At 40.1% G+C, this 59,089-nt stretch overlaps 3 protein-coding genes and 1 pseudogene across 7 annotated transcripts; 2 read left to right on the forward strand and 2 right to left on the reverse strand.

Moving 5' to 3' along the window:
* The first annotated feature begins 284 nt into the window (after window positions 1-284).
* Window positions 285-4,663, forward strand: LOC112193814. 3 transcript variants are annotated; one of them, XM_024334062.2, is made up of 4 exons: window positions 285-473; window positions 760-1,428; window positions 1,832-3,669; window positions 4,510-4,663. In XM_024334062.2, exons 2-3 carry the CDS (start codon window positions 792-794, stop codon window positions 3,265-3,267), a joined length of 2,073 nt encoding a protein of 690 aa, XP_024189830.2. In that variant the 5' UTR covers window positions 285-473; window positions 760-791; the 3' UTR covers window positions 3,268-3,669; window positions 4,510-4,663. The 3 variants fall into 3 exon arrangements, with proteins under 3 accessions (XP_024189830.2, XP_040372117.1, XP_024189831.2); XM_040516183.1 differs by lacking the exon at window positions 4,510-4,663 and adding an exon at window positions 3,900-4,503; XM_024334063.2 differs by lacking the exon at window positions 4,510-4,663 and adding an exon at window positions 3,944-4,503.
* A 3,924-nt stretch (window positions 4,664-8,587) lies between these two features.
* LOC112194085 lies at window positions 8,588-10,574 on the reverse strand. 2 transcript variants are annotated; one of them, XM_024334344.2, is made up of 4 exons: window positions 10,303-10,574; window positions 10,060-10,133; window positions 9,158-9,211; window positions 8,588-8,767 (listed from the first exon to the last, which is right to left on the reverse strand). In XM_024334344.2, the coding sequence occupies exons 1-4, from the start codon at window positions 10,481-10,483 to the stop codon at window positions 8,651-8,653; spliced, it is 426 nt and encodes a 141-aa protein (XP_024190112.2). In that variant the 5' UTR covers window positions 10,484-10,574; the 3' UTR covers window positions 8,588-8,650. The 2 variants fall into 2 exon arrangements, with proteins under 2 accessions (XP_024190112.2, XP_024190113.2); XM_024334345.2 differs by lacking the exon at window positions 9,158-9,211.
* Window positions 10,575-19,560: 8,986 nt separating this feature from the next.
* LOC112194906 lies at window positions 19,561-24,695 on the forward strand (annotated as a pseudogene).
* Window positions 24,696-24,941: 246 nt separating this feature from the next.
* On the reverse strand, window positions 24,942-27,401 carry LOC112194907. 2 transcript variants are annotated; one of them, XM_024335157.2, is made up of 5 exons: window positions 27,242-27,401; window positions 26,854-26,928; window positions 26,636-26,716; window positions 26,132-26,209; window positions 24,942-25,379 (listed from the first exon to the last, which is right to left on the reverse strand). In XM_024335157.2, exons 1-5 carry the CDS (start codon window positions 27,324-27,326, stop codon window positions 25,105-25,107), a joined length of 594 nt encoding a protein of 197 aa, XP_024190925.1. In that variant the 5' UTR covers window positions 27,327-27,401; the 3' UTR covers window positions 24,942-25,104. The 2 variants fall into 2 exon arrangements, with proteins under 2 accessions (XP_024190925.1, XP_024190926.1); XM_024335158.2 differs by having other exon boundaries at window positions 26,070-26,209.
* Window positions 27,402-59,089: the final 31,688 nt, after the last annotated feature.

Raw genomic sequence — 59,089 nt, forward strand, 5'->3', positions numbered from 1 at the left:
TGACGGCAAACTTGTCTTTTTACACTTAAATAGGGTAAGTGGACATACAAATCTTTTAATGAAATAAGTGAATATTTGTTAGGCCCAAATTAAATAAATGGTCAAAAGCCCATAATTAAATATCCACACCCTTATCAACTGTGAATTATGTCTAGTATGAAAAACAATATAAACGTGTATTAAGTCATAGTTTTTTTTTTTTTTGAGATGAGTGTATTAAGTCATAGTTAAATATGTGCAACTGACAATCTGTATACAAAATTTGTGTTAGGGATAGAGAAAAAACAGAATAGTAAATATTAGAAAGAAAAAAATAAAACAGAAGGTTCTGGAAGGACGAAAGGGTTTTTGCAAGGACCAAAGGGTTTTAGGATGCACCTTCCCTAAATTCAATTGCATTTGCCCTCTTTCATCTCGAGAAGAGAAGGAGCCGTCTTCTTTTATTCTCTCTTCCCTACTTGGATCTAGACCAGGTAATTGCTACTTGATCTTTGGAATTGTATAGATAAATTGAATTTCAATGCGTGCCTGTGTTATCCAATTTTTTTAGTATAAAGACGATTGTCTTCTGTTTTGGGTTTGCCTTATACAGTTTAGACTGATTTAGGTTCGGCATCGGATCTGTTTGTTGCCAAAAGTCTAGTGCTAATAATCCCTTCGTTACCTCTGAATTTTTGATTTTTCAGTTTCTTTTTTCTTTTTATTTAATTTAATTTTTTTTGTTGGCTAAAGTTTCCTTCTTTACTTGAAATTTAACAGAGTACTATTTGAAACAAAACTGAAAATTAGCGATGGCAAGTTCAAGCTCCGGACCACCAAACATCAAGGCTATGGTCAAGGTTAACAGCCCCCATAGAGGAGACCCTGAGAATTTGCCAGAAGTTTTCAGCAAAGTGATTATCAGCAACAGAAGGTTTCTCCAGATTTTGATAAAAATGTTCTATAATTTATTATCGGAGGGCTACAAGGACTTGGCTATGGAGCTCATTGATAAGGCCACAGAAGAGGGGGATGCACCAAAGGTGGTGGTCATGACCAGCGTGCTCGAGGAGTACACTGAGGCCGGCAAGGCCACGGAGGCTCTGCATTTGTACCAAAAGATGTTAGATTCTGAAGATTGTGTCCCCAATGCTTACACTTACAATGTACTCATCAAGGCACTGGCTGCAGACCCGGACCCCAATTTTCTCGGGGTTGCCAAGGAATGTGTCATGGAAATGATGGGGAAGAAAATGCAGCCCAGTGCCAGCACATACATGGCTGTGTTTGAGGCGTATGCAGGACACGAGAAGACGGAGGAGGCCAAGCAGTTTCTGGAGGAGATGAAAATCAATGGGTTTGTGGCTGACAGGAAGGCAATGAGGGCCATCAGGCAGCTTCTCAACGGCAAAGAACATATGCTCACAAGCATCATGGACATTCTATTTGGTAAGTAGCTGATTGAACATTCCCAATTCCGTTTGATCGATTGGAAATGTTTCTGATATCTTGTGTACGTAGTTCTGAATTTGGACTTTGAGTTGATTGATCGATCTAGTAATGTCCTAGCTTATGTGCTGTTGTGGTATGAAATTACGTATTAAGATTGCTAGTTGAAGGGTTAAACTGCTGAATGAACTGGTAAATGCATCTGATACTTAGCTGCTTTTGAGTTATATGTTGGCAATTGCAAATAGATTTTATCATTGCTAGCTTTTGCTCAACTATATTTGATTAGTACTTGAAATGACAGGGAGATATTTCTGATTCTCCCCAGATTTCGTGTGCTGTGGACATGAATCAGGATTGCTATCTTTTCCCAGTTTTAGTGAAGTCTCTTATTCTTATGCAGGTGACTTAGAAGACTATTCAGATGACTCAGATGGTGATGATGTAATAGAAGATGTCAGCAAACAGATCAAACATGTCATCCAGGACAACCCAGAAAATCCCATGCATTTGGAACGAGTCTTCGACATAATCTACAAGGCTAGACAGATATGTGACAGATCTCTTCTTGAAAGGAAGTTGGATAATTCTGATCTTGATACAACCTTACCAACAAAAGATCAAAAGACTTCTAAGAATAACCAAGTTGTATCCAGGGTATCTGAGACAGTGGCAACTTCAAAGGTTGATACTTTGATACTTGACCCAGGGAATACTAATTCTATTACTGGAAATTTCAAATTGCTACCTTATCCAAGATATGAAGAAAAAATGATGATTAAATGTATAGAAGAATCAGATGATCGTGAACAAAGCAACTTACCTGAGAAAGCAATGTCAACAGAACCATATTATAGAAAGAAACCACATGTTTTGCCGGGTGAACTTGTAGGAGTTGTTTCCAATGGGCATTCTGTTTTAGATGGAAGGAATGATTGCTGTTGTAATGGAAAAGCTCTTAACGGGACAACTACCATGGGAATAATTGGTGCCACGGCTGTCTTTCTCGCCACTGATCAGCGAGGTACTATTGACAAACAATATGTACTGGTTGATAATTACTGCAAGTTCTATAACATTGGGCAAAGGATCTTGGCGACTATGGCAGGAGATGCAGCATTGTGTGAGGAAATGCTAAACACAGCAAAAAAGGTGGTCAACACAGCTTTTCCCCCTACTGCATTTGAACGCATTCATGTTGTAGCCCTTACTGCAATGGCTTTTATTAATAATTGGGAAATATGTAATCCCGGTAAAACATGTGGAGCAGAGACCCTAATTTCTGGTTGGCACAACACTGAGGCTATACTGTATTCTGTTCGACCTAAGCGACCTGAAGGAGGTGGTATAAGATGTATAACGCTCCCTGGAATTGTCGCCACATCAGGAAACGGTGGTGAACATGCTGAGAGGTTTGCAAATCAGTATACAACGGAAAGCGACAATGAGTGTGAGCTACTAACATTCTTGGGTACTACAGCTGCTGCACTACAAACTCCCCACACTGGTGGCCATGTCCAAATGGGTAGAGTTCCAAGAGACGGTCCCTACAGCTTAGATTGTGCTTTCTCAGTGCTAGAGATATTGCACCTCTTTTACGAACAATTCAAGCACCTCATGTCAGATGGCTTTTTTATGGTGGCTAAAAATTTAAACTATACCCCTGAGAATGATGAGCGACTAAGGGAAATCCTTGCAGAGTATTTGGGTTTTTCACAGATGCACCTTATTTCACGAGAAGATCCAGATAAGTTAACCATGTTTTTAAGATTTTCTGATGTCCAAACTGCTAAAGGTGCTTTCCGGGTTGCTAAACATGGGTTGATTGTGGATCAATGAATTAAAAAGCGCGCCTCAAGGCGCGCCTGAGGCGCCAAAAGCGATTTTCTGGACTGAAAATGAGTGTGCGTCAGGGGCTAGGCGACGACGCTGGTGAGGCGTTCTCCAAGGCGTGAAAGGCGCGAAAGGCTTCCTCCAAGGCGCGAAAGGCGTACGCGCAGAAAAAAAGTGAAGTGACGTCGTTTTGAAATAGAATGAGTTTAAACGCTGTCTAGGTCGCAACTGCTACCCCAAATTCGATTTCAGCCCTCTGCCCCTCTCTGTTCGCAAATTCAATCCCTAAGTCCCTAACCCAGAGTTCAAGTTAGGAGTTCGATTTCAGCCCTCTGCCCCTCTCTACACAGCAGTCAATTTGAGCTTGATTGGAGGTCGATTCGGAACAGGCCATTTGAACTTCTGAAGGTATGATTCCCAATTTCCCGTCTATATTTACTTGGGTTTGAGTTGTTCTTGTCTAGACAATCATATATGTCCAGCAACCCCATTAATTTGGTTGCAAGAGTTTGTGGGTTACTGTCAATTACTCAATTTTGCAGATTTTTCTACTTTTAGATATTCTTGTTTGTGGGTTACTGTCAATTTTGCAGATTTTGTGATCCCATTGGAATTGATTTAGATTTTGTTGGATTCAGTTTGAGTTTTGAGTAAAGACTTCATCTTTTTTTATTGGGTGAAGGCTCGGGGAGTGAGTAGCTTAAAAATGGGGTTTGAAGGATCCTGTTAAGGATGGGATTCTTCTCCAGCATCCTTTTTGGATGCTCTGTTCTCAGTCCTCTTTTGAAATAGCAGCTGGACGATATTGAGATGGGCTGAACTGGGTTTACTATATTGAGGCCGAGTAGCTATCTGATTATCTCATGTTAATTGATATATGATTAGCTATATGATTGTGTTAATTGAGTGATTGTCTCTTGTGTATGAGTCAAGTACTCATTTTGAGCTGCAGGGGAGAGAGATCAAAATAGGAGATTTTTTCTTTTCTTTTGGTAAGCTGCACAGTGGGAATTTGAGTGTTAAACTGTTAATTGATAGCAGCAGGAAGATATTGATTATCTCTTGTGTATGATACCAATTATATAATACTAGTAGAGTCCAGTACCATATTTCACAATAATTGAGTGTTAACTGTTAATTGATATGCTGCTCGGTTAGTAATGTTGTGATTTTTGGCAGATTGCATGATTTTGTGCAATAGCAGTCGTATACTATATGTAATTGATAGGATGCTATGTTATAATGCAGGTAACAATGAGTTCTAGTACTACTACTAGTGGGACAACAATGAGATCATGCTTGATTTCATTTTATGTTGGTAATTTTGTTGAATCATATGCTTCTAGTACTTAATTTATTGTGAGTGAATGACCATTAGTAATGTTATTTTGGTTACTCTTAATGTGGTATGTATAAGAGTAGAAATTACATGCATATATGTAATTTATACGAAAGGCTTACGCCTTATGCGCCTTATGCCTCAAGGCTGCAAGGCTCTCCCGAAAACGCCTCGGGTACGCCTTCAGCGTTTTAAAACATTGTTGTGGATGAACTGGAGGAACATACTGTATATCTAGAGTTTTATAAGCCGACTAAAGAATCACTTAAAATGCTATGTGAATTGTACCCAACCAAGTTGTGATGCCCTTCATTACTCAGTTTTTCAATGTCGGGCTTCAGTGAGAGTACAAGATATTAGACATGAACTTTAAGACTTTTGGTGTAATTTTGGTGTTTTAAGGAGTGGCACTTTTTTCATGGGAGACATATTTAATCCTCCTTTATGTTGCTTCTGAGTCAATGAAAAAGTAAAATTATTTGAATTTGATTAGATCTTTCCATACTAATATAATTTTTGTTTTTTAATCTTCGAACAAAAAATAATTAAGAAAACTGAGATAAAGATTTTAGATACGTTACCACAACCTTTTTTGCCTTTTGTTTTTCTTGGTTGAATAACATACCATATATGTTTTCAGTCAGAAATTGTTTATCTTGTATTCAAGTATTCAACCCATATTTATCTCTGAGCTCTGAATTATAATGAAGCAAACTGTAAACCAACCCTTTACATGTTTAATTATTTGTTTAGGATATATATACTACATTTACAATTGCAAAAGAAGCGCACATACAAAAGTAATAGCTCTAAACAATTTAAAGTACTTTTGTAGAATGCTCTTATGATATTTAGCTGTAAGTATGATGCAGTTAAATTATTTTGTGATAGTCAACTCTGTTGAGCTCTCATATGTATGTATGCAATTAATAAAATGCCGCAAGTGGTACCTGAGCTCTCATCTGGTAATGTAGCTATAAGTAATAGAATATCCTTTAACTGGCTAACTGGAGTGTGCTTATCCAAGTCGACTGTAGTTCCATAGCTTAAAACGCTTGCACATTGCAGTGACACTTTATGAGCAGGTCCTTTCTTATGCAATTCAGCAACTTTATGATTGATAATTTTGCTAACAAATCAAGGGCTGAAAGTATAAAACAAGAAACCTTTTTTCCTCAAAACAATCAGCTGAAGCAAAGCCCATATTTACACTTTTTCCTCAACTGTTTTTCTCCTCAGAGAGAAAATGCTAGGAGGACATTTAGATGGAGGAGGTCACCATACCTGATACAATTATTACAAAACCAGAGCTCAGAACGTCTTGTATCATGGTTACAGCAGTGTGTGCCCTGAAAACAAACGATCACAAACTCTCAAACGTACTACTTCGAAGCCACTGCTAACAGTTGCGTTCTTTGGGATAATATTATTGTACGGGCATGGAGATGGTTTACAGTTTGCAAATCCGTTAACGAACAATGATAACAATAGTACATGACATTGAAAATTAAATGGTTGAACCATATCACTAGGCTTGGGAAGGTTGGGAAACAAAGGAGGGGGGAACTACCGCATGTTTTTGTTTCTTCGCTTCCTGTTTATTATTCATCATTTTGTTTCTTTTTATATTAAGGATCTCTTCACTGTAGAACACAGCTCAGTAAAGAAGAGGCTGTCCACATTAGCCACATCAGTGCACATCACCTAATTGTACCAAGAACTGCTAGAAATTGCAAACCATAGGGGATAGTTTGATTAATCGGAAGCAAAAGGAGTAAGAGTAAATTATACAAGAAGCTAAACACTTAAAAGAAGTGTTTAGCTTCTTGTATAATTTACTTTGACTTGATTCACAATGCACATTTGCACTCACAAATGTCATGTATATTTTTAAGTTTTGAGGACCCAAGTCAATCAAGCTAACAATAACGAATGTTTGTAAGTTTTTGTAAACATTGCACTTAGGGTACTTATTCTCTGTAGTTTACATACCTCCATAACACACAGCCCAAGCAACTTCTATGCAACTGAAAGCAAAAATTAAAAGCATACCAGGAATGTCACCTGTGACCGTCACACGAGGGTACCACGAAGCAGGGAAGTGCCCTTTGGTTTTTCAAAGACAAATATATACGCATGCGTATTTCGTCTAATAACAAAACAAAAGCAAACGTTTTAAGCAGAACAAAGGAGATTCAAGATATATTTCTCACAAATCTGAAAACAAAAGTGAAAATCTTGCCAGGAGTGGGTGAACGCTTTGAGGTTTTGAACATTCTGCCTGTTTGTGGCTATATTGTCAAATAAAAAATAAAAAGGGATCATTCGATCCCTCACAAACCCTAAAACAATAAAGGGGAAAGCATAGATACCATGAGACTTATCGCCCTCGTCTACCACTGGCTATCGGAAAGTAGGGTTCTCGCTATCGAACGCCATCGCTGTGTTTTCCTCCAAGGTCTGCCTGCCGACTTAGGGATTTTAGATTTTTGTATGTTGATCAATTATCAGTTTTCTAAAAAGAAAAAAACAGCTATATTATTTTGTTGTAAAGTTGGACCTGTAAATTGTAACAAAATAAAATAAAATTGGACCTGTACAAGGACCGGATTTGAAGTGAATTGAACTAAATCAGGATCCATTTAGCAATAAAAAATTTCAACCCTACCCGATCTGATAACCCGGCAGTGAGTCCAAATCCGTATTCGAAGGATTAACTGATATCTGATTCGCTTATATAAAACTGATATCCGATTCGCTTATATAAACGAATATTTTTCAATTTTGAATACTCATTTAGGTTTTTGCAAAAATTATGTTATGATATTTGTATATTTATTATTTAATTTATGTTTAAAAATTAATAATAAGATAGATGCAAAGCTGTCGTTTTCCTTAACAGAGCGGCAATACAATGAATTTAAAGCAGCAATGGTATTTACTGGAAGAGGAACAAAGGAAAAACAGAAGAAGTGGAAACCACTTTGGCTGATTATATGAAGTTAAATACGGATGGTGCTTTTGTACCCGATAAGCGAGAGGGTGGTGCTGGCGTTGTTCTAAAGGAATGACAATGAGGAAATTGCGGTGGCTAGAACCATTCCCCTTTACGGTGTTACTTCTCCTAGACATGCCGAGATCATAGTGATCTCATGCGGGTTGCAACTAGCATTGGAGCAAGGATATACTCAACTAGAAATGGAATCGGATGCGCAAGCTGTTATTCATGCGATCCACGAGGTAGAAGATAACCTTGCACCTAATGGGCACCTTTTGGAAGGGATCAAGATGTTAATGCAGCACGTTCACTCCCTGATTTGCAGCTATGTTCCAAGAGAATGTAATGGAACTGCACATGAACTAGCAAATCACGTAAAGAAGCATCGACAAGTCTGTACGTGGTTTGAGGATTATCCAACCAAGCAGGCTGATCTGCACATGAACTAGCAAATCACGTAAAGAAGCATCGACAAGTCTGTACGTGGTTTCACTACTAGAAATATGGCTATAGGACACCATCCATTATTGGTGTGAGTTGGCTACAATTGACACTGTTTATCACATTAGCCACTATGCAGCCACCCTTTTGATGTCAGTGGTCTTTACCCCAGTTTCTAATGTAACATAATACACCAATTCATACAACGGTGTCTCAGTTTCAAATCAAGGGAAAAGCTGCCAAAGTCTACTCCGGGCCCACTATACTGTCAACTACTCCTTCCCCCTTTCACACTATTCCAGAACGGTGGCAAAACTTGTTGGGTTGTTTCTAAAAATAAGCACCAAATTTTTTGGTGCCAACTTGGCTATAGGCTACGTACTTTACTTAACAAATTATATAAATCAAAATACACCCATTCAATTAAAAATTAAAAATTAAAAATTGTAATTATAATGAAAAGAATATACATCCATTTAGAGATAAATATCAGCACAATCAAAATGATTTCAATATATACTCTTTATTTAAGTGTGTATACATCATAACAGAACACTAGAGTCCAAATCTATCTAAATAACCATAACTTTCTAATTTAATACGTAAACTACCTATACAACCTGTTGAGAAAGACTGTGTAACTGTAAAATTTCTATAATGATGCACCTCTGATTTGGTGGATTGCAGTCTGGATTGGTGGGATTGGTGACAACAATAATCACAAAATCCTGTGCAAAAATCACACAAATCACACAAATCAGTTCATTTCTAAATATATCAAATCAACAAGTTCTGAGATGATTATGGAGAAATCAAAAGGAGAAAGAATCATTTTCCCCAGTTTTACAATTGACAGTCCAACATACACAAAGTTGCAAAATATTGAGAATCCGACAAGTCCAAAGGTGCATTGTCTCTTAACTTGACTTTATTACCACACTTATCAATCATCAAAATAAATTCCATTCCTGTAGAATTGTGTATTATCTTTCATGTGTCAGCAAGTTTTACTTCTAATATCAATTGCTACAGGTCTCACAATATACATTGCACATGATAAAATTAGAGTTGTTAAGGGCATTATTCACTATATCAACACTCAATAGTTAGCATCATACCTCTTTAAATACAACACGTAAACTTTTGACGCACTTAGCTTCAACCATGGTTACCTACATGCAACAGAATTATCCAACTCAATAGTTATATTCTCCTTCAAAATTGATTATATTCCTATGGTCAGCTTGTACCAGCTTTCTATTCAAGTTCCACTAGCATTTTAAATATTTCATAAATCTACTAATCAGCTTAAATTAATTCACTTCAAAAGCTATACCACTTGGGGATAGCCAATAGTCTTTCTGGCCAAGACTATTGATAACTTCCTCCCTCACACATGATGAACAGTTTCAGAAACAACATGGATAGAAGACAAGGTAAATGAGGATAAAATTCAATGAAAAACCATTGCCAAACTAAGGTTTGGGGGATTCTGGATATAAATGAAATAGTACATAATGGATGCAAACTCAGGATTAGAGAAAGAAAAAAAAAGGGGCAAATAGTTGCCAGCATGATTGAATATTGATAGCAAAGGTAGACTGTTTCTGGATAACAGAGATATACCGATGCCAATTTATGTTTTAGGTCTCTAGTTTCTTTGTTAACCTCAGAGGTGAAGCTTTGCTTATAACTGATGTATGCATATCTTTTTCTTTCAATCATAATAGTGGCCAATATAGACTGTTTTTGTTATGTTTTTAGTAACCAAGGTACTCTAATAACTTGCATAAACATAATAAATTAAACAGCTGCAATAAAATAAAATCTATCAAAAGTTCAAACATATTTAACAGAGAATGACAAAGTTCATCTAAACAGACATTGACACACCTATACTTCAAATCCTTATGAAATATCATGCACACAGAACCGCAAGTTATCATTTTTATGTTTATATTTTCTCTTCAAACGTACATAAGACATTTTAGCATTAGATTTAGACCAGTAATGAGAGTACCTGTGCAACCTTGCTGAAGCTCCAATGCCACAAGTATGAGGTCAGAATCTTCCCCAGATCTATACCAAAACAACCTAACAATATAGAATTCCAAAAATAAAAATTAGAAAGAAAAAAGAAGATAAACTCCCAATGTTCCTTAAATAAATGTCAAGAAGAACATGTATACAGTATAAGAAAGAAAAGATTAAGTAAATATATTAACTTTGGACAATGCAACTATGTGCTGAAATGTTAATTCACCTGGAAAATGATCATGGGAGCAAGATAAATTATTAAAAACAAATGAAAATTCATGTAAGGCTTCAATTAAAAAAAAAATCGAAATCGGCAGATCTAAACCCAATTTTGGTGTGATTTGTTTGGAGGAGGACATAAACCCATCTATTTTCAAGAGGCAAAAACGATCATGGGCGATGACCATGTTATGGAAAATCGGCGATGAGAGTTAGAGAAGTAGATGAACGAATGAACAGGCTAGAGGGAGAGAGAGATAAGAGCTGTGCATAAGGATAGTGAAGGCTGTGAAGCCGTGAAGGTAAAGGTGGGTTTGTTTTTTTTTTTTTTTGAAGTAATGTTAGTTGGTTTTCCTGCCAACCCACGTAAAAAGCATTGTTTGGCTGACAGCGGATGTGACATAGTGGCTGTATTGTAAATATGGACACAAAATAGTATGGCCTATGAGAAAACTTTGAAATTATTTCATCAAAACTACATTTGGGCCACTAATGATCGGTGCTGTCTCTGCACAAACTCACCGATGTAACATAACGGTGATAAACCAATATCGAAAGAACACCGAAACATATTGGTGGGCTGTGTCGGCGCCCTATGGCCCAAATTGTAGTAGTGTTTGAGGATTATCCAACCAAGCAGGCTGATTTAGATGTCTAGATCTTGTGTGGTTTGGATCCCTATGTACTGTATTGATCATTTTCAATAAGGGTGGTTCTATTTGGACCTCCAATTTTTTTCAGTTATTAATTGACTTTGTCAACTTATATGAAAAGACAAATAAGGACAAAGAGAGAAAAATAAAAAATTAAGTAAGTAAATAAATAAATACTCTTCTTACCTCCTCCAACCAAATATAACATTCAATTTAATTTTTTTTCCCGATATTTCCTTATATTGCCTATATAGTTTTATAATTTACTTAAAACAATTAAGTAAAAATAATAATTTTATCCTTAAAATAGAAAGTTAACGGCATAATTTAACGGAGTGTAATGGAGTGAACCTATTGGGTGTAAAACTAAAAGAATAAGGAGTAAACATGTCAAATTAAAAGGCGAGGGACTGAAATGTTTTTTTAGGAAAAATTCATGGACTAAACAGTATTTAGCATTTATATTATATAAGCTATTTATTGAGTTTTAATCGAGGAAGGGCAAAATTTGAGTTTTTGAAAATTTTAATCATAAGAATTTGTTTACTTAATTAATATTGATGTCCTAACTAGAAAAGAAAAAAAATATTCCTCAAATTGGTGACTCAGAAAAATATTTTTGTGTTCGCTAAATAATATCTCCATCAATTTAAATGAACTGTGATCAGCCGCCACGCTACCACAAAGTTGCAGGACCATGCCACCTCGACCCATGCCGCCACCACAAAGCCGCATAGCTCGATTTAGCACCCACAACCCAGGCCGCCATCGACTCGGCGGCGAAAGGCCCACCGACCCGTGCAACACAGCAACCCCTCCTCCGCGGTGTCGACCGGAATCTGCTGCCAACCCCACCCGGCAAAACCTCAAGCCAGGCACCTAACAATGGTAGCCTCGGTGAGTAGTATCAATCAGCCCATCCGGCAGCAGCCAACTAATGCTAGCTCGGCCGGAAGCCAATAATTTTTTTGTTCTTTATTCAACGAAGTTTCTTAAAGGACATAAAAGATCAAAGTTTGTTGGCGGTGCATAAATTCGTTTAAACTATGAGTAGACCGAATTATAAACTTCAGGTGGCAATGATAAGATTTGTAGCTCAAAAGCTTCTTTCTGTTGTGGTCACATCCAAAAAGAAAAATAACAGTATGCACGTAAAGAAGCCTTGTAGGTGAAAATTGGAGTTAAAGTATATTACATCATCTATTATCCATAGGCCATAATCATAATTCATGATACATTAAAATGATACCTACTACTCCATTAATCAAGTTCTAAATTGATGGAAATTTGTAGACTTAGGGCCACAAGACTACGTGTGGATTATGGCAAAGGTTAGGAGACCAAGCCCCATGATAGACAATATAAGTGCAGCATGATCGTTGTCAAAGCAACTAGACATGAGACCTACATTCCATCCCTCATTAGGAAGAATCAAATCCTAGCCTTCACCCACTCTGGTGCTTCAGCATGTCGAACAAACGGTCTCAAAGCATGTGGTCTCGAAAGTCATGGATCATTCCAGATGTGGATAGAGGACCCATCCCCTACCTGCCATCGAAGACCCTGCTTTCAAATATTAAGAGTTGAAAAAGGTCCTCTCCAACAAGTTGAGGAAGAAGAAGTCAGACCAGCAGCCCTAACATCCCCTTTAGGGTAATATTTAGCTCGGTAAAGTCTAGACAGCAAACAAGAAGGATGACGCAACAAACGCCAACCTTGTTGCCCTAGTATTGCCAAATTATGGAGCGTCACTGATACCAAAAGCTACTATTGTCACCAACAACAAAAGCTACTCTCACTGAAATGGTAAAAAAAAAAAAAAAAAACTCTCACCAATACTAAAAGCTACTCTAACCATCACCAAATACTACTCTCACCAACACGAAAAGCTACTACCAAGCAAAATAAAAGTTGTTCCTATAAATTGATAAAGCTATTACCACAAACTAATAAAGCTACTCTCACCAACTGAGAAAGCTATTACCAACCAACACAAAAGCCACTATGAAACATTAAAACAACTATAAATTTACAATATCAAGCCTTTAATATGCTCAAACTTGTATGTATTGCACGTGATAATCCATCAACATTTTGTTGTATCCATGAGCATCATTCACTAGAGTAAATCGTAAAATCCATAGGAATTACCAAAATCAAATTGAATGACAAATTTCAACAGATAAGTTTTTACCTTTTTCAAAAACAGTAACAATACATAATTCAAGCCTCAAATCTGTACAAAAATCAAAAACTCAGCAAAAGTTCACGGTGTACGTTAAGCAAAACTAGAAACAAAATCACTAAAATGCTTCAGGATATGGCTGGACCTGCGATCGTAGATGTTAAAGCGAGCATTATTGTAATCAGAGAAGTAAGTCCGGAGGTTTGTTTTCTCAGCGAACTCCCCAAACCGGATTAAGCTGTTCTCCACCGACTCCGACAATCCAACCGGCGCAGAGCTCCACCGACACGCCTCGGAATTCATGTTTCCAGATCCTACTGCCGATGAGGTCCGAAGCTTTGAGAATCACCATGTCCTCTACGCCGTTCTCGATCAAAAGCTTCGCCGTCAATAGGCTTTGATTAAACAAAAAGAAAATTAATCAACGAGAAATTAAAAAATAATGAAATTGAACTCGATCAAACGACTTAATGGCGCCGATTGACATGATTGAAGAGAGGTTTCGACTCTCACTGGAGACTCCAGCACCGATTATGATGACCGAGGAGCGACGAGGACAGTCCATGAGAGAGAGAGAGAGAGAGAGAGAGAGAGAGAGAGAGAGAGAGAGAGAGAGAGAGAGAGAGAGAGCAATCTGAAGGAGAAGCATCACCGATCGATATGCCGACGGATCTGCCGAGCTCAAATTGTGGCACCGCTTGTGGAGAACCAGATGCTTCGGGCCAGGCTCTAAATCTGCTCGCCGTTCGACGATTGGTACTTCGCCTGCGAGATCGTGAGGTCTGCAACGTTGTCGTGTCAGTTTGTGAAGGGGAGGGATGGAGGGGGGGGGAGAGAGAGAGAGAGAGAGAGAGAGAGAGATGAGAATGCGATGATTGCGATCTGTTTTGCTCTATCGAAGAAGAGAGAGAAAGGGGGTTGAGGGCAAAATAGGAACAACACAAAAAGAAGCTGATGGTTTTGGGCTCTAAAGTGGCCTTATGTGTACAAAAAAGTTTAAGTGGCCTGATGACTAATTAAAGTCTTAAAATGACACTTATATGTAATTTGTTAGAGCAAGTGCACCCGTAGTCAAGAAAAGGCAAAGTCAAGAAGTCAAGAATTCGACCAGTCAAGTTACTATTCACTGCCACTGGACATGGGTTTACACCCGTTGTTTTTCTTGCCCGGTCAATACTGTTCATTATTATATAATTTTAGGGGGTCTCGAAAATCGACTTTTTACACATACATAATTTGGGAAAACTTCCTCCATGAAAGTTATAGAGATCGTCGATACGATCTCGTGCATACATGGAACGCAATATTCGGAGTTCGTATGAATTTATTATGAATTTTTGAAATCTGAAAATTTTCTATAAATAGAAAAAAAAAAAATTCTATTTTGTTTCAAAGGACGAAAATTTTTCATTTTTGCATTCCCCCCCCACGGTTCTCTCTCTCGCAGCTGCACCAGGCGTTGTTTTTCGTCCGACCCGACCCGCACTTGCTCCGTCCTCCGGCGTCCTCCGGCCAAGGACCCGGCCCCCCCCGAGGTCGCCTCACATTTTCCTGCCGCTCTGTGCCGTCAAACCGCCCAGAAGCTTCGCCTAGGCCGAGATCGAAGCAACCCAGCGGAGCAAATCGTCCGGCCACGTGAATCCTTGCGGCGCAGTGGAGGGTCTGGTGATGACGTCGCCCACGATCATTGCTGAGCTCCTCCTCACGTCAGCCACGATCAGGCTTGGAAACCGCTGGCATTTGGGCTTGCCCGGTCAGGAAAATAGTCATGGCTGTGACTTATTTCTTGGCTGTAGTCAAGAAAGGGTTGGTTTTGCCCGGGCAAAAAACCACCGGTGGAAGGAGCAAAATCCATCTCAAGGTCATATAGTCAGGTTTTTCTTGACTATGACCAGTCAAGAGCAAACCGGTGGACTTGCTCTTATTAAAAGATTCAGTTCATTTCAATAAATGTTATTGCATACAAGCCGTCTTCGACTGCGAGATCTATTTCCCGTCTGGTGGCACCCTTGACTTTGAGTACTCGGACTATTCAAGATCGGATTGTGTGGCATTATGACAAGAAGGGTCTTTATACAACCAAGACTGCTTATAAGCTTGCCTTTGATTTATTACATTCTAATGTTGCTACTGATTCTAGGCCAGTTGAGGAGGTTACTCTATGGCAGCGTATTTGGCGGGCACCAGTGCCAACCAAAATCAAGGTTCATGTTTGGAAAATGATAGGAGCATTTTAATGTGATATTTTAATAGTTAATTCCTCACATTTTGCTTAGTTAATTCCTTAACTGAATCGATTTTAATTCAATTTCTATTTTTAGGTACATTGGAGTAAATGAAGGTGAAATGAGCGTTAGGTCCATAATTACCTAGAAATGATGGAGAAGAATGAAAATGCACTAAAAAGTTAACCTTGAATATTTTCTTACTCCGGCTAGGAGAATCAGAGCCAAGCAAGGAAGAAGGAGCGGCCGCCTGACCAAATGAACTTCAAATGAGCTGAAACCTTCCAGATCCATTCTAGACACCCAAATGATCATTTCTTATAAAGAGTGCCAGAGAAAAATATGAGTGGAAGGCCTTCAAACAATCAGCCCAATTTTCTGCATAAGCAAAACCGGAAAACTGGACCTGTAAGAGGTCCAGCAGCATTTCCGGCCCAACCACATGGATTGAAGCTCTGAAAATTTTTCAGGATGATCTACACTCATAGTGGAACATTTCATATGAAGAAGTCAAAGGCATATAATGAAGTCTTGTTGGAGAAATAATTGAAGGAATAAAGGGGAAGAAACTGACCTGAAAACAGCTCAACACCACATATTCATGTTTCCCACCCACATGAAGAAAGCTAGATGCTTTTCTCTTTTTCCTTGGATATATTTTTTCTACAATCTCTTTAATAGATCATCATCACTTCCATGTTGCTGCACCTTCATGCTTTGCTTTCATTTCATCATTTCTCTTTCTTTTCCATATTTTACAAATCACTTTCATACTCCACTTTCATTATTTTTCTTCCACTCATCATTTCACTCTTCTTTTTCTTCCCTATATAAACACCTTCTCCTCTCATTCTAAAACACATTCCTTCATCCATTTCATCTCCTTGTCTCACCATTTCCTCTCCATTTTCCTTAGTTTTCATTTTCCCACCAATTCCTTCATCCATTTCATCTTCTTTGTCTCACCATTTCCTTTCCATTTTCCTAGACACATTCCTTCACCCATTTCATCTTCTTTGTCTCTCCATCTCCTCTCCATTTTCTTTCCATTCTCTAGTTTTCTTGTTCTTCATTTTCAAGCCAAGAGAAAGAGAAGCCATGCAATACATCAATTTCCTAACCGCCCACCCTTGTGTCGTCCCTAGAAGATTGCTTGCTTTCAAGGATCTTCAAGTTCTTCGTCTCAAGGCTTTATCATTCATCTTTCAAGGTGTATTATATCCTTTCTCTTGTTTTCTTTGTTTAGATTTGTAGAACTATGAATTCTAGTTAACAAATAATGTTAAGGGCAAAGTTTAAAGCCTGTTTATATGTTTTGAGATAAAGTTGTGATTTCTATATGTTGATTTTTATGTTGCTTATGTGGGTTTGTTTAATTAAATTTGCATGATAGAAAACTTTTGTATTTTAATCTTATGTGGTTGCAAACACTTAGGGTTTGATATAATTGGTGCTAGGTTTAAGAACATGAAATCGACTTTTCGTTTTGTGTAAACTTGAATCAAAGTAGTAAAGGTTTTGTGCAAAGACCGAATTTAATTAAAGAGGATTGCAATTAGGTGGACTTTTCCATACTAAGTTGTACACTTGAGTTAATAGCCTTTCTCTATGTCTAATGCGTTGAACATGTCATGATTGACTAGCTTTCTAGGGCTTGATTGCATGTTTGATAGGATTAATCTAGGTGCTTTCGCTTAGGTTAATTAGCATTGAAAAGTAAAATATGGGAAATCATTTGCTTTCGAATGTTTCACATGATCAACTCCTCTCTCATGACATTTAAAATCAACTATAGGAATTGTAATTGGATTTCTTGCATATGGATGTGTTTTTTTTCTTTGTTCCTTGCGATCCACCCTTGTATATATGTTTTTACATTTTCTTTATTTTATTTATCTTAATTTTCAATTCTATAATTCTTAAACCCCCCTCCCTTTTTATTTTGTTACTTGTATATATTTCTATTCTTTATTTTATTTTTGTAAATAATACTTTTCTTTATTTGTTTCACAATTACAAGTGTACCCTCAATCCCCGGATAGAACGATCCCTATTTGCTTATACTACTAACGATATTTCAGGGTTAAATTGCGCGCTTGCCTTGAGCGCGTCAGAAAACATGCTCTTCTATACTTCCTACCACTTCTCAGTTGCTTTCTAAGCGAGTTTTTACCGGTGATGGGTGTTTTTTTCGCAACTCTGAAGAATAATCAATCTCACATATATAATGTGATTGCTGCTATATCAGGGTTCTAATGAAGCTTTTCCCTCCCCTAGCTCCAGTACTTCTCTCTGAGAATGTCATTTTTAATGATTATGTTGAATGGTTAATGTACTTTCTAAACTCTTGTCAAGTCACAACTTTGGTTTATGATGTTCATCTCTTGGTCGGTTTGGAAGGAACGAAATCAAAGACTTTGGAATGGAAAGTTTTTGTCTTCTTCTCAATTATATTTTCAGCTCCAAGCCCAGTTTCTCACATTCCAAGCTTTACACAAGCCTTCCTCTTCCCCTAGGCTCCGAGCTCAGAGGCCTTGGACGCCTCTACCAGTGGGTTAGATTAAAGCCAACATTGATGGGGCTTTTGACTGTAGTGCCAAGAAAGGTGGGCTCGGTGTCATTTTTCGCAATTCGGAAGGTGAAGTTGTGGCTGGTGTTTGCCGGTATGTGAGTGAGGTTTCATCTGCTGAGGAGGTCGAGATGAGAGCCGACAGATGGGCATGTCAATTGGTTGTTACCCATCAGTTGACTATGATTATCTTCGATCCGATTGCTTGGCTTTGGTTCAGGCTACCAAATATCACAGTGGCAAATCTATCATTTCTCGGTCGTCTTGTGGATGACATTGTAGACTCCTTACATTCTCTGCCAGAGGCTTACTTAATTTGCCCATGTTTATAGGAATCAAATGTTGCAGCAGATAAGCTTGCTAGATTAGCAGTGTACTCTAGGTTAGATGTTTCTTGGGTGGATACCATTCCTATGGTTGTTAGGGAATGTGTAGCCATGCATTGTAATCGTAATCGTTACTCTCTTTTGAGTGTTAATAAAGTCTGACGTACGTCCTTCTTTCAAAAAAAAAATAATAATAATTTCATTAATTTAAGTTCCATATCGACTAATTTTATAGTCTCAACCTAATCTACAAATTAGGGGTGGGCATTTTGAACCGAAAATGCGGTTACCGACCCGAACAGCACCAAAAAAATGGTTCGATAATCGCATCGAACTAAAACGGTTTCGTTTTATGATCACACCGCACCGAACCGTATAAAAGCGGTTCGGTTGCGGTTTCGGGTCATAAACCGCCCAATTTAAACCGACCCACACCGAATTTATTTTAATTACATTTTATTTATTTATTATTTCTTTATTGATGGAGATGTTGGTTTTCAATATATAAGAAATCCATTTTTTATTAGGTTTTCAGTGTAATAAGTTGCTATGTTTGCTTGATCATTGATATATATATATATATATATATGTGTGTGTGTGTGTGTGTGTGTGTGTAATAAGTTGTTATGGTCTTTCTGCAGGTTGCTTGATATTTGGGTCATATTTGCCTATTTGTGTGGACTCTAAATGCATTCAAAATTTATTTATGCCTTATTGAAATTGTTAGGTACAAATAACCTGATTTTGGCCCTCTCTTTCTAATTAAAATTAATAAATCGCTCCAAACCGAAACCGACCCGCACCGCACCGAAAAATGGTGTAACTGAAATAATCGATTCAGCCCTTTTGTAATGCGGTTGCTGTTTGATAAATAGGTCAACCGATAAAAGCGGTTTGGTTGCAGTTTGGGCCTCAAACCGAACTGAACCGCACCGCGCCCACCCCTACTACAAATATATAGAACTAATCTACCTCATATTAATGGTATAGACATAAGCCTATTTCCAAAACCTAATTCATTATCTATACTATTATTGAGAAACAATAGCTAAAATTGAAAATTTTGATAGATTTAATTCTGAAAAATTAAAAAAAATTGATAATAAATTAAATCACAAACATAAATATAATAATTATAAAATAGATTTTTATAAAGAAAATTATCCCACCCACTTTTTTCTCTTAATATTTTCTCTCTGCAATAATTTTTTTATTTCATTTATTTTTTATTTTTCTAATAAAATTAAACTATTAAACAGGCAGAAATATGTATGAAAGCTAGTTTTTGACTTTTTGGAGAAGAAAAAGGGATAATTTCATCATTACACTCATTATATTTGAAAGGGGCAATACTGGGAGGCACCTCTTTCCCGCGTTTTCTAAGCTTCCCTCCTTCTTAACCACCGGCCTATCTTGTTAACGTGGGTACTGCAATTTGGAGCTTATCAATGCGGGTTCGATTTATCCTATATCGGCGATACTGCACAAGTACTGCAATTTTCTCTAATTCTCATATTTCTAGGTACGCTCGGCTTGGTCAAATCGAGAATGCCCGAAAGGTGTTCGATGAAATGCCTGAGAGAACTACCGTCTCCTGGAACTCAATGATTGCGGGGTATTTTCAAAACAATCAACCCGGAGAAGCCCGAAAAATGTTTGATAGAATGCAACTCAGGAACTTGGTTACTTGGAACGGTTTGATATCCGGGTATATCAAGAATGGGATGGTTAGTGAGGCCCGGAAAGTGTTTGATTCAATGCCGGAGAGAAATGTTGTTTCGTGGACTTCGATGGTTAGAGGGTATGTGCAACAGGGCAAAATTTCGGAAGCTGAGTCGCTTTTTTGGCAGATGCCTGGAAAGAATGTTTTTTCGTGGACGGTGATGTTGGGGGGACTGATTCAAGATGGCCGGGTTGATGAGGCTCGGAGGTTTTATGATTTGATGCCGGAGAAGGATGTCGTGGCAAGGAATAATATGATTGGTGGGTATTTTCAGGCAGGCCGCTTGGCTGAAGCGCGTGAGATTTTCGATGAGATGCCACACAGGAATGTTGTTACTTGGACTACGATGATATCTGGGTATGTACAGAACCAACGGGTGGATGTTGCTAGGAAGCTTTTTGAAGTGATGCCAGAGAAGAATGAGGTTTTGTGGATGGTGATGCTGATGGGGTACACTCAGTGTGGACGGATCACAGAGGCTTCTGAGCTGTATCGTGCAATGCCAGTTAAGTCAGTTGTTGCTTGTACCACAATGATACTTGGGTATGGCCACAATGGGGAGGTAGAAGAAGCAAGGCAGGTTTTTGAAAATATGAGAGAGAAAGATGATCAAGTCATCAAACAAGGAGTGCTGTGATGAAAGTCTATGAACGGAAAGGTTTAGAATTTGAAGCACTTAAATTGTTTATTTTAATGCAAAGAGGAGGTGTTAGGCCCAATTTCCCTTCTCTGATAAGTCTTTTATCTGTTTGTGGAAGCTTGGCAACTCTTGATCATGGTACACAGATTCATGCCCAGTTGGTGAGAAACCAATTTGATCTTGATGTATATGTTGCCTCAGTTTTGATCACAATGTATGTTAAGTGTGGCAACCTTGTGAAGGCAAAACAGGTCTTCGACAGGTTTGGTGAAAAGGATGTTGTTATGTGGAACTCAATTATCACTGGTTATGCCCAACATGGTTTAGGAGAGGAAGCTTTACAAGTTTTTCAAAAGATGTGCTCTTTGGGGATACCACCAGATGATATCACCATTATTGGAGTTCTTTCAGCATGTAGCTATTCTGGGAAGTAGAACAAGGTCATGAGATTTTCGGGACAATAAAATCAAAGTATCAGGTCGAGCCAGGAACTGCACATTATGCCTGCATGGTTGATCTGCTTGGTCGAGCAGGCCAGGTAAAAGAGGCAATGGATTTAATAGAGAAAATGCCGGTGGAAGCAGATGCCATTGTTTGGGGTGCCTTATTAGGTGCATGCAGAACGCATATGAAGTTGGATTTGGCGGAAGTTGCGGGAAAGAAACTTATACAGCTAGAGCCCCACAATGCAGGACATTATGTCTTGCTATCAAATATGTATGCATCCAAAGGTAGATGGCATGAGGTTGCAGACCTGAGGAAAATGATGGAGCCAGAAATATTACCAAGTCACCTGGCTGTAGCTGGATTGAGGTGGAACATAAAGTACATATGTTTACTTGGGGAGAGACCACAGGCCACCCAGAGCATGTGATGATCATGAGAATGTTAGAGAGACCAGGTGTATTGTTAAGAGAAGCTGGGTACTGCCCTGATAGCAGCTTTGTGTTGCATGATGTGGATGAAGAAGAGAAGGTCCAGAGCTTGGGTTATCACAGTGAGAAGCTGGCAATAGCGTATGGACTCCTTAAGGTGCCACAAGGGATACCCATTCGGGTGATGAAGAATCTTCGGGTTTGTGGGGATTGCCATTCTGCAATTAAACTAATAGCCAAAGCTACTGGGAGAGAGATCATTGTGAGGGATGCTAACAGATTTCATCATTTTAAGGATGGCTTGTGTTCTTGCCGAGACTATTGGTGATTGCAGAACCTTGTGCTGAGGATAGATCCTGCAACAGATTGTACATACCCAAATTTATTGTCTCAACTCTTCACTGTCCAAAAGATTCAGCTTCAAAACTTCAGAGTAAGGCCTATCAGGATGGGTCTGAATTTGAAACGGCCTTACTCCGAAGTACTTTTTAGAGTAGACACCATGTTAGAAATGTTCTGCATAACTGCTTATAGAGGTGAGGCTTCTTTTTAGTTTTGCAGTAAAAACATGCACTAGCACATTTCCAACTGGAATACATGGGATTTCATAGTGTTACGTTGTTTTCTGTTAAAATGCTAACTTATTGTGCTACTTTTGTAGTTCATATTTTAATTCAGAGCCGGAACATGACATGATACGTACATAGCGAGTACTGATCCGAGGTGCTTATTTGGAACTTGAAGATTTCTGCTGCACAAAAGTTCATGAAGAAAAGGTCATCTTTTAATATTTCATTGCTTTAGACCCTTCAGCTCCCAATACGCTTATTAGTTTGTTGTATTCGAACTCCAGTTTCCTCAAGGCCTAACTATCACTACCAAGTTAGTGAGTGTGTTAACTTAGGACAGGGATGGGACATGGAGTTTGGGGATAGGTGATCTCCTCCCTTTTAAAAGTTTGGTAATAATGATGAACTACTGAAGATTTTTTTTTTCCTCGATAATAACTACTGAAGATCTGAAAGGTACAGATTTTTCTAGTAATCTAATGGATTTTCATCTCTTCTACTGGATAACATGTTATGATTACATGCTTAATCATGGTTGTTACCGACATGCTACTATGTTAAATGGAACTAGCACTACATCATGGTGCCTAGTAGTTTATGTTACTTGTTATAAAATCAACTTTTCTTAGCCTTATCACATGTTGTGGGTTTCACATGGATCCCAGCACATGATCAAACAAGTCGGACTGTAAAAGTTGTTTCCTCGGAATGATGTATTGTCTAAGCAGGACCTAATGTCGGTTGTGATGTCTTCGAATGTGGCCAGTGTTTTGATGTGGCTTACATATTGTTGTTCATTTTCAAACTTGCAATAGATCATAATTTGATTTGCTGATGCCATGCTATTACATCACTCATAATTTTCTTCTTTTGTCATGATTTATGCTGGTGCTGGTGGCTACTACAGAGTACCTACCAAGATATATGCTTTTTTTTCTCTCTCTCTGGTAAACCAATTGAACTGTCTTTCAGGTTGCTATCTGCTATGTTCTGATTTGTCACTGTAATTTCCATTGGATTAGATAATAGAGAACACAGATATTTGATAGTGACATGTTAATTCAATTACAGAGATTAGTAGCTTAATTTCTTAATGCATTACAATATAGAATACAAGTCAACCTGAAGCATATGGAGGAAGGTGCATGCACTGTTAGGTCGATATTGACCTGCAATCAAAAGAAATGTGGTGATTCTCGTGAGGCTTTCTCTAAGAGATGGATGCATGCTTTTATCTCGTGCAGGCCAAAGTTTGAATACAAGCCTATTGACTCCATACCTAGACTCTCTGTCCGGGTCTAAGTTCACAAACGGGGCGAATTTTGCAATAGTCAGGTCGTCTATCTTCCCTGAACGCATCCCTTTCTCTCTGAGCATCCAAGTCATGCAGTTCCTTCATTTCAAAGCTACTGCAGGTATCTAATGGTGACTATATTTCATCTCATTACATTACATTTGTATTTGGAATTTGAATTTTGTTGCTGCTCTTGCGCAAGTCTTGCACTGTAATTGATAACTGCTTATGCGTTTATTTTAATTTTTTAATTTTTTTGCTTCTGCACATTATAAACCAGCTAGCTGATTGCGTTGCTTAATGAACTTTTAGGCTCAAAAGACTTGATAGATGATGAAGGTTTTCAGAAAGCACTTTACATGATCGATATTGGGCAACATGACCTTGCTTAGTTGTTTTCCAAAAATCTCTCGTTCACGCAAATAACAGAGAAAATCCGACCGATTACTACAGAAATCAAGAAAGCCGTTAAGGTGAGTCTGTTGTATAAACAACAACATTAAAACATCTTGTGTTTTTAGCATTTTTATGGCACTTCACACTTTTATTGATACAAAATATCTCTACTGCGTCGATTTGCAGATTCATATGACCAAGACGGGTGGAATTTTTGGATACACAACACTGGGACATTGGGTTAATGTAGGATTGTTTAATGAGGCTGCAAGATTGTTTAATGTAGGATTGCGCCGTACATGAGATGAGATGAGATTTGAATTGAAGGATGTTAAAGTAGTATATATACATCTATATGCCATCAAGTATGACCTCATTGCTAGCTACACCAAATACGGTAAGCCTATTTCTTGCTTTAAAAGGATTAAATTATGCTAGTCTGCGAATAGTTCAATCTAGTACAGGGAATCATGATACAATTGTTTTTGTCCCATGTAGGTTTCACTAGTCCTCTAATGGCATGCTGTGGAAACGGTGGTCCTCCATACAACTACAACATGAGGCTGACATGAGGCTATCCCGGTTCTCAGGTTTGCGAGGATGGATCCCAACTCATAAGTTGGGATGGGATTCACTTAAGTTGGGATGGGATTCACTACACTGAAGCTGCAAATACCATTGTAGCTTCAAAAATACTTTCCACGGCTTATTCTATACCGCCAATTCCATTTGATTTCTTTGTTCGTAGTTAGTCGATTGTTGGATATCATTGTTTCCACTTCAATTCTCTTGTACTGAATTTTCAAAGACTCAAGAGCATGGTAGACTTTGGAGAACAAAATTTTGTGCCTGTGTATCAGATTGAAGCCCCCTGGTCTTACAGACATTGCTACGAACTGCCAAAACTAACCCAAGTCGGGCGATATTATGTAGTGCTCTAGCGCACTAATACCTAACTAAAAAATATGCATGAACTTTCAAGAATCTGTACTGAACTATGATAGTTAGAATTTTGTCGGTATCATAGCCAACTCAGATAGTTAGAATTTGCACACTAGCGTTCTGAACATAGTGATATCAAATTGTGAGAAATGAAAACAAAGAAGAAAGTGGATAGATAAGTGGGAAATCTCATCCTCGTTAAAAACAAAATGTTAATACAACCAAATGGCGCAGTCAACACATAATTGATTGGCATAACTAGAAAGCTACTCTGTAAAGTATATCTTCACATATGTTTTTTAAATCATATTTTCATTAAATTAAGATATTGACATTACACAACAAATTCTATGACATAAACCGAAAGTCATCAGACATACATAAAACGCGTTATAAAACAAGACAACTTTTCTCAAAATTTTACTTTTCTCCTGATCAGAGAGAAAAATCTATCCTCCTGCGGGCACTGAGATGTCCAGTGGTCACCAATCCTCATACAATTATTACATAACCTGAGCTCAGCACGTCCAGCGTCCTGGTTACAGCAGCGCCCTGAAAACAAACGATGACAAACCGTACAAACTACGTCACAGCCACTGCTAACAGCTGCATTCTTTGGGAGAAGATTAAGGTACGGGCATCGAGTTGAACTGTGTTCATCCACCAAGGAACAAATGATACATGTACCTGTTTACAGTTTGCAAATCCGTTAACAAACAATGATAAAAATAATAATGATTAAGGCGCGTGACAAACCCAAAATATCAGTACTGATAGCACATGACATTGAAAATTAAATTACACCAAAAGATCTATGTCATGAGCAGAATGAGTATCATTTTTAAAATATACAAATAGAGAAGCTGTAGATGCAATGGTTGAACAATTAATTAGCCACATCAGCACACAAGTGAGACTCTGGACGGATCTCTAGAAACACCAAGGATTGCAAGAAATTGCAAACCATAGGGGGAAAAGGAGTGAGGACTGTCAATTAAGAAACTGGAATTCACCCTAATATTTAAGGTGTTTAGCATCTTGTATAATTTACTTTAACTCCATTCACATGGTGCATATTTGGATTCACACATGTCACTTACGCCTTTGAGGTGCCAGGTCAATCAAGCTAACAGTAAGGTGGTAGTTTTTAGGGTTTCAAAAACATTAACTTGGGTTACTTATGTAGAAGTACCCCAAAACATGGGGTAATTTTCAGTAGATTACCCAGTTAAAAGAACACACAACCCAATAATCCAGCAAATAGCAGGCGTAGTTTGTAGGTTTTCGAAAACATTGCACTTGGGGTACTTATGTGGAAATACACCAAAAAAATGAGGTAATTCTTTGTAGTTTACTTGCTAAAAACAACCTCTTTACCTTCATAACACAGATGGCCCAAGCGAGTTCCATGTAACTGAAAATGAAAATCAAAAGCATACCAGGAATTTGGCCAGTGACTGCCGCACGAGGGATGGGCGGACCAGTGACACGGAGCTTTGATTTTTGAGAGAAAGGACCTGTGCATGGGTATTGTTAAAACCAAATATATATATATATTACAAAAGCCAAGAGAATAGAAATGTGACCACCTGAAGTTTAGATAGAAGCAAATGTATCAAATTTTGGTCATAAGAAAGTAAGAGATGAATCTCTAATTAAAACTATGAATAGAAGACAGCAGATGCAAGGAGAACAATAAGCCCATAGTTACTCTAGGTTTATGCATCATGCATAGACCAAAAGGAAATGGGCGGAGATCTTTAAAACTAGATGACTATAATATTCTCTGTCGGCTATACATAATGTAAACACCAAAATGACTTAACTGATGAAGGGATCTTCAGAAACCAAATTTATCGTTCTCTCATTACCAAAATAAAAGGAAAAACATTCAATTTAAAACGCAACGTACACAGGCCTTGAAACAAATATCAAAATATTACCAGGATCATCAGGGGGCATCTCGGTATAAGCGCAAGGATGCTCGGTAGGTGGGTTCTTCCTTGAGATTATGATCCTCCTACCTGTGTTGTGGTTATATTGTAAGAAAAAAGGTAAAAGGCAAAAGAAAAGGAATGGACGACAATGTGTAAATACTAAATACCATGAGATTGAGTAAAAATGAATAATGCAAAATTAATAATCCCAGAAAAAAGCATACCATCAGGTAACTTGCTGATATAAGGCCATGGATCCATAGAAGGCCTTCGAGCCTTTGGTTCTTCCGCCTTGGTGTCTGTATCGCAGTTAGGTTTGTTAAATACAAATTACAAATAACGTACAGATTGAATGGAATTGGACGATGATCAGTCGTTACCAAACAAACCAGTTCATAATGAATAATAACAAACAATAATACAGGATCTCTCTCTGTAAATGTTATATTACTTCCATGGAGGCACCCAAATACAACACCCTTTTTTCTTCTTCAAAATAAAATACAATCCAAGGAATTCCAGATCACAAAACCTAAAACAAAAAGAAAATCAAAAGCAAATTCCCACAGATCCAACAACAAAAACTAAAACAGAAAAGGAGAGCATATATACCATCAGGCTTGGGGACGACGGCCAGGTCCTGCCTTTGGAAACATTCCGATGACCTCGCCACCTCCATACCTGCTTTCTTGCTCATTCATTCTGGAAAAAGGTTGAGTATTGAAATAAGCGTACAAATTGATCTTCCAGACCCAGTGTGGAATGCGTATTTGGGTTGGGCTGTAGACAAGAATAGGCCAAAAAATATTTTAGGGAAAAGCCAGGTTCAATTTTTCTCGTCGGTAAGCCAACCCATGGCACAGCCCAATCAGACATAAATGAAAGGACTAAATATTGTTTACTAATAGGATCTCGATATTTCAGTCTCTCATTTTTCAATTTCACCTAATTACTTCTTAAACTCTCTAATTTCACACAATAGGTTCTTGCGTCAGCTCTCCGTCAATAGCTCCGTTATCAAGCTATTCTTTTCACGCCAAAATATCTATTTTACACGTTATCTGTTTTGATGAAATGTCTAGTTTATAGGTTTTCAAAAAATTCAAATTTTTTAGATATTTTCATATGTGAGGTCACATTTGTCTCCATCCCTCTCTTTCATTTTCCTTTGTCATATTTTTTACCTTTTTTAAAGCATTTATTCTACATCTACATATTTGTACCTTTTGACTAGATGTCTAGATTGATGATATGGTCTACAGTCTACACTTTTTTTGCTAGAGTCTAGGTAGATTAACTATATATAAATTTTATTTATAAATCCCTAAATACTTAATACACACCCCATTTTTTGCTTTTCATAATCTAATAGTTTACCCCCCCTCCCAAATCCCAATAATCCCCTTCCAGTCGTAAGTCCGTTCTAGTCTGCCAGCCCTATGAGTCAGCGTAGATCTTTGGCCTTGTTGACGAGTGGCGGGTGAGGCCAGACAAGTCCCTTTTCATATTTGGTGTGATGGTCCGCCATGGACAACATACCAAAGCAAACCAAGTCGGAGGGACTTGATGTTGACAGCGTTGGGGACTCGTTTGAGATTAAAGGGTTTTGCAAGGAATTACGGTGGCAGGCTAAAACATGGTGGGTGGGGCGATGTGTTTTTCATTGAGGGGATCTCAGGTTTCTTTCTTGGCAGATGAATCATAGTTCTCAGATTTGATCGACAAGTTTTGATCTGGTTTAGGGTTCTAGGATCTGATATGGGGACAAAGGTGGATTGGAGAAATGGAGCTCCTTGCTAGCGCTTAGCGAGTGATGGCAGGTTATGATTTGCGATCAGTTGGTGCATAATAGGTGATGACGAAGATGCTGCTGGTGGTGGGACGGCTAGGGCTTTGCAAACGGGATAGTGGTGTCAGGGCCTCTACTGTTTTCAACTTAGGGGGGTGTATTCAATTCAGATTTTAAAAGACTTTGTTTGAGTTTTTAGAATCCATGGATTTACTTAATCCATGGATTGTTTAAATTCTATATGGACTCTGATTGATTCTAATGGATTGATTTACTAGTATTTGTTTAGATTTTACAAATCCTTATGATGTTTTTGGTAGGTTAATTTTTTTTCTTCTTCTTTAATTAAGCAATGAATGTATGGATCTAACTATAATGCTATATCAATGACAAGAAAGTATGGCAATCTATCATTCTTTATGTTGTGTATAATGATATATGAACAATAAGAGAAAACTAACCAGCCAAAATGTTACACAAAAAATAAAGTAATAAACTAATGTCATTATTTATTTCATATCTAATTTACAAAAAAATCATGTGTGTATGTATCATCTTAATAATACTATTGAAAATGAGCTTCATTAGCTAGAACGATTAAGGCTTCTAGAGCTATAGTGATAAAAATAAAATAAAAAATTATTAGATGAGAGCAGAGGCAGAGGAAGATAGTGGGAAAATAGGTCTAAGACAAAATTGATGAGTGTCACCTATTGATACCTGCTTTTTTTTTTCTTTTTTTTTTTGGGTGAAGAGGTTCTTCATTTTTTTAGTGAGAAAGAATCCATCAAAATCTTTTGGGAAGTGGTTGGATTGTTTTTGAGTTTTGATATGTATAAAAAGCACTATAAAATCCTCCAAAATCCAGCATTTAATGAAATCCTTAAAAATCAGTATACTTTTGAATATCAGCAGATTTGAATGGATAATTTTAAATCTTAATTGAATACATCAAGATTTTAAAAGACTGTTTAAAATCTCAGTTGAATACCCACAGACTTTTAAAATACAAAAAAATCTTGTAGACTCTTAATTGAATGACTTGGTGGGAATTGACCCTGGTCTCATTTATTTTTATATTTTGATGTATTGCATTTTACTTTTAGTTAAACACGAATTTATGCCGGTAATAAGCCTCTACAACTATTTGGTAGGGCGACGTGGGCTCTGTCCTGGATTGCAGTGTGCCTTGTCTTGCCTAGCGAAGCGGCTAGCCGTTTACTTGATCAAATGGACGCAACCTCTTAGTCGCAGGATGAAACAGAGTGTCGCCGGATTTGTTTCCGTGCGGCATCATAGTGGAAAAGCTATGCTATTTGTAAAGATGCTTCTCCGTGATAGAATTATTGTTCCGGCATGTCACCACTATGTCAAAACAAATTGAGTAGCCAGTCATACACTCTTTGCTAAATTGTACATGTTAGAATACATAGATTTTGTAGAGACTCCTTATATTATTTGGGGATGTTCTCTTGATGCTTATTGTAATATGGGGTTCAAACTTTATGTCCCCCCTTTGTATTCTACAATTTCATTAATCAAAACTTTAGGACAGCCGCATCAACCCCATTCCAAAAAAAAAAAAATAGTTACACACCCCAATTTTTCAACATTTAAAATCAGATTTCGTAGGTAAATGAAATCACCAAAAAAAGACATGTATATTAGTTGTAGCTGCTATATGGCAGTTGTTATGTGTTAGTTGTAGCGCGCCTTCCCTCCTTCTCTCATTTTGCAAAGATTTATTGTGCTTCAGTTAATATAATAATTTGTCTAGGGGCAAATTCGACTATTAAAAATACTGAAAGAATCGCAATTAACAAGAAAATATGTGCTGACTACATCCAACTTTTGCATAGCAAATTGGACTTGAACTAAAGAACCTCTAGTCAAATCCTAATTTGACCCTATGGAATATCTTTCTATTTGCATTTCCCTATGAACACCAAATTATAAAAAAATAAAATAAAAAAAACTTGTAACATCTTGACCAAAATATCCCTTAAGTAGTGAATGTTTACAGGTGGTTTAACAAATAAAATTGACAAATGTTTAAAGTGGAAGATAGTGTTCTATTTGAGTGATTAAAGTGATAATTTTTAAAAATGAGTGACCAAAGTGTCAGATGAGTCAATCAGTGACAATTTGTGTAATTCGCCTTTTACATTTCTTCTCAATTCTTATATATATATATATATATATATATATATATATATATTTTAAGGAAATAAGTCAGCCTTTCATTATAATTCAGCAAGCAGTACAAAAACGAAACACCCCTATGGGGTCGGCTGTTGTGAAATTTTAATTAAAACTCGCAAGCGCACGAATCGTCGTTAGTATAGTGTGCAAGTACGAGGTCGTTCCAACTGAGGATTGAAAATTAATTTAAATCCTAACCTAATTAATCCAAACACAAAAACACATAAACAATTAAACTAAAGAAGATATGGTTTTTGAATTTTCAAATAAAGAAATAATGTGAAAATTAAAGAAAGAAAGAAATAATGATAAACCTAGGGTTTCGAAATCAACCACTAACAATCCTATTTATGTTTCGATGCAATTAACAGATTCTTTTGTTTCTTTTGATGACAATTCCCGTATCTAAGTCCAGGTACGGCACTTAGACCATAGTTTTCCTTAAGTGTATGATTCTCTCCAGGTACGGCAGAGGTCGTATATCCTAACATGCAGTTTATCCAGGTACGATATAAATTTAACACATAGGACTCATTACGTTCTAGAAAATAAGAGAATCATGCAAACCATTACTTCAGGTACGACAATAATGTAATTCACAACTCTTAATCTCAAGAACCTAATTTGAATTATATTGCAGGTACGCCTCAAATTCATATTCTAATTACTAGATGCAAAGCCCTAAGGTGATCAATCAAAGAACTTAAACATGAAGCATCAATTCAAATAGTGACTAAGAATTCATCATAAAGAAACTATAAATCCATCAATAAATCCTCAAAGTACATAAACAATCATGCTAAGGCATCATCTTAACCCTAGGAAAAGGTTTAACAAAAGATAACCAAGTAAAACATAGGAAAAACATAAAAAGAATGGAAGGGAAAAGAAAGGGAAAGATGGATGAGTCATCTCCGCTCCTTAGGCATCTTCAATGTGCTCCGAGACTCTCTCCTCATGCAAATTCGTGCTCCCTTATATAGGGAAGATTTCTGCTCATCTTTGGCTTCATGTTTACTTGTAAGACTTGGATTTGGATTCCTTTCTTCATTTGGAATGGGAAAACCTTGAAATATCTCTTGTAGAAGTAGGAAAAAGTTCCTCATTGAATCCTCATCTGAATTAACTTCCTTGAAACATTAGGATTGATGATCTTGTGCCGCAAAACTTGAGTTCTCCACGAATGGTTGTAAATTCCCGAGCAGATTTCCTGTCCGACCTATCTTCACTCAAATAATCATAACTTTCTCCAAAAGTATCGAAATCGAGATCCGTAAAATTCTACAGAAAGTAGACATCCGTAGCTTTCCAATGATATAAAGTTCATTGTCTGATTAGATCTGAGTAACTCCCAGTAATTCGGTGAAGTTGGGTGTTCTGCACAGGCAGATTCCCAGTCTCAGATTGCACATTGTCTTTCAATCCAACTTAGCTCATTTTGGCTTCTTTTCTTCTCTTTATGAGGCAAACCTACAAAAACACTATATCAACATAAATGACTCGAAATAAGGAGGACTAAACATAAATACCAAGATTAAGAGGCATAGAAATATAGGATAATATGAGCATATCAAATACCCCCGCACTTAGACTTTGCTAGTCCTCGAGCAAAACAATGAAACTAAAAACACAAAGACACAAAACAAAACAAATGAAAACACACTAAGCCTTTGAACGTTAGTCTAAAAAATCTCATACTTTCATGGCATCAAGATTAGCACAACAACCAAGAATCAATCCAACATTTATTCGAGAGTTAACAAAAATATATAACTTAACATATAAACATGTAGGACATGGGGGCAACATTGGTGATATTAATCTCAGCATGCTTCAAACAAGTTATGACTCATATCCTCACCGGTTTACCCTCTTTCTTCTCTCAGATTCACGGCTCATGCAAAAGCATATATTCACTCAAGTTATATGTGAGAGAGATAATATATAAGACAAACAAATAGCTCACATATAATAGAAAGAAAAAGCACCACGCCGTCGGTAAACCAAACCAGATTGCTGCCGTCAGAACAGAATCCTCCGCAATCATCACCGCCAACAGAGATGGGAAGCAGCCCACCGCTCTGCACATGCCAACCTCCAACACAGTTTGTTGGATCTACATCACTACCCATTGGAAATCTTCCACCAAACCAGATCTAGTTAACTAGAACCGAATCACCATCAAATATAGCAAACACGCAGCCTCTAACCGAAGATAGAGTCTGACGAAAAGATTTGTTGTCGTCGCAACCCGAAGAGAGAAGCAGACGAGTAGGTTTGTCGCCGCCGCTTTCCCAAGAAAGAGACCGGCGATATTTCTCTCTCGAGAGAGAGAGTCGGAGTCATTTTTTTCATTATTATTTTCCACAGATCTAGAACTTACAAAAATGATGAAAACAATTCTTATATCTGAACATTCATTCTTCTCAAAATCAGCATATTGGAAACCACTAAAATGGTATGCTTTAGTAATTGAATTGAAAATAAAGACACAAACTTTCGCGATACGAATTGTAGCCTTATTTTTGGGCCGCAGGTATCGGCCCGCTGGCTCGAACCCACTAAAGGATTTTGCCAAAATTACTTTTGGGCTCAAACATTGCCCCCCAACCCGCGAAATCAGGCCCGCTGGGACGTAACTGATTGAAGGGGGCTTAGAAAGGCGTGTCGGTCGCTTGAAACGATGCCATTAATGAAGGTCGTGTCCTTTCATTTGTGAAACGCTTTCTGTCGCATCGTTTCCCTCACAAAATTCTTTATTTAAACTCACAGCCGCAACCTTGTCACATCAGAAACCCCTCCAGTCTCTTAAACCAAGAAAAACCCATTTCTGCCGACATCCTTCCTGCAAACGATCCAAAAATGGCTCCCCCTAAGAAAATCATCATCAATCAGGAAGAAGACTTAAATGAAACGGCTGCTCGGACTTGGGGAACCAGCATCGGTGCTCGCATTCATCTAGAAACCACTATTCACCGACCCCTACTCCTTCGTCTCTCCGACCATTACACCGGGTTGGGCCCAGCACCGCAAGGCGTCATCCCTGACGATGCCATCGCCTTATACGGTCTTCCTATTCACCGGCCCATTCCAGTCCTCCGAAGGACTCTTGGAGACTTTGGCGGTTGGGGTGCCCAAAACCACCGAGCCAAGATAGGGAATTGGCCATCCTCCATTAGTGCACATGAGATTTCTTGGTATCGCGAGACGCGGGCACGAGATCTAGGTCGCTGGAATGCAGCAGGCATCACCCACGCTATTGATTTGTGTTTCCATCTTCCTCGTGGTGGTAATCGCTCGCCACTCGCTGTTTTCCTCTGTTTCTGGAATACCGCCACCAACACATTTGACTTTAGATTTGGTCAAATGAGCGTCACTCTGTTGGATATCCTCGCCATCACTGGCCTGCCCATCGATGGCGAACCTTATGTGCATGGTCAATTTGATTCTGTCAACTTTACTTTGACCATGGCCCAGCAAGGTCGCAGCGCCCATAGTGGTTCTTACCCGAGATGGTTGGCATATTACAGCTGGGAACACAACGCGACCGGAGGAATCGCTTTCCTTGAGTATTGGCTTTGCAAGTTCATATTCTGCACCTCCTCCTGTAAGCCCACTGGCACTTGGACCTCCTTAGCAACGGCCCTCTACAACGGCCGCAACATCGGGCTCGGACAACCGGTATTTGGGGCCCTCTATCGCATGCTGTACCAAGCGACGATGCATCCCTTTGAGACCAATATTTCCGGCCCTTTCTGGATTTTGGATTTCTGGATCCAGACCTACTTTCAATTCTTCCGCCGTGAAGATATCCCGCTACCTCCACCGGCCGATCAACTGTTAGGTCGATGGTTTTGCCGTGAGGACAAGTACTCATCTCCCCCTTATTCCGAGTGTTTCTCTTATCTGTATTTGTTAGATGAAATGTCGTACTGTGACATAATTCTGGGCAGAAGATTCCCCTCTGTGCTCGAATATGGTTTTCTTCCTGGCGATCCTCGCTATTCCAACCGCGCTCGCCTGGCTTTTCCCCGCGCAGTCTCCTGTTCAGACATTCGGATTGCCGCCGAGGAACTCAGCTATGAGCTCTATGCTCCTAATCATTTTGCCCGCCAATTCGGCCTTGTCCAATTGGTACCAGTCCCTCTGTACGATGCTTGGAACTACAACACTTCCTGGCGAAGATTCGGGCCCCCCTCAGGATCCCCGCCGACACAGAGCATGCTCGCGCTAGTTGATCTCCCTGATTGGGCCCAGACCCTCAACGCTGTAGACGGAACCGAAGAAGGATATGAGATTTGGTGGAAAGAAGTTTCCGTCAATTGTTGGACCCAACCAGATGACGAACTCTTCGCTACCCTCTTTGGCGAGCTTAGGAATCCATATCCTGCCTATATTGAAATGCTCGCTCGTTTCTTTGAAGACACTACCAGGCCCCGGCCCCTTCAAGTGGTCCGACCTGCGCGAGCTCAGCGCCCGGTCCAGGCTGGCATCGTAATTCGTGAACCTTCTCCAGAAGCAAGTACCATAACTTTAACCTTTGCAAACTCCTTCATTGTTTACCCCTTTTACTCATACTTATTTGTACTAGGGGAGTGCGCCGCGCCCTGGCCGCCGCACAACCAGTGCTTCCATGGCAGCCGGACAATCTGGAAAACAGAAGGCAATACTTGCTGAATCTGCAACCGAAGATTCTTCTTCTTCTGATGACGACGATCCACAAACCGTAAGTGCCCTCTATCTTCAGGATCATACTTTGTGGGTTAAATTCTAACCTCTCGTTCTTGACAGGTCGCGGCTGCTATAGCCCGCAAGCGCAGTCACTCGGACACTCACGCTGACCCCTGGGAAGGAGATGAACCACTGGCTGACCGATTGGTAAGAAGTAAGGAGCTCATATTTATTTGTACTTCTGTCCATACTTCATGACCTTTTCCTTCACAGGTTCGTCACAGGCCATCTGAACATGCTGGGGAAGGCTCTTCCGCTGCTAGTCAAGGAACAACTGGTTCACAAGCGCCAGCACCCGTGGGCCCTGAAAATCTTCCACCTCCTATCAGCACCGTTGGCGATGCGGCCTCTATTCCTGTGCAGATCATAGAGGACAGTTCACCTGAACCGGAAGAAAATGCACTCCTTCCAGATGCACCACCTGAGGATCCGATCGCTGCACCACCGTCAGCGCATGTATCGCCTAATCCCAATCCTGGTGAGGCAGTCTAAGAGCCCGCGCCGGTAAGTATCTCAGACGAAGTTCCTACCGCAGAGGTACTCTTGGTCTAACATTAACGCCTCAGCTCTTGTTCATCTTTGTATATCTGACCATCCTTCTCCATTACAGAGTAACATCCCTGCTGAGGAGGTCACTGTCGCTGATCCTGCTGAGCCCGCTGGTGAAGGCATGGTGATTCAAGAACCTGCCCCTCAGGTTCTAGAAGTAGGAGCTGATATGAATACGGCACCGGAACCGGTCGCGGCCCCCATCGTCGAGCCTCAGGAAGTCCCAGCTGCTGCTGCTGATGATGCTGATGTTATTGCCAATGTTCCTCCTCCCGAGCCTCCTAATAGGCTGGAAAGGCTTGTTCGTGTACTCGAAGTGGCTCCCCCAGGAGTCACAGATGAAGCGAGGGACAGTCTGCAGCGGCTCCTGGGTCCTGACATTTTATTGCCGGGTGCGTGATAGGAGCATAAATGCGACAAATATAGTGTGAAATCCCTTACACTTTTCTTAGTTAATTCCTTTAAAAAGTCAGTTTTAACTTTGTTTTCTTTTTAGGTAGTTCGTGGAGTGATTCAAGAGAAATAAGAGCTGAAAGGGAGTAATGGAGCCATAGATCATAAAGTACTGATGCAGAGGACCAAGTTTGATCAACCTTTTGGCCAGAAATTACAACGGAAGTCCACGGAAATCGTTGTCCAAAACAGTTGCTGCAGAGCAGAAAACTGCAGTTTCAGAATCAGCTTTCTGGGAACGGTTTTGAGGAGGCATTCTTGCACTCTTCCAGATGCACCTTTTCATAAAGAGCCATTGATCCTTGACGACATGATGTTATAATTCAATTACAGCTAAAGAACAGGTCAAAAGCCTCAACGAGACAGTAGGAAATCAAAGTCGAAGTATGCTTCCCGATAAGGCGGAAACTGTCAGCTTTTCACGAAGCTTTTTGGGAGATCTTTTCCGGCGGTTTTCTTGGAGTTTTTCCAGAATGTTATTGATCATTCTAGATGATATGATGTCATAGAGCACGTGGGAGTCAAGAACCATCCAGAAACTTGTCAAGACGAAGTCGTTCCTTGTCCAAGAAGGAAGCTTCAGAGTCAGAAATTGAATCCTAGTCAAAACAGGACGGTTTTGCAGAATTCTTCTTTGGACGGATTTCCAGGGCATTTTCGGGAGGTTATTGCTGCTGCAAATATGAAGGAGAGTCCTATAATGATTCCTCAAGATTTTGGGAAGATTATTAAAGCTTGAAAATCATTTAATTATGCATCAAGTAGAGTAATCCTCAAGCAACTAGGAGAGGCTTTCAAAGCGGAATTGGAAAAGGAAACTTGGGCTGTGTATTCTATATATATAGAGGCTCTGAACACGTTGAAATTCACCATCCTACAGCGCCATCTTCTGCTCCCAAACCCTAGCACACAAAGTCTAAAATTCCCAAGTCTTCAAGAAGGAAAACCGAGCACATCACCATCCACTTCCATCAAGCTCCTGCCGTGCCCCATCTTGAAGGATTGCCTGCATCTAAGGCTGCCTAAAAGTGAATTCGTGGCTCTCATACTCTGCTCTTTACGGTTTTTATCCTCTTGTAATCGAATACTCATGTTTTTATTTGTTGAATTTTAGATGATGTGTGGCTAGTTACCTTTTGTTAGGGGCGAGGTTTGAAGCCCCAATTATGTAGAACATATGTTTGTTTAAATTTAGTTTCTTGATCTTTGGTGTGAATTGGTTGTTTATTTCTGCTTGATTGAAAACTTTTATGTGTTTATGTTCTTTGGGTCGACACTTAGGATATATGCATGTAATTGGAGCTAGGATTTAGAAAATAATTCACCTAATCGTCTTGTTTTCTAATCCACAAGTATGCAAGGCTTTGAACAAAAGCTGATGTTTTAAACAACTAGAAGAGCATGCTAGGTAGGCGTTCCACACTAGACTGCAACTCTATAACCAATCGTTTCCATGAGATCTTAATGCTTCAAATATGTTGACACTATATGTGTTGTTGATAGGATAGCGTTCTATACCTTGATTGCATGTTTGATAGGCTTAGCTATTGTGCGTTCACGTAGACTAAGTATTTAGGGAAACATTAATAAGGGACATGATCTGCTCCGACTTGTTTCTTGGTTGGTTTCTGTTCACACCTTAGTAATTGAAACTATGTTAACTTAACATTGTTCGAAAGTAATTGGTGGTGGATTTCCGAGTCTCTAACATGTTCTCCATCTTATTTTCTCAAAACCTAAAATCAAATTTGTTTTCTTTTTGTTTTCTCTTTTATTTTCGTAGGAACATAAAAACCCCAAAATATTGTTCTTGCTTAGGATTGCAGAGCCCTTTCTATCCCCTTATGTTTCCTGCCATATTTTTCTCTCTTTTCTAGTGTTTGACGTTTTTGTTTTTGTTTAGTTTCAGATTTTGTTTATTTGTTTTGTGCTTTAGTTAGTTTAACTTAGTTTATTTTTCTTTGTGATTAATTGGTTACCCTCAATCCCCGGCTTGAACGATCCCTGCTTACTCTATATTGCTAACGACTACATCTTGCAGGGTTAAGTTGAGCGCCTATTTTGGGCGTATCAGTGCGCCTACTAGAGCTCAAGAATATCTGATGGTGCTTCACCGCGAACGTACTATCACTGAAGCTGAATTCGTTGAGATATATGAGCTTCTACAAAACCTCCCGGCACGGATTAATGAGAGAACGACCGCGGCCCTGCAAGCCAGGCAGGTCCAGGCTCACTATCGCGGCCTTGCACAACAAGCAGAGGCATCTCGCGACTCCTTGGGACCTACGGATCTCGCAGAACCACCTTCGGACCCACATTCAGGACCTCCAAGCCCAACTAATCGAAGCCAAGGCCCAGTTGGTGGCGGTGACGGCCCAACTTGAGCAAGAGGAACCCCAGATAGAGCAACCCTTGGCAGCCCTCGAAGCGATGTCTCAGAACTTGGCTCAAGCACGCGAAGCAGTTCGACAAGCAGAGCGAGCTGCTGCTGACGCTAGCTTTCGCCTAGATGAACACTTGCTTCGCTTGACCCATGCGGGTCGTAAACTTTAGGCCTCTTACTTCAGGCCCATTTTGCTTTGTATGAACAACAATAATATTTAATATTTAGCCCGCTTTGTTCGGCCCCAATATCATGCTCGACTCTAACAATTAATGAAAAGCCGAAACCGTTGAAAAGATAACCCCATTTTGGGCGGTTACTTCCTTGGAGACCGTCCTGCTTCCCACGCGTTTTCAAAATCTTCCATTTCCGAGATTATAGCATTTAACCGCATTGATTCTCTTATTGATGGCGTTGAAAGCGCCTCAACTGCTTATCTCACGGTGTGAGGCTGGCCCTATAAATACCGGTATCCAAAGAAGAGCGATAACCAAACCACCATGTCTCTCCCAAAGATAACCTCGCAAGACCTGTTGCTCTTTCTTCAATTTCTGAAATCTTCCCTCCATGATTCCATCTTTAGCCACAAACCCTTAGGCCTCATGGCTTAATCTCAAGACCTGGATAGGCCTCATGGCCTAATCTCAGGTCCGGCGGCATGTCTTTGGTTTCTGAAAACCTGGATGAACTTGCCAGTCTCAGTTAAACCGAAGAACATGCCGCGCTCCTAACGCGGAAGAACGAGATTCTGAGGAGTCCAACTTTTCAGACTGCCCGCGAGGAGTGAGTGGAGGAAGGGCGGAAGGCCACTTTGAGGTCTACTGTTCTGCCTCCGCGGTCTACCTCTGGGGCCTGGGTACGAGGTTTCTGTTTTACCCCAGGAGGTAGATGTGGTTGTGAGTCGTGCTCGCCCCGGACCCCAACTCCTGTCCGGAGGAAAGGCCCAAGGAAGGGGTATGAAGGTTCTCTTCTTTCCCTCTTCCTCTGGTACCGATGACAGCAGTGGCGACTCAGATCGGAGGAGGATCTGAGTGTAGAGTGGAAGAATGCTCTGAGGTGGTAGCGCCCAGATCCTTCTCCCCGCAACCACAACCAGTCACTTTTAAACTTTTACGCTCCTGTCAGAGCCACTTTTGTAATTGCATGTGAAATTGTATTGCTCTATTCTGTTGTATGCTTCTGGCCGCAAAGCCACTTTATGAATAAAATTCTTGCTTTTACCAGAAATCTGCAAAAATTTGCAAAAATTTGTTAGTCTAAAACAAAGCCTCTTGTATAGGCTCTCGCATCTATTCTTCACACGCTTTGTCAAGATTGAAAAATAACTGAAATAACTTAGATTATGAGTACAAACAAAGCCTCTTGTATAGGCTGTTACAAAATAGAGCCTCGAAAAGGCCCAACTAGATATGGAGTTGCCCCCCAATGTTCAGCGGGGAGCAGATACAAAAACCATAGGCCACAGAGAGAAGGCCGAACAAGCATAGAGAAATGATGCGAGCCGATGAAGATTAAGGTTGCCCCCCAGCCTGGGCAAGAACAGGATCGGGAGGATCTTCGAACTCCCAGACACTTGGATAATATTTCTTCAGGAAGCGGCCGTTAATAGGGTTGCGATGGATGTCGCCATCGACGTCTTTGAGGTGAAAAGCGCCTCGCTCCAATATCCGGTGGATAACAAAGGGTCCCTCCCATCGCTGCGTCCACTTACCGCGACCGGTTAACTTTTCACCCAAGGGTAAAATGGCCTTCCAGACGAGGTCGCCTTCTTTGTAACTATGACCACGCGTCCTCTTATCATAGGCGCGGGCGATACGTTGTTTTTCCATCACCAAATTGTCCAAAGCTGCCAAGCGCTGCTCGCTTAAGTCTTCGTGCTCCTGCCACATTGCTTGAACATAATCCTCGCCAATCAAATGATGCTGTTCTTGCACACGCAGAGAATGAACATTAATTTCTAATGGTAAGACAGCGTCATGTCCGAACATAAGCGCATACGGCGTCGTGGCGGTGGGGTTGCGTTTAGATGTGCGATAGGCCTAAAGTGTCTCATACAAAGTGTCATACCACTGTCGAGGGTTCTCTACCAACATCTTCTTTAGTAAGGTGATGATTGTCTTGTTGCTAGCCTCCGCCTGACCATTAGATTGAGCGTAATACGGAGTACTATGTATGAATTGAATGCCAAAATCATTGACCAGCTCCTCGACGGGGCCTCCCATGAACACTGCCCCCCTGTCCGAAACCAGCACCTCAAGGATACCGAACCTGCAGAGAATATTACGGAAAATAAACTGGCGAATGGTAGCACCGGAAGCCTCCTTCAAAGGCTCTGTTTCAACCCATTTAGTGAAGTAGTCAGTGGCGACGATGATAAACTTGTGCTGCAGGGAAGAATGAGGATGGATAATCCCAATCAAGTCCAGTGCCCAGCCTCGCGCAGGCCAAGGCTTAATAATAGGCTGCATAGGAATGTTAGGAACATGCTGGACTGGACCGTGTGCTTGAAAGTCCTCACAACCTTTGGCAAATATGATACAATCCTTCAAAATGTTAGGCCAATAATAACCATGACGTCGCAGAAGCCAGCGCATCTTAGGTCCAGCTTGATGGGATCCACATATCCCTGTGTGCACTTCGCGCATCAATCTCTTAGCTTCGCGACCATAGACACATCGAAAATCTATACCATCCTCCCCATGTCGTCGCAATTCATCGCCTCGAAAGAAGTAATTCAATGCGAGGAAAAGAATCCTCCTGTCAGCTCTGGGGTCTGGTTGTTTGAGGTACTCAATCAGCGGAATCCGCCAATCAACATCAATAGGTTCTAGTACCGCGACTACGGGATCATCTGGTGGATCAGGTCGAGCAAGCCATGAAGGTAGCGTGCGACGCTCAACTTTCAAAATGCGCTCGCGCACGCCATACTTCAAGGTGATGCCTGTAGCCAACTGAGCGAGCTCATTAGCTGCAAAGTTACGCTTGCGTGGTATATATTCCATATCAACATCGGTAAATTGATCCAGAAGCTCGATGGCACGATTCAGATATGGCACGAGCAACCAACTCGCACAGCGATATTTTTCCTGGAGCTGGTTAATAACGAGCTGAGAATCGCCGTGAATCTGAACGTCCCGTACGCCCATTTCCAGTAAGACTTCGAGTCCAATGATAAGAGCTTCATACTCAGCCTGATTATTAGTACATTGGAACGTTAGCTGGAAAGAATAAGAGAAGCGGTCACCAGCTGGGTTTTCCAAAACAATCCCCGCATCATCCTGAGCGAGCAGGCTGCCAATGGAAGCCTCTGCTGCTGAAATGTACAGCTTTAATGGGATCCCAGCTCTGGGTGGAACCAAGACTGGTGGGTTTGCCAAATAGGCCTTGATACTGTCGAAAGCCTCTTGATGTTTAGCTTCCCACACAAACTCGTTCTGCCCTTGTAATCTCAGCAAAGGTGAGAATGGTTGGATTTTTCCTGCAGAGTTAGAGATGAAACACCTTAGAAAATTAATCTTACCCAACAGACGCTGTAATTCCTTTTTCGTCCGCGGGGGAGATGCATTAATGATTGCGCTTGCCTTGTCCTCGGGGACCTCAATTCCTCGCTGATGAACTATAAACCCCAGAAAGTCTCCTACCTGAACCCCAAACACACACTTGGCTGGGTTCATCTTGAGTCTATGTCTGCGCTTGCGCTCAAATACTTTTCTGAGATCCGCGATGTGATCCCCTTTCTTCTGAGACTTGACGACCACGTCATCAATATACACCTCTAAAACCTTTCCCAGTATGTCGGGGAAGATCAAATTCATGGCTCTCTGATACGTCGCACCGGCGTTCTTCAGGCCAAACGGCATGACCACATATTCAAAAACTCCTGCGAAGCCAGGGCAACGGAAAGCGGTCTTGTGTCTGTCTTCTTCAGCGACCGGAATCTGGTGATATCCTGCAGTACCGTCCATGAAGGACAACAACTCATGGCCTGCCACCGCATCTACCAACATATCCGCGACCGGCATGGGGTAAACGTCTTTAGGTGTAGCGAGATTCAAGTCTCTATAATCAACACAGACTCTCATCTTGCCATTCTTTTTTCGGACAGGCACTATATTAGATAACCACTGATTATACTTGGCGACCCTTATAATACCTGACTTGTGCATTTTCTCTACCTCTTCCTTTACAAGAATCTGGGTCTCCGAATTCATTCGCCGAGGTTCCTGCTTGACGGGCCTCTTGTCAGGAAGAGTTGGTAGCTAATGACAAACCAAATCTGGTGACAGGCCGGGCATGTCTTCATACTTCTCCTCGAAGCAATCCTTGAATTCTAGCAGTAAGTCAATGAGCCTCTGTTTCTCGCTAGGCTCTAGGTAAGCGCTGATAGATACCTCCATAGGCTCACTTACTGTGCCCAAATTGACCTTCTCAGTAGGGTCCCTAACTTTAGGAGGTGTATCGTCCAGCGCTGCCGGGGCGAGTTGAATATTGACTTCATCTTCATCCTCCTGGTCAGAAAGTTCTTCATTAACGACCTCTAAGGTCGCGATGTGATCATAAGCCTCTTTTTCCACTATGTATGATGACAGCCGTTCATGTATCGAGTGGAAGGCCTCTATCCCTTCCTCCGAGAGGTCGTAATCCATTAATCTGTTAGAGGTTTGGGCACAGCGTGGCCAGGCCTTTCCAAGCCTTCTTTGGCTAGCGTGAGCCCCCACTGTGCCAGTTCAGAGGCCATCACCCCTGTGGGGCGGCCCTTATCATCGATGCCACTAACCTGCAATGGAGTGATAGGCTCCAAATAGTATCTGGCATCTACATAATTTGCGGAGACTGGGAATGGACGGGGATCTGCTTGGACCACCTCTGCCGTGTCTGTTTCCCTATTCCACATAACCAGCTCTTGATAAAGTGTCGAGGGCACACAGTAACTCCGGTGGATCCAGTCTCTGCCCAAAATGGCACTGTAGGCCGCATAACAATCCGTCACAAAGAAAGCATAAACCCCCTCTGCCGGTCCGACCTTAATACGTAGGAACAATAACCCTAAGGTTTTTGTTACAATGCCCACGAAGTTTTTGAGTGCAAGAGAAGTGGACTGGATTTTCTCCCGCTTGATCCCAAGCAAGTGCATGGTCCTAGTGGTGACAACATTAACGGCCGCTCCGGTGTCAATCATGATTTTGCTGACTTTGATACCGCCGATGTCTGCCGTAATGTATAGCGGTCGCATGTGCTGGACCATAGCTGGCGTTGGCTTGGAGAAGTTCATAAATGACCCCTTGTTTGGAACCTCTTCAGGTTCCGGCGAGGCCCTGTCTTCTACAGATGTCGCGGCTGCTGAAGTAACCTGCAATGGTTGCACACCCTCTTCTTTTGTCCCCACGCAATCCTGTGCAGCGACTGGCAATGCATATTTCACGGGAAGTACATAAACCATGTTGCAAGAAACGTCAGCTGTCTCGGTCCCCTCCATGTCGTCATCCAAATCTAGCTTGGGTTCTTCCAACGGGATATCAGTTTGGAGCTGCCGAGCCAAACAATCTACTAACGACCCTTCCGTGAGGCCTTTTACCTGGCAATGTTCGAGCCCTTGTGGCTCGAGTTCCTACTCCACAACAACCGGCTTAAGGTTCTCCGGTTCCCTGTGCTCCTTTGAGGCAGAGATGACCACACTTTGGATTTTCTTGGGTCGCCATTGCAAAGTGTTACTAACTCTATCCTTGCCCCCTAGCCTGTCAAAGACTGAAGCCTTGACCACTGATGCTTCATGGGAGAGCCTGCGCCTGACATGCGGACGTCGAGTTGGCGAGTTTTCCATTCGGGTAAGAGGTGGTGAGCGCTCTTTAGTAATCCTGCAAAACACACTAGGCTTTGAAGCCCCTGTTAGCGAATCTGTTTGTTTGTTAAGACCACGGAGAAGTCTCAATGGTTTAGCGGCCAGCGCTTCCATTTCTCTCTGGTATTGTTCGGGCGACTTGACCAGTTGGGAAGGTTTGATCAGTCCCTGGTCTAAAGCCTCTAGAGCACGCTTGGCTTCACCGAACCTGCGCTGTAACTTCCTCTTCCGGGACTGGCTAATCTCCACTGCCTTGCCCTTTTCCCTGGTGTACCATCTGCCCTCTTTGATAGGATTAGCTGAAGCAGGTGGTATATAGGGCTTGGTCAGAATATCTTTGCAACCGCTTCTGGTCTTTCCCTGTTTCGGATCGCTGGCGGCTGCTTTTAATTTCAGGAACAAATTGGAGTCTCTGGGGGATGATGGTGATGCCATCTTCTCCCGTTCTCTTGGGCTGGTAGGCTGATAGTTCCGCGACGATGAGGCCCACTTGACTGGTGGTAGGGAACCAAAGTGAAATGTCTGCTCGACTTCCTCGTGCGGTATTTGGATATCACATTCCTCTTTACATCGCGAGCACAGAATCATGGGTGAAGCCTGGTTGGTCGCCTCAATCCTACCCTTAACTGACGCTTCATCCGCGATGGACCTGTGACCCTGTTTACTCGGAACCAAATCCAGCGTTGGTTTCCGTTGCTGCTGTTTGTTCCAATCCACATTGACCATATTGATCCCGGTGTAAGGGAAGGGGTCCACGTCAACTAGTGCCGCCGCGGTGACCGGAGCTTCTACCTGCAAACTGCCGTTATTAAGCCATACCTGAATCTGGTCTTTGAACTTTACACAGTCCGCGGTGTTGTGATTCCACAGATTATGAAACTGGCAGTATTTCTTTCCCTTCAACTGCACTGGCCGTGGGAAAGGCCCAAAATCAGTCTTCACCATCTTCGCAGCAATCATCTCGTCGAGGATCTCGTGAGCTTTGTTGGCATCATAGGCATATGCCGCGAACTCCGGTTTGGTGAAGGCCATCGACTTGAGCTTAACAGGCTCCTTGGAAATCTTCAACTGCTTCAAGGATGGGTTTTTCTTCCCGGTCAGTTCATAGGCTGCTATATTATTATCCTCATCCTCTTCGTCATCCTGGAACACTTCTCCAGTGTTGTGATGGTAATAAGGGTCGTAAGTGGTAGGCTGGTAGCTCAGGGCCGCTACAGTACGGTGCTTAACTGGCACATACGTCCCTCTAGAAGCATTCTTCCTTGCATCTGTTTCTCTAAGGAGATGCTCAAAACTGCCCACCTCCGTGATGAGTTCTCCCATCGACTGAATCATGCTGCCGTGCTGCTTCTTTCTTTGTCGAGTCTCCAAACCTTTGACCGCCAACTTGACCAACTCCTTCTCGGGCAGGATGACATTTAGTTTGGCCTTCTGGATTTGAAAGCGCTGAAGATAAGCGACCGCCGATTCTGTAGGCTGTTGGGCCATCTGAGTGAGAGAGGCCAGGTCTACTTCAGGTTCAATATTTCCAAATGTCTCACGGAAAAGTAGTTCCATGGCCGGCCAATCCGCCACTGTCCCTGGTCTGAGTTTAGAAAACCATCTGAAGGCAGCACCCGACAACGAATTGCCGAAGATCCTGCACTTGAGGACATCATCATTCTGGTATTGGCCACATTGCACCCTAAATCGGGCCAGGTGTGTTGCCGCATCTTCTGTGTCTTCCCCTGAAAAAGTAGAGAAAATAATGTTCTTATAGCCTCGGGGGAAAGGTGCGAGCATGATGTGTGGCGGGAAAGGTCCCTCATATACCCCATCCGGCTGGGCTCTAGGGTTTGCCAATCTGATCATCTCCTCTACCTCATCACGTCTCACGTACTCTGGGCCTGGAGGCGGAGGAGGCATCACCGCAGCTCGGTGAGCAGTTTGTCCAGGGGTTGCCTGGTTTACCATTGTCAATCCTTCCCCGACATGCACAATGCGGGTAGTGGCTTGTTGTTGGAGAGTCACTGCAGGGGTAACCTCTTCCTTCGACAGAGCGGTTATTTTGATCGGGGCGCCAGTTTGGTCGAGCGCATAATAACTTCTCGGCAATTCTTGGTATACCATTTCTGCTCCGTCGCTGTCATACTGGACGAAAGTCACAGGTTCTGACGCAGTTCCTGCACCCTTCGAGACTTGGTGTTTCTTGGTGGCCTGTCCGCTCGATGAAGCAGTCTTTTCTTTGCTGCCATTAATAACCAAGGCTTGTTCTTTGTTCTTCGATGGAGCAGTAGCAATAGTAGCTGAGGAAGAACCAGCATTTTGGTTGGCCTTCTCGCGCTGATTTGGTGGCACGTACTTGCCTGAACCGGATGGCTGGCCAAGAGAGCCAAGGATAGCATTAGGATCCCCTAAGGCCTTGTTCATTACATCTCTCGCCTGGTTCAATTCGGCTCTCTGCATAGCCACCTCAGTTGCCAAGTTGGCCCCATCCTTGCGAAGATCTGCCATGTTCGACGCCGTTTGCTTGGTATGCTCCGCTATAACGCTCAAAATTGTCCTATGACGCTGATCTTATTTGGCAGCAATGGTTGCAGCTTGCGCCTTCAAAGCACTCTCTGTTTGTGTAATTTGCTGCCGGGTATTCTCCGTGTGTAGAGTGATAGGAGCATTTTAATGCGGTATTTTAATAGTTAATTCCTCACATTTTGCTTAGTTAATTCCTTAACGAATCGATTTTTAACTCAAATTCTATTTTTTAGGTACATTGGAGTAGATGATGATGAAATGAGCTGTTTGGCCTGAGAAAGCGTGTCTTGGATAAATTGAGCCAATGAGAAAGCGAGCTAGACAAGAAATGAGGAGTAGCAGACTAACCATCCGAACTTCAAATGAGTTGAAACTTTCCAGATTCATTCTAGAAAGCCCAAGGATCATTTCTTATGAAGAGTGCCAGAGCAAACTATGAGTGGAAGGCCTTCAAACAATCAGCCCAATTTTCTACAGAAGCAAAACTGGAAAACTGGACCTGTAAGAGGTCCAGCAGCATTTCCGGCCCAACCACATGGCAATACATTCTGAAATTTTACCACAGTAATCTACATTCATGGGGGAATATTTGTTATGAAGAAGTCTTGGGCAGAATCTAAACTTTCGGTGGAGATAAAATTGAAGTAAATGAGTAGGAAATCCATCATCATCATCACCCAAAAACATTCCATGTTTTAGGGTGTAATCATCATGTTTTCTCCATCATTTCTCACACTAATCCACCATCATCATCACCCAAAAACATTCCATGTTTTAGGGTGTAATCATCATGTTTTCTCCATCATTTCTCACACTAATCCACCATTATCATCACCCAAAAACATTCCATGTTTTAGGGTGTAATCATCATGTTTTCTCCATCATTACTCACACTAATTTACTCCATCTTTTCCAATTTCACTCTTCTTTCTCTTCCCTATATAAACACCTTCTCCTCTCACTCTAAAACACATTCCTTCATCCATTTCATCTCCTTGTCTCACCATTTCCTCTCCATTTTCCTTAGTCACCATTTCATAACAAATCTTCCTTCATCCATCTCATCTTCTTTGTCTCTCCATTTCCTTTCCATTTTTCTCTCCATTCTCTAGTTTTAAGTTTCTGCATTTTTAAGCAAAGAGAAGAAGAGAAGAAGAAGCCATGAAGCCTCCTAGCCGTCATCATCCACCTTGTGCCGTGATAGTGAAGTCTTGCTTTAAAGATTTGACTTGGATACACCTTTACGCAAGCGTACGTATCATTGTCAAAATAGGGAAATATTATGCCCAAAGTTTATCGTACCACGGGGATTAGTGGCTAACCCACAATCCTTGGGTAATCGGAAATAAAGACACTTAGCAAACAAATAAAAGAAAAAGAAAATAAATAAAAATACTAATCTAAGGCACCAAGCCTTAGTAATGCTCGGCTTTGGTTTTCACCAAAGCCTAATCAAAACTAAGAGCCTAGTGGTGGATATGCACAAATGAGTCGAAATTTGTAGGGGGTTTTGAATTGTGGATTAACTAAACTAAACGCAACCGAAAAGTAAACTAAACAACTAATTAACGAACTAGAAAATTAAATTTGGGTTTTCAAATTAATGGGAACATGGGAGTGTCGAGTGATTCACACTAACTATCTTGCAAATATCAATGCCAATTTTACAAATGCATGCATTTCCTATATGTGTCAAGTCCCGTATCTAGTACCGGTTAAGGCTACTAAACCAATTATCCTTTCGGTGTATCGATTATGCCGGTTAGGGCCACAATCAACTCTCTAATTTGGGTATTACGCCGGTTAAGGCCGCAATATCCAAAATTAGAGGCCTAGAGTGCAAGATAATAGAGACCCAAGCAAGCTTAGCTACAATTAAGCTAGCTAATGGTTACCACACTTAAATCCTAGATGCAACAAGACCAATAAGTTGTCAATTTATCAATCCATTCATCACAATTGCCCACAACATAATTTCAAAGGGTGACAAAGCCTAGAAACATGCTTCTAAGGACCAATAAATTCGGATTTAAAGCATACACAATGGAAATTGCATTTATTAAAATTAAAGCATCAATATTTATACAAGATGAGTTAGGGGTTCACAACCCTAACTCCCAACAAAGAAATTACTCACAACCCATAACTATGAACATCAAAGATACAAAATTCAAAGAGAAAAAATTATAGAAGTGTAGGAGAACACAAAGGTAGCCACAATTAGCTAGGAAGCTAATATGACTTCCCTTGAATTACAACTCCCACAAATACCTAAAGCTTGAATCTTGTAGCTCTTGATGAATCCTTGAAGCTTGTGTGAGAAATTCTATGAATACCCAAAAGAAAACTAAAACTATTATGAAAAATGGAGGAGAAGGAGGAGAGGAGAGGAGAGAGAGCAGCCCAAAAGGGCTGCCTCTGTTTTAGGCTTGGTGCGGCCGCTCTGCTAGCGTGATAGAGAGATGGCTGCGATTATATATAAGAGGAAAAGATGGTTTCGGTGGCCAGCTGAGAGAAATGAAAGGATAAGAAAGAGCGTGAGGTGGCAGCAAGTGGTTGGTCAAGAAAAAAGTAAAATAAAAGAAAATGGAAAGAGGATGATGGATGACGTGCAGGTGACAACAATTAGAATGTTAATTAACCCTTTGGTTAATTAACTAATAGTGCAGTCATCATTTTTATTGTTATTTAATTTCTCTTTTTTTTTCTTTTTTTTTTCTTCTTTTCTTCAATTTTCTTCAAAGTAATATCGTAGACATTCTCGTTCTTCATCGTGTTCCATTTCTTGCCGATATTGACCATGTTTGACCGCGCCAACTAGTTCGTCTTTTTGTCGGAAACTTCATTTTACTCCAATTTCGCACAACTTCTTCCGAAATCCACAACTCCGCTTATTTACTACAATATAAATAAAATTGGATTAATTACATAATAATCAACTTGAGAATTAAATAATTTCTAGTATTTTAGATATAATTACATGCATAAAAATGCGTGTAATCACACCCCCACACTTGAACTTTGCTTGTCCTCAAGCAGATTAGATGAAATCTAATCCGAAAATCTACTAACTCACAAACACAAAGGAAGTGTAGTATTAGCCTTTCCAACCGTAATCCTCAGAGAACTAATTATGTAAATGACCATGAAGTTGACAAAGCACAACATAGAATTTTTGAATTTGTAAGGCAATTGAGATGCACATGTGAGAAATGCTCAAGCATATGCATGTGTTGATCATGCGTCAAATCAATCCACCACAATCAAATAGGCATATAGAAGACTCGACATAACCCACTAAACTCACATAGGTTCACTAAATATTACCGCTCAAGTGTTTAGGGGTTATATGTGTTTCACTCAAAAGCAATTTCATAACATGCGCCGCCATATGCTTGCTTTTCGATCTCGTCTCCGCTAGGTAGCTCACAACATTCAAGATTAAGAGGTCTTTTATTTGGTTGTAATGGGGCTAAGGGCAAGTGGCTATAAGAAATGAAGGATAAGGAAATACAAAGTCCATAGAAATCAGTGAAGCAACTCTCTCTTGTAGAGATATACGACTTTTGCTTTCAAATGCTAACTCACTCACTCTAATCCCGATGTACAACTCACACTACACTATACTATAAACAAAAATAATACTAGCTTTTTTTTTCTTTTTTTTTTTCAACACTTTTTTTTTTCAATCACCTTTTTCTTTTTCTATTCTCTCTGTTTTTTTTTTTTTTTTTTTTTTTTTTTTTTTTTGGAACTCTTTCGAAACTTTCTTTTCGATACAAAATCACTCACCCCCACACTTATTCTTTTGTAACCTCAAACTTTTGACTTTTGACTTTTTCTTTCTTTTCTTTTGAAGCATTACTCAACATAAAGTCATTCTCTCGAATCGCTTCATCAACTACCATGGAAGGGTTGGATAAAAGTGTTTAGGCTAGGTAGGGATTTGTGGTGGTAATGAACAAAAATGCTAAAATATATACATAGGCTCAAAGTGGCAATCTAGTGGTAAATATCTTTGGGCACATGCTTCTTTGGCCATGGTGGTATATAGTCCTAATGCCTCCATCCTTTCTATCATGTCGCAAGCTAAAAGTAGCCTCGAGAGGTCTCAAGCAAGTTCTAGATACGCATTGTCATGAAATTGTACACACATGAAAGAATAAGTGAATGAACGATGCATACACTATAGATATTAGGCTCAAAAGCTCACAAATAAGGCATGCAAGTTAATCGAATAATCTATATGCTTCTCTAATTATGATGAACGAACCTAACATAGGCTATGTGCACACATATAGTCAAGCATAGATCACATATACACTTAATCACAAAACAAATTCAAAGTCCTAGATCATGCTTAGTCTATTCACAATCACAACAAGTTAAGTTCATGGCTCGTCATTGGGGTTGGAAAAGGCATTAACCACTAAAATATAATTACATAAAACTAATCTAATATATATATATATATTTTTTTTTTTTCATAGGCGCCCGAGCCCTCACCCCCACACTTAAAACCAACATTGTCCTCAATGTTGTAAAGTGAGCTCGAAAGCTAAATCCATGTCGGATTTAGGCATGAGAGTGAAGTCCGGGCAAAAGCACAAAAATTAACTATCTAAATGAAAATCTAAATGCGGAGAAAAGATACAGAAAACCCCCTTTGTAGACCTCCATTGCTCACGACCTTCGGAGAAGACAAATATGAGACACCAACCTCAAGGCACAAGGCCTTGACTTCCTTAACATATGCTCCAAGCTAGCTCTAGGTGCTCATGAAAGATCAACTCCATTGAGAAATATATAGTGTCCAAAGAGCAATGCATCACAAATAGGCCACCAAAGAATAAGGACAAGGTCCTCCATTAAGCATATGGCCTTGACCACCTCCAAAACACCTCACAACAGCCCTACAATGGCCTCCATTGAAGAGTTGAAGTGCAAGAAGTCCAACCACCCCGAGTGAACACAAACTAGTGAGTGCAGAAAACTTCCAGCAATGACCTTTCTGTCTTCAAATGCCCATATCTCATACTCAGAAAGTGATAATCAGGTGAGGCCACTTGAAATAGAAAGTAGACTCAGAGAGCTTTCTATCCATATAAAGTTATCCACCTATCTCCCATTGAAATGAAAATTAAAGCTGGTCAAACTTGCCAATCTGTCCTGAAGTTTTCTGCTGACCCTCAGTCACCAAAACTGTAATATCTGAAGCTCCAGAGGTGCAAAGAGGGTGAGACCAACTGGATATAAAACTAGACTCATGAAGCTACCTTAATTTAAAATTTCACTTAAAAATCAATAATGAGTCAAAAATCGTTGGCCTCCAAACTCACTGATCTGTTCTGCAGTTTCTGCTGTGCCCTGTTTCTGACCTCTGTCACTTGAAACACAATATCTGAAGCTAGGAAGGTTAAAATCAAAAACTGTTTCTTCTGTGTATAGAGGACATGTGAAGATACATCTCTGAAAAATTTTAGCTCCAAATAGCTTGATATGTAGAGGTTATAGCTTCTCAAAGTCACTCTACAGTAGCTGTCTCTGTTCTGACCTCCTTGCATTGACCACTAAATAACTTGAGTTCCAGTGACTGAAAGTGGCTAAAATTTTGGCAGTATATAGTAGACACACAGAGAAACAAATCCAGAAAATTTCAACTCAAAATAGCATGTATATGTGAAACTATAGTCACCCAAGTTTAACTGAATTTTCAGGACATAAACTGCTCACTACCAAATTAATTCTCTTTCACATTTCCAACTCCGGACACCTCCCATCCTCCAAAAAGATGGCCAAATAGCCTTATTGATGAAAAATAAACCAGAAAATTTCAAAACCACCTAGGGTTGCCTCCCTAGAAGCGCTTGTTTTTAAAGACCCCAAGCCGGTCTATAGAACATGATCGTTGTCAAGGTGGATACTTCTCAAGTACGACCACCCTATTGTTTGGGGCTAAGGGACTCATCGATGTGTCATAGAGACAAGACCAAGAACTACCTAAGAATACTCCAATTGGTGGCCAAAAGTGTAGCTTTTTAGTCTTCCCCCTCTTCTCAATTTTTCTTCTAGGAGCCAACATTGCCTTCTCCTTCTCAAGTGGATTAGAAATGATGCTCATAGGAACAATAGGTGGTTGAAGCTCTTGAGAGTGATGGGAAAGGGTGAGTGCAAGTGCTTCATTTCCTTTCCAATCCATCACCTCATTGTAGAAACATTGACCACTTAATGGTGGATTGAGAGGTAAAAGTACCTTGATCTCAATCCTCTCATTAAGAGTGTAAGTGCTCAATATTCTACAATCCACCTTAGGAAGCTCATGATGGATTTCCGTGGATATGGGATGAGAGAAAGTCCTTGGCTCTTCAATTTCTTCATCATCACAAGGTATTGAATGACTCTCATCCCCCATGGGAATATCAACCTCAATGAATAAGGGATCATGGTGTAAGTCTTCAAGCTCCACATCTTCCTTACTAGACAAGCTATCCTCTTCTTCGGAATCAACTTCATATACCTCCTCTTCATTGTGAAGATTAGATTTCCAATATTGCACCGGTTCCTCCGAAGTGTAGTCTCTCACCCCACTTGCATTGAAACTTTCATGACCAACCTCAATTTCTTGTACATCAACATCATTATCATCATTTTCAACTTGCATAAAGGATTCTTGCTCAAGATGCTCGATATACACTTCTTCTCTTGAAATAGGCTCCACTTGATCAAAGAAAGATTCATGCTCATAAATGGTGAAGGGTGGCTCTTGTGCAAGACTTGCCTTAAGTTGCTCATTAGAATGTATAAGCATCTCTTGAGAAGCTTGCAATCGAGCTTGGGAGGCTTGCAAGAGAGCTTGAGAAGCTTGCAATTGAGCTAGTAGTCCTTCAACGAATTCCTTCCTAGGCTCATAAGCTTGATAACCTCCACCATATAAACTTTCTTGCTCATATCTCCACGGGTCTTCCCATCCATAGTTCCACCGATCCATAGTTCAATGTGAGAAAAATATATGCCTATGAGTTTCCACAAGTGAGATTAGTAACCAAAAAAATTAGAAAATATAAAATTAGAAAGTAAGCAAACAAAATAAACAACCAAATTTTTTTTTTTTTTTTTTAATAACAAAGAAATAAAAATATGCTAAAGTGACCTAAAGAACCGATTTACCAAGGGATTAAGGCTATTAAACCCTAATCCCCGGCAACGGCGCCATTGACTTGGATACACCTTTACGCAAGCGTACGTATCATTGTCAAAATAGGGAAATATTATGCCCAAAGTTTATCGTACCACGGGGATTAGTGGCTAACCCACAATCCTTGGGTAATCGGAAATAAAGACACTTAGCAAACAAATAAAAGAAAAAGAAAATAAATAAAAATACTAATCTAAGGCACCAAGCCTTAGTAATGCTCGGCTTTGGTTTTCACCAAAGCCTAATCAAAACTAAGAGCCTAGTGGTGGATATGCACAAATGAGTCGAAATTTGTAGGGGGTTTTGAATTGTGGATTAACTAAACTAAACGCAACCGAAAAGTAAACTAAACAACTAATTAACGAACTAGAAAATTAAATTTGGGTTTTCAAATTAATGGGAACATGGGAGTGTCGAGTGATTCACACTAACTATCTTGCAAATATCAATGCCAATTTTACAAATGCATGCATTTCCTATATGTGTCAAGTCCCGTATCTAGTACCGGTTAAGGCTACTAAACCAATTATCCTTTCGGTGTATCGATTATGCCGGTTAGGGCCACAATCAACTCTCTAATTTGGGTATTACGCCGGTTAAGGCCGCAATATCCAAAATTAGAGGCCTAGAGTGCAAGATAATAGAGACCCAAGCAAGCTTAGCTACAATTAAGCTAGCTAATGGTTACCACACTTAAATCCTAGATGCAACAAGACCAATAAGTTGTCAATTTATCAATCCATTCATCACAATTGCCCACAACATAATTTCAAAGGGTGACAAAGCCTAGAAACATGCTTCTAAGGACCAATAAATTCGGATTTAAAGCATACACAATGGAAATTGCATTTATTAAAATTAAAGCATCAATATTTATACAAGATGAGTTAGGGGTTCACAACCCTAACTCCCAACAAAGAAATTACTCACAACCCATAACTATGAACATCAAAGATACAAAATTCAAAGAGAAAAAATTATAGAAGTGTAGGAGAACACAAAGGTAGCCACAATTAGCTAGGAAGCTAATATGACTTCCCTTGAATTACAACTCCCACAAATACCTAAAGCTTGAATCTTGTAGCTCTTGATGAATCCTTGAAGCTTGTGTGAGAAATTCTATGAATACCCAAAAGAAAACTAAAACTATTATGAAAAATGGAGGAGAAGGAGGAGAGGAGAGGAGAGAGAGCAGCCCAAAAGGGCTGCCTCTGTTTTAGGCTTGGTGCGGCCGCTCTGCTAGCGTGATAGAGAGATGGCTGCGATTATATATAAGAGGAAAAGATGGTTTCGGTGGCCAGCTGAGAGAAATGAAAGGATAAGAAAGAGCGTGAGGTGGCAGCAAGTGGTTGGTCAAGAAAAAAAGTAAAATAAAAGAAAATGGAAAGAGGATGATGGATGACGTGCAGGTGACAACAATTAGAATGTTAATTAACCCTTTGGTTAATTAACTAATAGTGCAGTCATCATTTTTATTGTTATTTAATTTCTCTTTTTTTTTCTTTTTTTTTTCTTCTTTTCTTCAATTTTCTTCAAAGTAATATCGTAGACATTCTCGTTCTTCATCGTGTTCCATTTCTTGCCGATATTGACCATGTTTGACCGCGCCAACTAGTTCGTCTTTTTGTCGGAAACTTCATTTTACTCCAATTTCGCACAACTTCTTTCGAAATCCACAACTCCGCTTATTTACTACAATATAAATAAAATTGGATTAATTACATAATAATCAACTTGAGAATTAAATAATTTCTAGTATTTTAGATATAATTACATGCATAAAAATGCGTGTAATCAAGATTCAAGATCAATGTCTCAAGCTCTTCATCATCCACTCCCTTCATGGTGTAATTCTATCTTTTTCCTTGTAATTTCTTTTGGTTTTCTTTGTTTATATTTGTAGAACTATGAATTCTAGTTAACAAATAATGTTAAGGGCAAAGTTTAAAGCCCGTTTATATGTTTTGAGATAAAGTTGTGATTTCTATATGTTGATTTTTATGTTGCTTTATGATTAATTGAGAATTTTCAGATTCATATATTGTGATTCGAGAGTTGCTTATGTGAGTTTGTTTAATTAAATTTGCGTTATAGATAACTTTTGTATTTTAATCTTATGTGGTTGCAAACACGTAGGGTTTTGATATGAATGGTGCTAGGTTTAAGAACATGAAATCGACTTTTCGTTTTGTGTAAACTTGAATCAAAGTAGTAAAGGTTTTGTGCAAAGACCGAATTTAATTAAAGAGAATTGCCATTAGGTGGACTTTTCCATACTAAGTTGTACACTTGAGTTGATAGCCTTTCTCTATGTGTAATGCGTTAAACATGACATGATTGACTAGCTTTCTAGGGTTTGATTGCATGTTTAATAGGATTAATCTAGGTGCTTTCGCTTAGGTTAATTAGCATTGAAAAGTAAAAAAAATGGGAATTCATTTGCTTTCGAATGATTCACATGATCAACTCCTCTCTCATGACTTAGATGAACAATATTAGGGTTTGAATCAATTTTAATCATATGTTTCGGTTTTTGATCTTTGTTCTCTCACTCCATTTGTATTTTTATGTTTTTGCATTTTAATTATTTTGTTAACTTAGTTTTATTTTCGAAAAAAAACCAAAAACAAAATCCCCCCTTTTTCGTAAATAATGTTTATACTTGTGAATATCTTTGTGAATATTATACTTTGTTTTAATTTTAATTGTTTAATTGTTTGACAATGACAGGTGTACCCTCAATCCCCGGAATAGAACGATCCCTACTTGCTTATACTACTATGATATTTTTAGGGTTAAATTATGTGCTTGCTTTAAGCGACATCATAGAGTCATACGCTGCTCAATTTCACGGAGGAGCTTTTCTGATTTTGCTGTTTCTCTGGCAAAATCAGCGTTCATCTTCTTGCGATGATTCTCGACATTTCCCATAAGGATCGCGAGTGTTTCCTCAATGGTCGCTCCTTCCGGGATAGGCTTCGAAACAAAAGCCTCTTCTTCACCACTTTCCACTGCAGTGTTGACAGTGGCGAGAATAACAGGCTCGCTGGCCTGATTAACATTGACACTCTGACCTTCAGTCGCTGTCGAGCGATTCTCATCTTGTGCAGTTGACATACCGGGTGATTGGGGTTGAAGAGAGAACCGTTGCGTCACTTGTTCTTCAGAGAGACCATGACAGTTCGCACGAGAATGCGGTCTGTAACTGGAGGTCTTATGCTTTGAGCAGTTAGCGTAGCCCTTTTGGTAGGGATTATCGCTAGACTTCCCAATGGTTGCGTTCACAAAGAAACACTAGTTGGGTCCCACTGGGCGTGCCAAAATGTTTGGCTCCAAAACCAGCTGGTGTGCAAACAGTCTCTTTTGAGCGAGTGGTTGCGCAGGCGTGCCAGCACCGCGGGGTGCATTCGTTAGGGTAGTCTCGTGACCTGACTTCTTCTTCAAGCGCTGTGGACGAGGAGAGCACCAACCTCGTCACAAGGTTCTTTTCTTGCCTTTTGGGAAAGGACTTTTTTCCTTACTAGATAAGGGCTTTGGTTGTGGTCTCTTGCGTTCATCGAATCAATACTTAGTGTTGTAGACTAAGCAGAGCAATCACTGGGAAGTTGAGAGAAGCACTGGCTTGCTAAAGTGTATCTTTAGCTTCGCTGGGTTGCGAGGGCGTTACCCTTGCTTCGCTGGAAGTAACAGTGGCGTTGTGCTAGCAGTCGGCTCCTGGGGAGACTGGGACTGAAAGTACGGTCGCCGGGTTGATCTGGTGAGGCTGACAGTCGGCTCGCGAGGAGACTAGGACTGGCGGGAGGTCACCGGGCTTCAACGAGGTTGAAGGTTTGCTCCGGGGAGGCTTTGTAATCGCTGGGATTGATTGATTCGAGAGGCGTCCTTGATCTCGCCGCTTAACCCTGTATTTATACCCTAGGGTTTTCGACCGTTCCTTGCCCTGGAATGATTCTTAATTGAAGTTTCCCGTTTAGTCTCTACCACTCGATTTCAATAAGATTTCGTCTCCTTATGAAACACGGGATGAGCGAAACTATAAACCAAACCCGCGTAGCCTTATTTTTGGGCCGCAGGTATCGGCCCGCTGGCTCGAACCCACTAAAGGATTTTGCCAAAATTACTTTTGGGCTCAAACACCCCCTATATTTTTTTTGTCATCAAACTTCCATCTATACGCATCATCATTAATAAATAAATAAATAAATAAATACGAAAATAAAGAAGAGTCCACAAAAATAAAATAAGAATTAAATGTTTTATATATCAAAATATTAATTAAAGAATTTCTTACAGATTAAATTTTCTCCTCGTCTTCATAATATAATCGACATCTCTTCAAAATTGACGTCTCTTCAAGATCATACGTATAAAGCTAAATTGGTTGAAACATATTGAAAGAAGTTATCAAACCATCAAATATACCTTATTAATACATCATGATCAAAGTGGTTTTTTTTTACTGATTTTAATATTTACCATTGCTATTGATCATGAAAATATTCACATATATCGAATAATTTAAAATCTTAGAGGCATCAAGTTTTTCAACTTGTAAAACAATAAAGGTAAGAAAGTGTGATGACTTAGATTTTCGTTATTTAATTTTGGTAATTAATAATAGACCAGTTGTACGAATAATTGTTATTGTGCTTTATTCGTAAGTTGTATGTGAAGTGAAATGGTTTTCGTGCGTATAATTATTCGAATTTCACAGTTTAGGGGGTCGTGCGAAGTTTGACTTTTTATATGTTGGGATTCTAGGAAAACTTCCTTCATGAAAATTGTAGAGCACGTCGATACGAGTTCGT

The sequence above is a fragment of the Rosa chinensis genome, chromosome 3 (genome assembly GCF_002994745.2).
Source record: "Rosa chinensis cultivar Old Blush chromosome 3, RchiOBHm-V2, whole genome shotgun sequence".
Classification (NCBI taxonomy): Eukaryota; Viridiplantae; Streptophyta; class Magnoliopsida; order Rosales; family Rosaceae; genus Rosa; species Rosa chinensis.

What these genes read in the sequence shown, in the direction of transcription:
- LOC112193814 (XM_024334062.2), top strand. Translation starts at nt 792, where the DNA reads ATGGCAAGTTCAAGCTCCGGACCACCAAACATCAAGGCTATGGTCAAG. An exon ending in CATCATGGACATTCTATTTG is followed by an intron (nt 1,429 to 1,831) that starts GTAAGTAGCTGA and finishes ATTCTTATGCAG; the next exon opens with GTGACTTAGAAGACTATTCA.
- LOC112194085 (XM_024334344.2), bottom strand. Translation starts at nt 10,483, where the DNA reads ATGGTCATCGCCCATGATCGTTTTTGCCTCTTGAAAATAGATGGGTTT. An exon ending in GCTTCAGCAAGGTTGCACAG is followed by an intron (nt 9,212 to 10,059) that starts GTACTCTCATTA and finishes TGTTGCATGTAG; the next exon opens with GTAACCATGGTTGAAGCTAA. An exon ending in TACGTGTTGTATTTAAAGAG is followed by an intron (nt 8,768 to 9,157) that starts GTATGATGCTAA and finishes ATTTTTGCACAG; the next exon opens with GATTTTGTGATTATTGTTGT.
- LOC112194907 (XM_024335157.2), bottom strand. Translation starts at nt 27,326, where the DNA reads ATGAGCAAGAAAGCAGGTATGGAGGTGGCGAGGTCATCGGAATGTTTC. An exon ending in TATCAGCAAGTTACCTGATG is followed by an intron (nt 26,717 to 26,853) that starts GTATGCTTTTTT and finishes ACCACAACACAG; the next exon opens with GTAGGAGGATCATAATCTCA. An exon ending in AGTCACTGGCCAAATTCCTG is followed by an intron (nt 25,380 to 26,131) that starts GTATGCTTTTGA and finishes AACTGTAAACAG; the next exon opens with GTACATGTATCATTTGTTCC.